This window comes from Ovis aries, chromosome 18 (genome assembly GCF_016772045.2).
Source record: "Ovis aries strain OAR_USU_Benz2616 breed Rambouillet chromosome 18, ARS-UI_Ramb_v3.0, whole genome shotgun sequence".
NCBI classification, from domain to species: Eukaryota; Metazoa; Chordata; class Mammalia; order Artiodactyla; family Bovidae; genus Ovis; species Ovis aries.
The window spans coordinates 10,980,087-11,041,034 of record NC_056071.1 but is presented as its reverse complement, the minus strand read 5'-3'; the positions used below and the strand labels follow the sequence as shown (position 1 = coordinate 11,041,034).

General features: G+C 38.5%; 1 long non-coding RNA gene across 1 annotated transcript; it reads right to left on the bottom strand.

Moving 5' to 3' along the window:
* Positions 1–10,199: 10,199 nt before the first annotated feature.
* Positions 10,200–33,282, bottom strand: LOC121817066 (uncharacterized). The gene is made up of 6 exons (XR_006056794.2): positions 33,244–33,282; positions 32,821–33,006; positions 23,943–26,006; positions 22,179–22,209; positions 15,686–15,780; positions 10,200–14,353 (listed from the first exon to the last, which is right to left on the bottom strand). It is a non-coding gene; the product is annotated as an uncharacterized LOC121817066 (long non-coding RNA).
* Positions 33,283–60,948: the final 27,666 nt, after the last annotated feature.

Here is a 60,948-nt window from a genome sequence, read left to right as displayed (position 1 = left end):
TATTATACAGCTCACATATATGCTACTTATATGAATGCATACTGTTCTGATTTAATGAGGTTTTGGACTCAGATGTAGAGTTCATATTTGACTGACAAGCTCAAGTACCTGTTTCTGAATTATTGTTTCCCTATTCTTATAGCATAATTAATTTTTCAAATATAATCAAAATCAAATGTTTAAACTGGCAGTTAATAATAAAAACCACGGAACTCTTCCTTAATAGCTTTTAAAAAAAAGATTTTGATTAATTCCATCTACTTCTTTAGAATCATCACCTGTGCACACACTACATATAAAACTGCAATATCTTTTGATTATATCTATATACTGCCATGTTTCAGGAAACAGCTTGCTTTCATTTCTTATTTCTTTCATTAGCCTAATAAATAATCATGAACTGTCCTTCCTCCTCCAGGCAATCTTTCTATGCTTTATATGTGCCATAAAATTCATTCTACTTGTCCTTGATATATAAGGAATTCTTGATTCCTTTTCCTAGTTTCCTTTCTTCTTTCCTTCCTTCCCTCATCTTTTCTTTGTTTCTTTTTCTCTCAAATCTTGATTTAAATGAGATCAGAAACTTTTTGGTATGTGGGGCATTAGTATGTGAGAGAGGGAAATGCAAAAGAAGGAGCTGGCACGTGACGTGGTAGATAATCCAGCCCAAGCCATCACTTCACAGCATAAACAGAGAAAAACTCACTCTCCTAGATCTACTTAATAATTTGTGTTGTCCAGTATTTACACGGAGAAGGCAATGGCACCCCACTACAGTACTCTTGCCTGGAGAATCTCATGGGCGGAGGAGCCTGGTGGGCTGCAGTCTGTGGGGTTGCTAGGGGTCTGACACGACTGAGTGACTTCACTTTCACTCTTCACTTTCATGCATTAGAGAAGGAAATGGCAACCCACTCCAGTGTTCTTGCCTGGAGAGTCCCAGGGACAGGGGAGCCTGCTGGGCTGCTGTCTATGGCATCGCACAGAGTCAGACATGACTGAAGTGACTTAGCAGCAGCAGCAGCAGCAGCAGTATTTACAAGCCAATAGTCAATCATGTGCTGCGATTCATGGGGTCTCAAAGAGTCGGACACGACTGAGCGACTGAACTGAACTGAACTGAGTCAATCACACATTGCTATATCTTATTATCACTGTTTTTTCATTTTTTTTATTTTTAGAATTCACACACCATGGCTCTCTGAACAAAAATATTTTAGATGCTTGCAGTAGAAGAATAATGCAATCTGAATGAACCATTGTCATGGAATCAATATAATATCAAGTGATGGGGAAGAGTGTGACTCATGGGTACACACACAATTGCAATAATGACATCAATGGCTGTTTTCTCTTCTTCAAACACTTCCACTTGTCCTGCTAGAATTCCCATTCTGTCCAGAAAATTTTCCTCCATCTCTGCTTGTCAGACAATGTACCTTTCCTTGAGTTTACTCTGTGGTTGTCAACTGAGGGTTCACATCTGACTTATAGCAACAGCTCAGGATAAAAGCTGAGGCCCTGTAATCCACCTCAGTCCAACTGAATCAGTGTGTAGAAAGGGACTGGTACCTGAGGGTACTGCTCCCTCCACAGTCCCTAAAGGAAGAGGATGCTTTATACTCATTCCCCAAATTCCTCAGGGTCAAGAACTCTGGTCACTGTTCTTGATCCTCAGTATGTCTTTGACCATGATTTTCCTGTGCTCATAAAAAAGGCACTGACTCTCCACCTTCTTCTCTTTTATCTACAGTCATCCTTATCTTGCCCTCTAATTCAGGAAGATTTCGGAATCCAGCTCATGGTTTCAATTTCCTTCCTTACTCTTATTCTCATTCTTAAAAATACAGGATGGTGAATATAAGAGTAAGTTCTGCATCCTGACTTTGAGAACTTGTTCTCAGTTCTGCTATTACTGGTTGTGCTGCCATGAGAAGATTATTTAAACCCTCTTTGCCAGAAGATGGAGAGGGTACAAAGGAGTGATAGTTTTCAGCGTTAGGATTAAATAAACTACCATGTTTATTTCTGTGAGTTCTTAACTCATATATGTTTTGTTTAAATGACGTTCCTGAATCTCTCTTTGACACCCTATCAGAATTCTCACCCCTCCTCTAATCAATTACCATTCAGTTATCTTTCACAAATACAAATCTAATCATATGACTTCCCTAATAAAACTCCCCTATCTACCATTGCCTATAAGATACAATATAGTTCTCTAGGAGCTGCATGTAAACCACTCAGCGACCCAGTTTCCGCCACATCTCCCCATGCTGTCTTCCTTCACTTGACACCTTCCCCCTTTTCCTTCTTTCCTACTCTGGTCACGTATATTATGGATCCCATAGGTATAGCTGCATGCTTTTATGCAGTATACCTTGATCAAACTTTCTGAATACACGGGCATCTTTCCTTGGGTAAGTTTTTCAAGCATTTATTAATATCCTCAGTTATAAAATTAGAATAATAATAATAATTACCTTGAGAGAGTCTGTGAACATTAGATGTATTTATAGACCCATACATATTTGAATACATAAATATATAGGGCTTCCCAGGTGGCTCAGTGGGTAAAGAATCTGGTTACAATGCAGAAGCCACAGGAGACAGAGGTTTGATCCCTGGATTGGGAAGCTCCCCAGGAGAATGAAATGGTAACCCACTCTAGTATTCTTGCCTGGAGAATCCCCATGGACAGGGGAGCCCAACGGGCTACAATCCATAGGGTCACAAAGAGTCGGACAGGACTGAGCTCAACAGTAATTCAGACACATTTACAGGACCCACACGCAAATGATAAGGGCTGAAAAAATATCAGTAGCTGCATTGAATCTTGCCATTAAAATGTCTGCTTTTCTTCTTATCAGTAACGGCATCATCACAGCTCCTCCGCAAAGTTTGTCCTGTGTCCCTTCTACTTACTCTCTGGGTCCCCCAGCCCATCGTCTCTATGGCTATGTGACACTTGTTCCCTGAGTTGTGATTGTTGCCTTTTATAACCACCATCCCACTCATACAGGATCATTTTGAGGGCATAGCCCATCCCGGACCTGCTCCTTGGAAAGAAAATAGTCCCTTGATCAGATTCACAGAGTGCTCACTTCAAAGAATTGTATATACCTCAAGGTCATCAGGGAGAGTGTGAATTACCTGACCCTGGAAAGCCTGACGCTGACAGGCTTTTCTGTGGAGGCTCAGCTTTCTGTGAAAACAGGAAAGCTGCCTCCGGAGAAGGTCAACGCCCCTTCTCTGTGCAGCCCTCCCTCTGTATGCACACCTCCCTAATTTGGCTATATCCTGAGCTTGCTTTCCTCTAAGCGCCCCCAGATGGGGTTTACTTCTCGTTAATAACCTTTCTCCCCGCCCCTTTTTGGCCCTCTCTTTCTCCTTCCGCCTCTGTTTCCCTCCTCCTTTCTCTGTTTTCCTCCTCTCGTCCCTCACCCCGTCAGTTTTGACCTTGTCTATATCTGCATCTCAGCATTCAGGGGGCCCCCACCTCCTCCCCATCCTGCACTGGTAGTCTGGTACCTCTCTCTTCGCACTCCTTCTCTGCCTCATCATAATCCAGCGGTGAAGATCTGGGCTTCCCAGGCGGCGCTAGAGATAAAAAACCTGCCTGCCAGTGAGGGTTAGATCCCCTGGTCGGGAAGATCCCCTGGAAAAAGAAATGGCAAGCCACACCAGTATTCTTGCCTGGAGAATCCCAAGCACAGAGGAGTCTGGCAGGCTATGGTCCAAAGATAGTGTGGCAAAGAGTTGGACGAGACTGAAGTGACTTCACGTACAGGAAGATCTGACTTAGAATCTATACCTTAGAAAAGGAATGAAAACAAATGTATGGGTCTCTTTCTTTCTTTGCTTTTTTTTTTTTTTTTTTTTGCTCCCATCACATCAGGATTACAGCAAGTTATTTCTACAAAGCGTAGAGGAGAAAAACAACCATGCTATAGCTCGTGAAAGCCAGTGTCCATCCAGCCTTGAGAAGCCAGAGTTCCCAATGTGTCCAGAAAAGGTTTTGTCAGGTCGCTCCATCAAGACCTACTAAAGGGCAATTTCTCTTTCTTAGTATTAACCCTCAATTGGGAGTCAGGGCAGGCAAGGCCTTGCTCTTCACAAACACTCCAGGATAAGGTGATAAGAAGATTACAAGTAAAGCCTCTCTTTAGCTATTCCACATCTCCTGTCAGACAGAGCAAGTTAAATTACAGTACAGGCCACACATCCATTGATCATCCACTCGGCGTGCACTACCCAGGGCTTTAAAAAACCATGCCGAGGATAAGTGAAGTCATCTCAGCCAAGTTTATTTTAGCAAGGAGGGTTAACCAAGTTCAAGGAGGTGAGGGACTTGGGCAGGCGGGGCTCTAACTCCTCAATGCTGAGTTCGATTTATATGTCATCTTCATCAGTGAATATTTTCTTACAGCCCAGGAGAGGTGTTGAGAGAATGCACAGATGAGGCCATAGCTCTTAAATGCTGTTAACTGGCTTACACGTGTCTCTATTGGTTCCTGGCCCCACCCTCAGCTTGGAAAGCCAGGCTCAAAACACAGAGAATATTGCTAAAATTGGCATTTATCCTATTTAGAGTTTGTACATCCGTGTTCAAGATGTAAGATCAGTTAGGTCTTAATACATTTGAGGGGCCCTAATCTGCTTTATGAATAAAGATAAAAATTTAGTTTTTATCTGTTTATTTGGACAAGGTGCTCTCTTGAAAGAAGCTTCGATAACCTCAGTTCAGCTCATAAAACTTACCGTGTAGTTTAACAAAGATATAAATTCTTTGAATGGTTTTGAGTCCAGTCTTCATAGAAATACCATAGGCCATTTTGAAGCTAAAACAGAAAAAAAAAAGATAAATTATTAGAAACACTTAAAAATTCTGTACATGACACTCTTCTTTATTAAAAAGACCCATTGTAAATTGGAAAGTTCCGAAGTCTTTGTGGTGAGGGAGAATGAATTATAATGACATCACTGGGTCGTGAACTAGGCCCACTGGCTACTTTCCAGAATGAAATTGACTAAGAGAGATCAGATGCGCCCATTCGTAGCACAAGACATCTGGGAGGCAGCCAGGGAATCGAGGTTCAAGCCCCCTATTTAGGACACACTTCCTCTTCCTCTTCATCATCAAATATAATCACAATTTCTCAGGCAAGGCATCTAGCCTAGCAGTGCATTTCCATTCATATTCTAGAGAACACCCCAAAAGTTCTTTGCGCTCACTCCTCAGTGAAAGGCCTCATGAGAAATAGTAACATGTCAACATCTGCCTGACACCTTTGGTGCATTTTCATCACGTTGCTGATGGGAAGCATTTTGCCTTCAAATAAGCATAATTTTCCAGTCTTTTCCATCTCCTTTTTTTTTTTTTTGTCTCTCTCCCAGCGTAATAAATGGTGTCTGAAGCCCAAGAGAAACTCATTTCTGTTAACAGATCATTTGTAAACCTTTAAGGGCAGCTGGTGAGAAAGGGGATTTTTTTGCTTCTGTCTTAACTGTCCTGGTTGTCTCTCTAAATGCAAAATGACACCTCATTCAAAGCTTTCTAGTGTCATCTTAATCTCCCTTATTTTACACTTTCTATCTTTTTGATATTGCTATAGACTGCATGGAGGCTTTTTACCTAATACTGTAATACCTATTATCTTAGGCATTTAGGTATATAGGCTCTTGCCAGCTAAGAATAATACAGATCAATTGGATGTCAGTAGCCCAATAAAGTCAGAGAGTATATATATTTTTTCAAGGTAGAAAAAAAGACGCCTACCTGCTTGACCTTAAAGCCAGCACATTTCAATATTAATATATTTTATGCATGCATGTGATAATGTCTTACCATTCTTATGGATCTGTAGGGAAGTCTCACTTTTCTCAGTGGAGGATTATTACCTATTCCAAAGGGGCTATGATTATAGATACTTACTAAGACAAGAATAATTGACCATAAAAAACCTTTTATATTCCCACAATTATTTTTGCATTGACTAAAAGTGTCAAGAAAATCTGATTTTATTAGCCAGCCCCTAATTTGGACTCCATTTAATTCTTTATCTGGCTTTTTCCCCCAATAAGTTTTTAGTCTGAGAGAGTTGGCAATTGTACAAAAGAACAATTTGTTACAGAACCTTTACTGAATGGAAGTTCTATAATCCAAGCATAACATCAAGTATCAAATAAAATAAAAATGTATGAGATCAGCAAAGGGGACATGCTGCAAGGTAAGAAACTGATCTAGGGACTAGGAAAAAGAAGTTTAAATCAGAATTTGACTGCTCAGCTATGAAGTAAGGCTGTGGAACAAAGGGTCAAATGCAGTTTTGACCCCTCATTCCCCTCCACCCACCAAAAGATCAGATCCGGTCAGCACTGAGCCGATTTCCAGTAAGAAGCAAGAAGCAGAATTGTGCTTTTTAAGAAGCAGTGTGGACATCTCTAAAGGACATTGGAGGGGATGAGTGAGGAAGTACTTTGGCTCTTCAGAAGCTAGGGGATGCCATAGACAGGAGGAGAAGCAATGATCTGGTACTCGTTTGACTGAGCAAAGGGCTGCTTACCACAAGTGCTTCTTTTCATGGCTGTCTCTTTGAAATATTAGAAACAAAGACAAAACAGTGATTACAAGTGGACCTTGTGGTCAAAAGTATGACTGCTTCTGGAAAGAACTCAGATGAAGAGGAGGACAAGTGTTTCAGTGTCCCTGCGAATGGTAGAGAATCCTTGGCAACTCTCTTCTAGAACTAGCGTTCTGATGTTGGCAATCCTAGGTGCATTGGCTTGTCATGTAGTAGAGGATTCAGTGGACAGGAAAAAACAGAAGTGACATGGCATCCATATGACATCCATTTCACCCTTGCAAATAAAGCCCATCCTGTCTTCCATATGCAAACATATATATATATATAAAAGCACACACACATATATATATAACATATAACACACACACACACACACACACACACATATATATATATTCATGAAATATATGAATGAATGAAATGAAAGTGTCAGTTATCAGTCATGTCCAACTCTTTGGGACCTCATGGACTGTAGCCTGCCAGGTTCTTCTGTCCATGGAATTCTTCAGGCAAGAATACTGGAATGGGTGGGTTGCCATTCCCTTCTCCAAGGAATCATGCCAACCCAGGCATTGAACCCAGATCTCCTTCATTGCTGGCAGATTCTTTACCATCAAAGCCACCATACATATATGGTTGAAGAGTGTCACTATTTTATGACTGATTTAAGTCTATAAAACTTAATTTTTTTGGTATTTTCCTGAAAGCAGTAAGCATGGTATACAACTGGAAATGAGATTCATGGGTGCCCCACACTCAGGTCACCAGTGAGCCAGCTGCAGTTGGGGCCAGACATTTCCCCCGGGTGATGTAAGTGGAGTCTGCTACCACCAAGCCAGTCTCAGTCAACTCAGTCTCAACCTCTTTCCCAGTCTACTGGTGGTGGACATCATGGAGGAGAAAAATCTCTCAGCTCTATGAGTTGAGCAGGCTCTGGAGAAAGGCTATTTCCTCCCCATTCCTGAGGTAACTGGTTACAGAATAAGGGATTCGAGGGGATAACTTATACAGCTTGGAGGCACCTGTGAGAAAGGGAAGTGAGTTACTCTCTAGCTGGGCGTTTGCTGGAACCGAGAAATTGCAGTATATCTTATTACCACCATGACCAAGTGGAAGAACACAGTGAGGAAGATTCTGTGTGACCTAAAGTGAAACTGAAAAGTGAAAGTGAAGTTGCTCAGTTGGGTCTGACTCTTTGTGACCCTATGGACTGTAGCCTACCAGGCTCCTCCGTCCATGGGATTCTCCAGGCAAGAATACTGGAGTGGGTTGCCATTACCTTCTCCAGGGGATCTTCCCGACCCAAGGATTGAACCCAGGGATCAAACCCGGGTCTCCTGCATGGGAAGCAGATGCTTTAACCTCTAAGCCACCAGGGCAGCTTGGGTGACCTAAACAAGTGCCTAATTGTGTTTTAGGGCAAAATTCCCATAGAAACTGGGCTCAAGGTTGGTCGAAAGAGGTCATCAAAGGGGGGAAGTCTACTAGTATGTGTGTAGGTGTGTTTCATCATGTCCAGCTCTGCGACCTCATGGACCATAGCCCTCCAGGCCTCTCTGTCCGTGAGATTTCCCTGGCAAGAATACTGCAGTGGGTTGCCATTGCTTACTCCAGCGGATCTTCCCAACCCAGGGGTTGAATCCGAGTGTCTTGTGAATCCTGAATTTGCTGGCAGATGCTTTACCACCAGCGCCACTGAAAGTGGAGCTTGCTGGAATCATGGTTCAGTGTGCCTGGGAAGAAGATAGAGCCACAGCCCTCCCTGTAAGTGGCCTTCCTGCCCCCAGAGGGTGAGGAGAGGACTCACTGGTTTCATCTCCAGTTGAGCAAGCATTGAAACTAAAGAGCGTTCGGGAAACTTAGGGCTGCCCAGGAGGCTACTTGGCCAATGGAGAAGCAAACTAAGAATTTCTGGGGACATCAAGGGAATAGGCAAGGTCTTCAGAAAGTTGCCTGAGGTTAAGCTACACACGTCAAGGGGAAAGAATGCATAATGAGTGGTAGTTACCGGTTGCAAAGAGAATCAATGAAGCCACGGGCATGTCCCAATCTGAGTTTTCTGACAATTTAGATAAATCCTTCCTCCTTTACCTTCCTTCCAAACATACTTTATCCAACAACAGAAGGTCAGTTAAGGACAGGGAAAGCCAAATGTGCCTTTAGCTCTCTTCCTGATAGGAGTCAGATCAGGCAGGCCAGGAGAATTTGACTAGGAGGAGAGAGAATGATAAGAGTATCAATAAAAATTCTTAATTCCCTTTTCCAATCCAAGAAGTCATAATAGAGTCTGTTTTGGCATCTGCTGGGGGAAAGAGAAGAATTTTTTTTAATATATAATATAATAACAAAGTTATTTTCATTATTGTCTTCTGAAGAGAACTCAGTTTTTTGGTTTTTTTTTTTAACCTTAAACTTATTATTTTGTATTGGGGCATAGCCAATGAACAATATTGTGGTAGTTCCAGGTGTACAGCGAAGGGATTCAGCCATATATATCCATGTATGTGTGTGTGCATGTGTGTGTGTGTGTGTGTGTGTGTGTGTGTGTGTGTATGTATCCATTCTCCCCAAACTTCCCTCCCATCCAGGCTGGCACATAACATTGAGGAGAGTTTCCAGTGCTATACAGTAGGTCCTTGTTGGTTATCCATTTTCAACATAGCAGTATGTACATGACCTTCCCCAACCCCCTACCTATCCCTTCCTTCTGGCAACCGTAAGTCTGTGAGTCTCTTTCTGTTTTATAAGTAAGTTCACTTGTATTATTTCTTTTTAGGGTCCACATATAAGGGCTATCATACAACACTTCTTCTCTGTCTGACTTCACTCAGTATGACACTCTCTAAGTCCGTCTGTGTTGCTGCAAATGGCATTGTTCCGTTCTCTTTAATGGATCAGTAGTACTCCATTGTGTATACAGACGCTGCACTGTATATATGCATCCATTCCTCTCTCAATGGATATTTAGGCTGCTTCCAGGCTTTGGCTATTGTAAACAGTGCCCCGGTGACCACTGCAGTGCATGTATACTTTCGGACCATGTTTTTATCTGGATATATCCCCAGGAGTGGGATTGCAGGGTCATATGTTTACTTTACGTTTAGTTTTTTAAGGAACCTCTGTATCTTTCTCCATAGTAGCTGTATCAATTTACATTCCCACCAACAGTGTAAGAGGGTTCCAAGAGAAGAAATTTGAATCCAATATGAGATTTTAGTTTCAAAATAGACTACACTGAGTCTTTATATCTGAGAAGGACTAGAAAGCTATAGAGCCCTGCCAAGTTATTTTTCAGGAATGGAAAAGGGAGTTTTGGGCATAGCATGGTTGAAAATCAGAGTCGGCAAACAAAGTAAAACAACAACAAAAAGAACTTGTTTTGTTTCTTAACCCATTTAAGGTTATTTGATAAACCAACTTTACTGCTAAGGCATCCATTGTACTCTCTGTCAGTCTGACCAAACTAATCACCTACTGACTGGCTTAATAATCTCATATAGGCAACAGGAAGACCTAAAGAGACTGTTAGAGGGTTAATTGTCATATAAGTAGCTGTTGATGATTCCAAAGCAAACCATGACTACTTTGTCAAATTTAATTACACATATTTGCTTCTCTAGAGCATTATTTATTTGGCAGAACTCACTGCCATTAAGTACAATCACTTCCAATCATCAGGTTTCATTTAAAAGGGACAACTGTTAAGAACCATCTGTAAATAAACACATACCACTGATTTTATTCTCAAAATAGAGAAGAAATACTTTATACATCCTGCTGTCTCTTTTGGTACCTCAGAGAATGAAAAGACAACACAGTCATTTCATCCTATTTCATTGAAGGAAAGAAACACATAAAATAGATACTTCAGGTTAATTAGCAGAAGCTTCCTGTGGTGATTCATCAGTCCATTTTCAAGACTCCACGATTTTGATGGGTATAAACACAGCCGCCATAATGAAAAAACAGGGGGCTGTCCATTTAGGGTTCCAGAACAATAGGTTACACCAGTAGCACTCAATCGACCAGTTTTATTTTCCACCTATTTCCTACTGAACTCAACTCTGATCTCACAATCCAGACCAGCATTCACTTCTACTTGTCTTTAGAGGGTTCTGCGTATTTTGGCCTGTGGGTTCAGATGCCTACACCAGCCTTGGTTCTGGAAATGAACCATCCATGGCTTCCTTTGTCTTTGATGTGTATCCATTCAGTATTTCAAAAGATGAATGTGATCTTGGTATTCTGTGCTCTATACCTTTACCCCTTTAAGTTATTTCTTTCTTGCTCTTTGACCTGGATTCTTGACTCGTTTTGTCCAGAACCACAGCCTCAAGCCTGGACCGTAACAAAATATAGTAAAGTGACTATAGTTTTCGCTGTACAGTTTAGTGGGGTAAGTCATCTTCAACAGATCCTATAGGAAACATCCCTAATAGTTCAAATACCCTGAAATTAAATCACTCATAGAGTCATCCCAGCCTCTTTCAGTTGACCTCAATCAATGACTTCTAGACTGACTTCAAGAAGCCACCTTGTTCTCTTCTTCCGCAACCTAGGAAGCCCTCCTGATAAATCCCATAGGTAGGAGAAGGTACCATGTAGTTATAACCAAAAGTGTTATAAACCTTGACCAAGAGTGAGAACCAGAAAGATTCAGACTCAGCTTTAGAGCTGGATGGACTGGGCTCCAAATCCTGGCTCTGCCTCTTTCCAGTGTGTAGACTTAGACAAGTCATGAGAATCTCTGTACCTTCTTTATAAAATAAAGACAATAGTATTTCCTCAATCCAGGTGTCATAGAGGGTAAAAGCCCAGGCTAGATAGCAAATTGTTCTAGGTTTATGTCTAAGATCATCACTTATCAAGTGTGATCCATGGGAAAGTTACAAATACTTGAGTTCTCCATGTTTTGGCTTCATCATCTATTAAATGAAGATGCTAATGGCAACTGAGTCATTGAAACACTTTGGATAAGAATTTAATTAGTATTGACAAAATGTTTAGAAAGTCCCTGGCTATGGTTAATGCTTAATAGGTGTAAGTCATTTTGAAACAAATTGTTATAATATACTATAACTCATTTCTACCTATAATAAGCCAGAGGATAAGGTGAATATTAATGATCTTCTTGACAGATTTGACCTGGAGGTAAGTATACCTCATTAGTTGCCTGAAAGGGATCTAAACCCAAAAGACTGAGAAACAAAATGTCCCTAAATTGGTACATCATGAGAAACATTGGGCTGGAGGAAGCACAAGCTGGAATCAAGACTGTCAGGAGAAATATCAATAACCTCAGATATGCAGATGACACCACAGCATAAAGTGAAGAAGAACTAAAGAGCCTCTTGATGAAAGTGAAAGAGGAGAGTGAAAAAGTTGGCTTAAAACTCAACATTCAGAAAACGAAGATCATGGCATCTGGTTCCATCGCTTCATGGCAAATAGATGGGGAAACAGTGGAAACAGTGGCTGACTTTATTTTTGGGGGCAGCAAAATCACTGCAGATGGTGATTGCAGCCATGAAATTAAAAGACGCTTACTCCTTGGAAGGAAACTTATGACCAACCTAGACAGCATATTAAAAAGCAGAGACATTACTTTATCAACAAAGGTCTGTCTAGTCAAGGCTATGGTTTTTCCAGTAGTCGTGTATGGATGTGAGAATTTGACTATAAAGAAAGCTGAGCACCGAAGAATTGGTGCTTTTGAACTGTGGTGTTGGAGAAGACTCTTGAGAGTCCCTTGGACTGCAAGGAGATCAAACCAGTCTATCCTAAAGGAAATCAGCCCTGGGTGTTCATTGGAAGGACTGATGTTGAAGCTGAAACTCCAATATTTTGGCCACCTGATGCGAAGAGCTGACTCATTTGAAAAGGGAAATGTTGGGAAAGATTGAAGACAGGAGGAGAAGGGGATGAAAGAGGATGAGATGGTTGGATGGCATCATCAGCTCAATGGACATGAGTTTGGGTAAGCTACGGGAGTTGGTGATAGATAGGGATGCCTGGTGTGCTGCAGTTCTTGGGGCTGCAAAGAGTCAGACACTACTGAGCGACTGAACTGAACTGAAACTGGCCCCTTAACCATTCAAGATCCAAGTCACTTTCTATCTCTGCTGAGAATTTAGCAAATCACATCTTATAGAGGTTTCTTGTCAGTCCCCAGCCTCTGCCTGAAAAGCCCTAAGTTGAGTGAGTAGTAAAGAGGAGATACCTTGACCTTTTTTTTTTTTATTATTCTGCAAGAATCAATGGTGTTAGAAGAAATCACTGCTTTAAGAGCAGGAACAAAAGAAGCTCAGTCAAATTTCCTGGGTAATGAGGAAGGTGTAGCATACTCATCAATGCTTAATATGCAACAAGCTATGTAACAAAAAGCCGAGCTTCTTTTCACCCATGTAAAGTTCATAAATAAAATGACCAAGAACTCCACCATGATGGAGAGAGTGAAAGTGAAATACATTGGCTTTCATATATACGTATACATATAATTTTAAGCTGAATGCACTGTGGGGAATACCAGGATAAAACCGTCTCTAGTTTCTCTGCTGTGTAATGAAAGTAAAATAAGTACACAAATATCTCTGATGCAAAGCAGGAAGTAGTAAATGTCAAAGAAATCCGCAAATGGAGAACAGTTAAAGTGCTGAGCCTGTTGAGAGGGTTTCCTGTATAGGGGACCAGGCAATGGTCTACAGCAGAAGTGGCATTTGAATAACGTTTAGCTTCTGTTAAGGACTCTTACACCAAACAGTAACCCTCATCCCACCACCAAGTGCTAACTCACGCCAGGAACTCTCCTTTCCTGCCTTTGCCTGGCAAGCGTATACTCATAAAACTCATATCAGGGGTTATTTCTCTGCCTCACCCTCTTCAAATAGATTTTTCCCTCCCTTATTTGGGAACACACACAGTGTTGTACCCCGTTCTCTCCCTTTGACATTTTAGCACATTACTCCATTACCGTTCCTGTCTTTTTCACTGAACTGTGATCCCCATAAGGGACTGGGCAATGCCTTTCAATTCTCAGTACCTAGGGATACTTTGTCAAATCATTGAACTTTGTCAAATTATTGCACTCTAGTTTTAAAAATGAAAAAATGTGCTGAAGAAAATGAAGCTACCTGCCACCTGTGAAAAGTAAAAGCATGGAAGAAAGTGAGAAAGGAGCTCTTGGGGGGCGGTTGCCTGGTGATACATAATTTGATTTAATTGTCATGATCCATTGTTCCCAGTTAGCATTATTATCCCCTTTGACTCTTGCTGAGATTGAGGCTCAGAGAAATTCAAGGACTTGTCCAAAGTCACAGAACTGTTATAGTGAGTGGCTGGGATTCGAACCTGGGTGCTCTCCGACACTGTGTGATGTTCTGGAATGAAGAGATGCACCAGCAGATATACCACCTCTGAAGGTTACTCAACATTAAAAAGCCAGTAACCACTTTGACAAAATCCGAAATGAGTCCTTCCTACCACCTGCAAGACCGCCATGGAGTTTGCTCTAAAAAAAAAAAGTTTGCCCACCTAGAGAAAGTTCATCTGTTTCTGAGAGAAAGAAATCAGTGTTCTCTTTCTTGCCTTCTTCCTTCATCTTTTCTTCAGTTTCTTTCCCCTCTCTCTCTCTGTGCTTTTTTCTCTCTCTTCTTGATGCAGGGGGGGGATTAACTCTCCCAAGTGAAGATGGTGGTGATGATGATGGTTGGGTCAAGCTTATGGTAGGCTGGCTTATTCCTTCAAGGGTCTGCTCTGGGCTTCAGGTTCTAGAATGTTACAAGATTGATATTTAGATTTAAACTTTCTATACCATAGGAAATAAGAAAAACTGAATGTTTTGTTTAAAAGTTGTTTTCTTAAGGAAAAATCAGAAATGAACAAAATGATCTACACACAAAATTATGCATCATTTATAATTTTAAAAACTAGAATAATTAGAAATAACTTTAATGTTCAATGATAAGAGTTTAATAAATTATGGTATTCTCTACATATGGAATATTTTGTATTCATTAAAATAGGTTTACAAAGACAGACTAAGAAAATACTGTTATGTTATTTCAGACATCAGAATACAAACATAGAAAAAGCAAAATTCAAATCTTATAAGCACTGTGTATATATCTGAAGAAAGAAAAAGAGACTGGAAAAATATTAAGTTACTCTTTCTGATTCTATAGCTGGTGATTCTTTCTATAGTTTCCTAGCCTACCAGTAACATGGAATACTTTTGTAATCAGGAAATAAATTCAGATTTGATAAATGCTTGTCAAGTGCATGCGATTTCATCTTGCAATTCTTCCTAGAAAAAAAAATAATAATAAATTTGGTATTTATTTCTTCATCCCAACCACTTTTCCAGGAAGGAAGCTCTGTCATGCTATAGCTTGTGTTTATTCACACCTCTTCACTCTAGCTCCCACCAGTCTGCCTTCCAAAAACCATCCTCAACATAGTTTGGTGTACTGAAAAGAATGTAAGCTTCAGAAGGAGGCAGATCTGGGTCTCAATCCATTTTCCCATATTTCTTAGCTGTGAAATATTCATAAAATCTATTTTCTTTGAGTTTCAGCTTCAGGATTCGGTGAGAATTAAATGGGATTACATATGTTGTGCTACCAACACAAGTCCTGGGACACAATGTATTAGTCACTAACACAGCTCATTACTTCCTCCTGCCTCTCCTGTTCTCTGCACCTCCCCAAACTTACTGATGTTTCAAGTTCCAACTCCCATTCTAGTTCAAAGTTCTTCATGACTTTCCCTGGGAGGCCATGGTGTCAATTTCTAACTTTGTTTTCTGGACGACTCACTTAGCACTTACAGCTTCACACAGTTACTGAGTGCCTGGAAGGCCTCCCCCACCAAACAGAAGAAGCAATCCCATCCCCCTCCCCATCTCATCCGAGACTCTTATTTATTACAAGCCTTCAATCAGCAGCTTATGCTGCAGAGCTCAGTCTACCACGTTGAGTTTTGAATACTAAAGCAAACTTATGAGTCATAATATAGAATAGTTAAAACTACAGTCTGGATCATGCTTCCTCTTGTTTCACCTGGAACAGGCTGAAAAGCTATCAGTGGCCGGTGGGTGGTACCTGGTGGCTGGATCTGAGTTGTCAAGATAGAATGTCACCATCCGGAGAGACCAGAGGGCTCCAAAAGCCCTGGAACAGTCCTGATTCTTGTCAGACTGTGGAAAAAGAGCATAAATTGGTGAGTGCATTTGATAAGGTGAAGTAAAGTAGTTGGGTCCTACAGCTATAATTTCTTTCCTTACAAGTCCGTCAGTCAAGTAGATTGCTTGGGAGCTCAGTTTCCATGGGATGGAAGCAGAAGAAAGAGAGAGAAGGACAGAGACACACAATAGTCTCTCTCTCAGGTATGTTTCTATAAGTGCTTTTCAGTCTAAAATTATTGACATGCCAAGTCTAATGATTAAATTCTAAGCTTTAACCCAAATGTCTAAAAAGTCTTTATCTTACTTCTAAGATGTCACTAGTCCTTTTGTTCTCATAGATTTCTTTATCTTCTAAGCAGTGAAAATCATAAATAAAGCTATTTCAGTATTTGATAATTTAAAACCATCACTTGTCTGACGCAGGATACAGCATGCTTGGGGCTGGTGCATGGGGATGACCCAGAGAGATGTTATGGGGAGGAGGTGGGAGGAGGGTTCATGTTTGGGAACGCATGTAAGAATTAAAGATTTTAAAATTTAAAAAATAAAAAACTAAAAAATATATAGAAGAGATAGAACATCACAGACACTGTGGATGGTGTTGTCTAAAAGGACAGTGGGAAAAGCAACTCTTAAGTGATGTCTTGTGGACTTTTGAATAAAATCCCAATAATGTGTTGACTGAGAGTCTAGGCCATGTGACACGTGGAGAGATGTGAGAGCTTTGCACAACATGGATGAAATATAGGGAGATAAGAATCTAGACTCATCCCAGAACAGGCATCTTCAGGTTTGCTCCTGGATTTCCTCTGTGGGACTGGCCACTGTTAATGAACACATTGTATTTAAAAACTCAATGAAGGCAGCCTTATTGACTCTTCCTTACACCCCAGACTTGAAAGCCCCCACCACCATCCGGACTAAGCTATTTCCACCTTGTTTTTCTGAGAGTTGGGAGAGAAACAAATGACCATTTGGTCTGTCAGTTGGAAGCAGCCTTAGCTTTCATCTGATTTCTGCCCTCCTGTTTCTAAAGAAGGTTGATTGTAACCATTGCTTCTCCTGTGGTGATGAGAGTATATTTGTTTGAGGAATCACAACGCTGAGGAAAGAAAAGGAGGCATTTCTTTACCTCGATCTTATTTTCCATCCACCAACACCACATCCAGCTCTGGGGTGAGCGTCCTGGGAGGACAGGAGAAACACAAGATTGGCCTTGTTGGTTCGGCATTAATGTGCTTAATTGAATTTGTATAATTGTTTATATTGCTGGGATTTCGTCATGAAATGAGCACAGTAGGATAATTTACTTTCACAAATATTAGAATATTGTTGAGGTGGGGAAGAAGGGTCTTTTGAATAAAACATGGACCTGAAAAAAAAAATATATATATATATATATATATCTTTAATATGACGTTCTCTTTAAAGGTCCTTTCAAAGTCTTATTTTTATATATTCAGAAAAAAGCAAGCCATATTTTCCTCTTCCTGGTGATGGCTAGAATATAAATAGGAATAAATATATGGATAGGAATCATGTGTTGTACTGTCAATTGAGATTGATTCTTTTCTTAAAAAAGTTGAAAAATTCACTGAATAGTGCATGAAAGAATCCCTTCTCACTACATTGTCTCCACAAATAAAAGTTGAATGTTTGGCCTCAAACATTAGAAAAATTACCAATAAAGAGGAAGGCAAGATTTTACGAAAACTTTGGTCATAAATGTAAGATTTTGATGCCAGAGAGTAATTAGCGTTTTGTTCCTCTTTTGAATAGCAAAGGAGGGGAGGGTTTGTTGGCTCTCTCTCATTTAATTCTATTGACCTGAAACAATTTTACAGAATTTAGTAACAACTATTATTTCTCTTTTACGTATAGTTGTCCCTGTCCCTTTAATGAGATCTTACTTGTATTATTGCCTGTTTCTTCCTTCCTTTCCTTTATTTTGTATGTCATAAAACTGCTGAATTTGTACAACTTTCAGGTAATTATTTTTATGAGCTCACTGGAGGTTATCTTCAGTGCTATCACAAAGTCTTCCAGTGGTCAATGAATCATGCAGTATATTTCATGATTCCTCTTCCAAGATTGCTGCAGAAGCATAGGTCAGTCCACAGAAATACTTTTGAAAGCTTGGAGCAAATATATTTCTGTAATACTTTTTTTCCTAATTATACAAGCAGTATACACATTGTGAACAATTTAGAAAGTAGAAAAAGAGTGAAGTGAAGTGAAGCCACTCAGTTGTGTCTGACTCTTTGCGACCCCATGAACTGTAGCCCACCAGGCTTCTCTGTCCATGGGATTTTCCAGGCAAGAGTACCAGAGTGGGTTGCCTTTTCTTTCTCCAAGAAAAAAGAGTAGAAAGAAGCAATTAACTTCCCCCAAAATATTTTTTAATATTTGAATTTCTATAGTTCAGTTACATATAGGTCTATACACGAATGTAGGTTTGCACTCATTTTCATTTACATCAGAAAGAGAATATTCTCCTTTGTCACCAAAAAGTTTTCAAATTTATTCAATAATTACTTTTATATTATTATTTGAATAAACTGTAGTTTAAATTGATATTGACTTTTAGACTACTTAGGATTTTTACCTGAAAAATATAACATAGGAAAACCAGAAGACGTGATTTTATGCAGTTTAATTTGGTCTGGTTATGCAAATTCTCCCTCAGCTCCATACCTGAGTCACACATAATTAAGATTCTCTACTAAATTCAATGAGTTTAAAAAGTTTCATGAGTGTTTTCTGAAATAACAAAAGATAAGATTGAAGAAAAGAACGTTTATTCTTAGGTAGTTGAATAATAAGTGACAGCGGTTACTGAACTGAGAGTAGCCAAGAAAGGCCTGTCATTCTGTAGAATCTGATACACAAACTTGAACTAGAATTTCTGAACTCTAGAACCGAGAGTTCTATGCCAAACAGTGGCCCAACCACCAAATCCAGGCCAATGGTTCCTTTTGTATTACCTGTGAGCCAAGAATAGTTTTTACATTTGTAAGTGGTTGAAAAAAAAATTAAAGAAGAATGATAACTTGAGATAACATGAAAATTATATGAAATTCATAATTTCATGTCCATAATACAGTTTTATTGACATATGGTCAACACTCATTTGTTTAAATATTTCATTGGCTGTTTCATACTGTAACAGTAGAGTTTAGTAACTGCTGAACAAAGCACAGAATTATTTATTATCAGATCACTCTCAGAAAAAGTTTTAGAGAAAAAGAGTCTTACGCTAGATTGATCATCAGGTTTTAAGTAAAGTAGCATTAGAGAAGTCTAGGTTCATTTTCTTTCAGCCCTCTCATCTGAATCTCCTTCCTTTTAATTAGCAATATTATTTGCTCCCTTCAGGGAAACGAGGATTGTCTATATTCATTTGCTGACAGAAGCTGCCTTTGAACTTCAGGAAAGCCACCATCTTGTTTTTGTTCACTTCCCTAAAGCTTAGTGTCTGCCACATGAAACATAAGTAAGTTCTTTAAACTTCTTGTTATCTTGAGGCAGGGCAAGACCTTTACCCAATTTATTTAGTTATGGAGGAGGAGGATGAAAGATTGGGTCCTAAGTGTTACTCAATGGCATGACATGGTTTTCCCTGGAAAGCAGCCAGAACTGATGCTTATGAGGTGTTTGTCTGATGAACTGTACCCCTGTGACTCTAAGCAGAGCCTGGAGGAGGCGGCAGTCCGTCTTTCTAGCTCAGGTTTGACTCACAAATCAGAAGAATGTGCAAAATCCATGGAAGCCAGACCCACCCCTAAGATGGTCCAACAAGGAAATAAAAGCTTCTTTTGGATAACCATTTAGGAAGTGGGATGATTTGGATTATTGCTGATGTGTATTATAGCATTTTCATAAGAGCAAAATAGACCCTAGGTAACTGCTGGACTGTAATATTTGCTTTAGTAACAGGAAGTGTGGGAAATAATTATTAGCCAATGTATAGGCTGCAGAGAACCTTTCTACATAAAGGAAGACATGTGTTGAATGTATGGAAACTTCCAGCACAGCTGACATAAACAGAAAAAAAAAAAAGAAAACAAACTGGGAGGTTGAGGGGAAAGGAACACTGGGTCACAATGCCTCCAGAATAAAATTCTACATACAGAATAATGAGATAAACCCAAGAATTTGACAGTGAAATTCTCTTATAACAGGATTTCATTATTTCATAAATCTAGAAGTACTATGAGTTACTTCCTGCTATCCCACTGTCCTCAACTTCAATCTTATAGTCAGATTGGAATTGTACATGGTCTGTACAATTTCATGAGGCTCTAAGAACTGGTTTTAGATCTAGCCATGAAAACAAAATTTAACAAGAGTATTTGACAATGTTTATAAAAAGTGAATTTCTGGTTATCGGAGGTCAGTATGAAATATAAGACACTACTGTCATGTATGCGTTACCTAATTAAATTTAAGTAATGTTTTAGTGTATCCAATTAAAAAGTAGTATGCTTATTATAGGAAAATTTGAAAATACAGAAATTTTAAATGAAACAAAAATAACTTCTATAATCTCTCTATCCAAAGACAACATTATTTAAGTATTGTTTCCTCTCAGTCTTTTACTGTGATATTTTTTTCACAGTTGTAATTATACTCAAAGTTCAGTACAGCCTCTTGCTTTTTAAATTTAACTGTATCATGTAATTTGTAAATAAGACATTTATACTTATCTTGAAAAAGCCTGAGAGATGGCTAGTCAACCTGTTAGAATGTCTAGGTATTAAGAATAAAACTAAATTCAAAACCAAAAATGCATATTTTCTGGAGTCATGGGGAAGGCAAAGTTTTGTAACTTTCTTTATTATCTCATGACTTCGTTTTTGGTCACGCTGATGTATTCTGGATGAACACCAAAACAAAAGAAAACAAAAAGAGTGAGGGAATAGGACTGGGAGAAAGAAAACAAAACCAAAAAAGTCAAGAAAAAAATGTGAAGAGCCAGAGAATTGAAAAGAAAATATACCATTCCCCAAATTTCCCAAATACATCTGGTCCTGCTGAGAGTAATAGCATTTGTGTATATGTGTAGACAACTCCCTAAGCTGAATTTTTTAAAAAGCCTATCTCTTTGATACTGCATTAATTCCATAGTCCACATAACTGACATTCAATAAAGAAAAATAGAGCCAGAACAGAATTTTATTTTATTTTTTGAATACTGAAGTCTCTTAAGTGAATTTCCATCTCATTTTCTCTTTCTTATGTAAATAAAGGCAAATTAGGTATGGAGATGGGTTCACTCCAGGGTGGCATGGTTGAGGTTGAGTTGTGGTGGCGCTGTTCCCATGTAATGGGTTAGTGGCTGGTCTTAGGAGCATCTTGTTCCCCAGCACAAAAGTCTGATGCCAAGAGGGACCACTTGTTCTTTCCCAATTCTTAACCTCCCCAAACCAGTTTTTCCTTGAGGTCTTCTTTTTGTGAAATTCCTGTATCAAGGCTGCATGTGGCCATGATACAAAACCCCAAGCCGTTTGCCCTCTTCACAGGAACCAGGCGAGAATGTAATCCGAGCTTTCCTTGGTCTATCTCTACACTGCAACATCATAACATTGAAGTGTAGATTTATAGCAGGCTTTATGTATATTTTCTTAGTCCCAGGGCCCCCCTTTTCACAGATACATACACAACATGTCATGTAGAAAATATAAATCGTTGATGGTATAGGCACTTTCTTCCTTTTTAAACCTTTCCAAAGGTCTTTTTGTTAAATACACCCAGATGCCGTTTGACAGATGAGGGGCTAATTGCTCTGTGAATTACCTCTATCGATTCCTGTTTCATGTTGAGCCAAACAAACAAAAGATATTAATGCTTTGAAAAAAATGAATGATGACCTTTCTCTGCAAACACAGCTTGTGGTCTCTGATTATTGGTGATTCCGGAGAGCAGCGGTCAATGGCAATAGCTGTAACGCTATGATCACTATAATAAGCTTGCCTGACCTTCTCTGCCATGTTAAGTGGTTTAAATTTATTTGCCCAACAACAGAAGAGCTTTCATTTAAAGTCACAGAACATTCAATTCAATTTAAAGACATAGTGTCTTCTTTCCTCTCCTTCCTTTCCTGTCCATTTCCCCACTTCAAACACCTCCATCCCAAGTTCCTTAATCATTTTGCCACTGCAGAATAATCACCTTACCTGTGAAACTCATTCTTTCAGTTCTTTTTGGAACCCTGGATGACATTTTCTCTTTTGACTCACTCTTTCTTGTTTTAAGACACTAGAATATTTTGTTTATCTCTTTGTATAAGTTTTGTTTGTAAATCAGGTTTGGGGTTCTAGATAATATGAGCTGTATAAGAAATCAAGAATACATATTATCTGGAATACCAAACTTGTATACTACTGTATAGCACAGAAAACTGTACTCACCATTCTGTAGTAACACACATGGGGAAATAATCTGAAAAAGAATTGATATATAAATACATATATGCACATATGTATAAATATATGTATAACTGATTCAGGCAGCTATATACCTGAAACTAACACAACGGTGTAAATAAACTATACTATAGTAAAAATAAAAATAAAAAACTCAAAGGTAGAGAATTGATTAAAATGAACGCCTTTAATATACAACATCTGAACTCTTATAGGTAGGGAACTTTTGGACTGTGTTAAATGACAATAAAGATATAATCAAAGGTAAAAACAGAATGAATGAATAGTGATGCTGAGTAATAATTCTAAAGAAACCAAGAAAATATTTATTTGCTCAAATAAATATTTGAAAACAATTTTATTTTTTTAAAAAAAGTGCAAGAGGGTGTAGTTCTAGACTCACTAGCCTGGAAGCCAAGAGAATCAGTTCCATTTTGTCCTTAATTAATGAGATTTTTGAATCAGTCATTATTATTATTACTACTTTGCACCCAGAACAGGCTCATCCAACTTGGCAAATGGGGAGGACTGGACCCAATGAGTTCAGAGTGTCTTTCCAATTGAAACACACTAATTTTCAATATATCTCTCTAAAAAAAGTTTCTTGTGAATAATAGAGTTATAACTTGGCAGCTAAGAAAATATGGTTCTGGGACCTTTAAGGACTTCCTGAGTTTTTTCTCAACAATCTCCATGATAGTGAACATGAGTAAACCACAAATGGCCAAAGCCTTGAATGGTTAGGAAGTAGATGCAACCCCCCTTGGTTCAAGTGGAAATCTCTTGAAAAGGGTACCCCTGACACTTCCACCAGTTTCCTGGTAAGAGACATGCCAAAAATACCAAGGAAGTGGTTCCCCTTAGAATAGCTTGGTCCCTGTGCTATAAGATTAAAGCAGGAAGCGAAGAGAAAAACACCACAAATAATCAAAAGGCTTCCTGCCTAAGTCTGACATTCTCAAGACGTTAGGTCTGAATTTAGATAGAGAGCTGGGAAATTTTAAGGAGACTTTCCTTAAGCATTATCTCTAGTTTCTTCTCAAGACATTAATCAACAATATCATCAAGGCATTCTTGAGCTTTACCCAAGTTTGCCATGTTAAAAACCATATGGAGTTCAAGAAAATAAGAAATATGGTTCCTGACTGTGTGAAATTCCTCATTCTGCCCAGGATCTTTCTCAGCAATAGGATATTTACAAATGCTGTGCGCTTTCTCAACATAGAATGCTTTTCTATCCTTCTCCTCTTCAAAATCTAAACTTAGGGCCTTCCCAAATCCTGTTGCTGTTATTGTTTAGCTGCTAAGTTGTGTTGACCTCTTTTGAGACCCCGCCAAGCTCTTCTGCCTATGCGGTTTCTCAGGCAAGAATACTGGAGGCGGTTGCCATTTCCTTTTCCATAGGATCTTCCCGACCAGGGATGGAACCTGCGTCTCCTGCACTGAAGGCAGATTCTTTACCACTGAGCCACCAAGGAAGCCCTCCCAATTCCTACTTTTTAAAATTCCTCTATATTTATCTCTCCTTTTCCAAAATGCCCTCTGTAGCACCTTATGGGATTCATCATAGCCCTGAGAATATGCTTTCATCTCAGCACTTTGCAAATGTATATAATTTGCTGTTCCTTTTACCTTTTTCCCCTAGAAGTTAGACCTTTGTATCTCAGACTACTAACACAGAACTGAGGTCTTGTTAGGTGTCCAACTGATGTTGGAAGATGAGTAAGTGAGTGAACAAATGAGTCTTACTGTATCAGATATTTGCTGCTGTACAACAAACCACTCTCAAAGGCAGTGGCTTTAGACAGTCAGCGACTCTTCATTATCCCTTGTGGATTTCCAGGTCAGTGGGGGCTTCCTTGATCAGGCTGAACTTGTCTGGGGGAACCCAGATAGGATGTCTCCAGTCTTTATGTTTTTCATCCTCCTCTTGGAACCAGGCACATGCTCCTCAAGGCTGCAGCAGAAGCACAAGAAACAAAGCAGAAACTTCCGAAGCCTGTTAAAGCATACCATCATTTCCACTTTGTTCTTTCAGCCACAGCAGGCCACGTGGGGAACCTAAGCCAAAGGACAGTCAATATACTCTTCCCCTTTAGTCACATGACAAGGTCACATATTAAAGGGTATGGGTACAAAGAGAGAAGAAAAATCAGTTTCAGTCATGAAACCAAACCATTAAGAAGGAAATACTGGGACTTCCTGGGAGGCCAAGTGGTTAAGATTCTGAGAATTCGATGCAGAGGGCACAGGTTCGAACCCTGGTCAGGGAACTAGGGTCCCACATGCCATGTGGCATAGACAAGAAGTTAAATAAATAAATAACATTTAAGAAGGAATACTGATCACGATATTAAGATAGAAATATAAAATTGGTTACCCACCATTTAAGCCATTTGGCCAAAGTCATCTGCTTCATTCTCAAATCATCAACCTGTGGCCCAACAATTTAATGACCTATGTGGCCCATAAATATTTACCAAATTAGATTGTGTTAACAGATGGTAAATAGAGTAATCAGAATTGGAAGAATCCTGATATCTTGATTTTAACTTTTTTTTCAATTAAAGAAAATAAGTATGGCGGCCAGATGTGTTTTGAATACAAAACCAAAAGCTTTAAACAACAAAATGTTTGTCCTTTTTAAAGGAAGACACTTTTACTTAAGCTTATACACTTTACTATGGAAGTTTGTTTAAAACTAATTGTAGCTCATGCAATAACCTTCTTTTCACTTTTAATCAAGCTGGGAGAAATCTCACGTAGGCATTGTTGTGGCTTCTTTACAGAGTTTCTGCTCACTTCTCTGAGTTGAAGTTAAATTTCTAATGTCCAGGCGTTGATTTACTAGGAAGAGCACAGTCCACTTACAATCAGAAAAAGCCCTGGCAGTAATCAAGCCCTATGAATTCCTGGCCTTTTTCCTTGAAGGCCCAGTGGGGCCCACTTGACTGGGCCAACCCCACACCACGCACACTGGATTGGTGGTCCTCTTATCATAGAAAATTCCACCAGTGCAGCCAAAAAACACAAAAGGAAGCACACACAGACAAAAAATGTGAATATAATATACAGGCCTGTGGATTGAGTTTTATGAAAAGGAAGAAAAAAGGGGGTGTAGAATTTTCCCTAGTTCTTTTGCAAAGTTCACTGGACAAGAAATAATGAGATAAATGGCTTATCAAATGTAAATACCTTCATTATTTTTAATGACACTACAAAGACAGTTTTAAAATGTCTCTCCTAATTTTGCCCTATAATCGGATCACTTGATTGTGACTATTTGGTAAATAGAATCGTACGTTTCCCCATGATTTGCATTTCGTTTCCTATGCTAAAGAGTTTATATTCATGAAAAGTATGCAGGTCCAAGTATTCCCAACACTTCTTTCTTGCTTGACTTTACTTTGTAATAATGTATGGTGTCAGGACGCTGCCCTATAGCTGAGAAATGTGAAATTCTTGGAGGAAAAGGGATTCTTATGGTTGTTGTTTATTGAACCCAAATATTTCAGAATCTAGTCCTTCCGGTTTCAGGAGAGAAAAGTGAAAGATGATAACGTGATTTCCTGCTTTGCTCAGCCGAGTCTCCTGGATTCATCTATGTGTTTCAGTATGTAGAATCTTCTTTACATAGGACTAGCTCTCGCATTCTAATTTCTCCACATTTCCATTTATAAGTTTTATCAAGAAAACTTTTAACTAATCAGCTTAGAGAGTCTTTAAATGTTGAATCCTGATGTCATTTGAGCAAGGAATTGTGACAGAGTTCTCACGGCCATCAGTAAAATTCCTTCCGATGTGAGCCAGGACCTAGGAAATGCAAAAATCCCTAATAAATGTCAGGCAGGGCTCAACTGCTTATCTGTTGCCTACAAAACGTTCGAAAAGAAATGAGTTTGCCGCTAGGAACTGATATGATCCAACATTCTCATTCATTCTTTCCTGTTCCATCATTAACTCCAACACTGGATAAGACACTCGTTGAGGATGGGGGCTGGGAACAGGGAATTGCCAGAGATGGGAAACCAAGCTGCTTTACAAATATTCACAGCTGCAGCTTTCTGTAACCATGCTCCATTTCCAGTGGACTTTAAAAAGACAAATTCATAAGTTATTTTGCCATAAAAGGGAATCAGCTCTTAAGTCCGTCTTCCCAAAGACCTCAGACATGAAATTACCACAGCACTCCCTAAGGTCCAGAACACAGAATTTTCCTCCCCTCCCACATGCCTATCCCTAAGAAAATAGTTTTCCCACTAGATAAAATAATTAAGACCGTTCTCAGAATAGAAAACAAAACATGTATTGCTTGGACATGAGCCTATTTTCAGGCTTAATCAATTGATTGCATATTTACATTTTGATATTCCAATAGCTGCGAAGCTATCATATGTAGGATTTAATTGCATGGAAGAATCAATAAATAAAGTGTACAAGAGTAATTGCGTGTGTGTGTGTGTGTGTGTGTTTTCTTGTTCAGCCTACTTCTGATTTGTTAACTAATTTAGGAGAGAATCCATAAAAGCATAATACACCAGCCGCTGTGAAGTCCCTGGGTATCTATCTCTGAACTGGAACCTGGCTTTTTAAATCCTGTCTAGGTAAATTACCTTTCCAGTGCAGGGTATTTCCTTTTAGGAGATTCCTTGGGAAGGGTCTCCAGGGAACTAAGTAACTTTTTAATGGTTCACTCAGATTAAGAGGAAGGAAATGTGAACTCCTCTCGGGGGAGGCACCACACTCTCGGCCGTCTGCATCCTGTAATTCTTCCCAAGTCCGTGAATCATACTTTTAAGACGCCTTTTCAAGGGCATTTGTCTTCCTTTAAGAGAAGGCCAACGCAGAAAAGATGAGGTTTAAAATAGGTCTCAATCAAGCTTTAGCTATAAAAACAATCGCCCAAGTCTCCCCCATCTGTCTAGAGAATGTTTCTCTGCATCCTTCACCTACACACTGCTCCTCACCTCACACAGTACTTGACTGGATCACTTTTACATTTATTTTGCTTTCAGATTTAGGATGATTTCTAATATCATCTGAGGGACTTTGGACTGTAATTCTGGATCACGTTGACCAGCCTCTGGACTGATTTCACTTATACTGCAAGAATCTGAAGATGTGAGCTATCATAAGTAGCTTTCTCCAAGTCTTTTTAGACCACAATCTTGTTTTTAAGCCATGTTTTTATTTAGTAAAAATCTTGTATGTAAGCAAATATAGACTATGTTTGCACCTTTTCCCAAAAAGCATGAAAAGTGTTCGTCATACAGTTGTGTCCGACTTTTTGCAACCCCCATGGACTGACTGTAGCCTGCAAGGCTTCTCTGTCCATGAAATTCTCCATGCAAGAATGCTGGAGTGGGTTGTCATTTCCTTGTCCAGGGGATCTTTCCAACCCGGGGATGGAACCCAGATCCCCTGCATTGCAGGTGGTTTCTTCACCATCTGAGCCACCCGAGAAGCCCACCAAAAAGCATGATCACTACTGTAAACAATGTTGGCAGTGGATAGAGTTGAACAAGGATTGAAGCATGAAGTCATTCAAAATTTCTCTACAAGGAAATAATTCTAAACGGCAGTACTCAGTGTATTGAAGTATCAGTAGCATTACAATATCAGTTACTCAATGAATAAACTATATTTTATTGATCATATACTTAATGGCAACTTCTAATGTTTTAAGCTACTACCAAGAATGGAAATGTCCTGAAAAAGAATAAATGTGCTATGATAAGGCATATCCATGTGAACTCTGTCAACTACAGACTTTGGGTGATAATGATCTGTCAATGTAGATTCATCAATTCGGACAAATGTACCACTCTGGTGGGATTTTGATAATGAGTGAGGCTAGGCATGAGTGGAAAATCTCTGTACATCCCACTCAACTTTGCTGTGAAGTTAAAACTTCTCTAAAAGAGCAAAAATCTTTTTTTTTTTTATAAAGATATCCAAAGGTAAGTTTACAAATTTGGGGGAAAGTTTGAGCAAGCTCCAGGAGTTAGTGATGGACAGGGAAGCCTGGCTTGCTGTAGTCCATGGGATCACAAACGGTCAGGCACGACTGAGTGACTGAACTGAAGTCTAAATTGTATTAACTGAATGTTCAGTGTTGGTTTGTGTAGGTATGCATACAATCCCCTCTGTGTAATTCCTAATCTAAGAATCTTTGGTAAATCAACAGGTATTTTTCTATTTGTGTGTGCCTGTGTGTGTGTGTGCCTGTGTATATGTGCCTCTGTGTGTGTGCCTGTGTGTGTGCCTGTGTGTGTGTGCTTGTGTGTGTGCCTGTGTGTGTGCCTGTGTGTGCTTGTGTGTGTGTGCCTGTGTGTGTGTGCCTGTGTGTGTATGCCTGTGTGTGTGTGTGCCTGTGTATATGTGCCTCTGTGTGTGTGCCTGTGTGTGTGTGCCTCTGTGTGTGTGTGTGCCTGTGTATATGTGCCTCTGTGTGTGTGTGCCTGTATGTGTGTGTGCCTGTGTGTGTGCTTGTGTGTGTGTATGCCTCTGTGTGCCTGTGTGTGTGTGCTTGTGTATGTGTGTGCCTGTGTGTGTGCCTGTGTATGTGTGTGCCTGTGTGTGTGCTTGTGTGTGTATGCCTCTGTGTGCCTGTGTGTGTGTGCCTGTGTATGTGTGTGCCTGTGTGTGCCTATGTGTGCCTGTGTATGTGTGTGCCTGTGTGTGTGTGCCTATGTTTATGTGTGTGTGTGTTGGAGGCATGGCTGTGTGTGTGTTAGTTGCTCAGTCTTGTCCGACTCTTTGCAACCCCATGGACTATAGCCCCAGGCTCCTCTGTCCGTGGGATTCTCCAGGCAAGAATACTGAAGTGGGTAGCCATTGCCTTCTCCAGGGGATCTTCCCAACCCAGGAATCGAAGCTGGGTATCCTGCAATGCAGGCAGATTCTTTACCATCTGAGCCACCAGGCACTTAAGACTATAGATAGCAAAATGTAACCCAGGCTGATGTAAGCTCTGTGTAGTCTTTATGCCCATTTACTGCGAGTGTTCATATGTGTTGTTACAGACATATTCATATATGAAACTCCAGACTCCACTTGTGATAGGAGGGTAATGTATGGATATGTGTACCATGTTACCTTTCAACATCCTAATGGTTCTGATTTATAAAGCACATTTCACCCTAAGAGTTTTGAACAGGGATTGTGGACAAAATATGTTGAAAGAGTGAAAGTAGGAAAGGAAGAAAATAGCAGAAAAGAGAACAGTTGAATTCTATTTTATTCCTTCCCCGATTTCTTGGCAAATTCAAGTCCTAGCTGTCTATGTGCTGTGTTGGCTCTTCTGCCCATGGGCTTATCCAGGCTAGAGTGCCAGAGTGGGTTGCCATGCCCTCCTCCAGGGAATCTTCCTGACCCAGGGGCTGAACCCGAGGCTCTTACGTCTCCTGTATTGGCAAGTGGGTCCTTTACTGCTAGCACCACCTGGGATGTTCCCATCTCTAGTGACCTCTGAACAAGGTTAGCAGACACAAAAATTCTCAATCATCAGTTAAGATCACCAAATGTTGCTCTGCTGTTTCTTTACAAATATCCTTATCGATAGGTCAGTTCTTTCAGAGGGCCTAAATCTGGTGCTATGGAGACTGTTCTCAGTAAAGCTCTGTTGTAGGCTTCGAGATATTTGGGTGCAGGAAAATTGTCTTCCTTATAAAATGTTGAATATTTAATTTTGTGTGAAAGGGTAAAAAAATTAGTGAGGCTAAGGATTGAAAGCATAAATCAGGAGTTTGTTGGTGAAAAGAAAGGCGGGAAGGAGGGAAGGAAGAACGATCAAGGAAAGACATTCTAGTTCACAGGATCCTCATTAATTGTTTCCCGATGCTAGAGAATTGAAAGAAAGACGTCATAGGCAGATTCTAATATTCTAAAACTGCAACCTGATTGCATAAAGGCATAAATTTAAATCTAAATCATTTGGGACAGAATATTTAAACATCTTCTATTTTTGTTTATGGCTGATATCTATAAAAATCTGTTCTGTTACACAGACCTATATTATAGAGATTATACATACAAATATTTTACTACTTATGCATAAAACATGATTTGTTGGGGGATATAAACTATGGCTTTCTCAGGTATCACTGCTACTTGATTGTTCTGAGTATTGGCTTTCTGACAGGGTTTGGAATGAAGCCATTTTTATTAATTTAGTTATTTTTGCTGATATAAAAGGCCGTCTATCATGTTAATAATGTATCGGTCTGCGGTCCCACCGAACAATAATTACAGAATGTTCCTAATAGTAAATCATTTGTCACAATCACAGCTCAGTACAGCAACCTTTTGTGGAGCAGAGGAAGACATTATCCGAATAGCAATACACCTTTCTGTGGACCCATTAGAGGAAGTGAACACCAAGAGCCCTGCAAAACCCTGAGCTTCAAGTCAGAAAGGCCCTCTCCCAGATTTCAGCTGGGGGTGAGCACAGGCCCTGCTGAATTTTCTGTAGTGTTGTTTAGCCTATCTGATTAGATGGAACCAAAACATTCTGCTGAGGACAGAACAGACTAGGTTCCACAAACATCTTTAAAAAAAGAAGAAAAAGAAGAAAGCTCTCCTCTGAAAAAGTGGCAAAACAAAATGATTTGAAAAAGAAAAAATGTTAAAGATTTTACTGCACTCTAGTTTTTAGTAAGAACCAGAGAAAGAAAGGACCCAACATCCCACCCCACCCCATCCCTGTCAAAAAAAAAAAAAAAATTAGGATTAACAAGAAGGTGTCAATGTCTATATTAAGTGCGAATTACACTGGAATAATGATCAGACTTCTGCTTTGCAAAGAGTCACAACCTGATTACGATTATTGTTAAGCAACATTCGTAAATAATAAAAGCAAATATTATTGAGTCTTTCTATGGGCAGGGAATCTTCGTTTTGTTGCTATTCTTTCTTCTCTCTCTCTCTTTTTAATAGACTTTATTTTTGCTGCAGTTTTAGGCTCATAGTGAAATTGAAAGTAAAGTATAGAGTGTTCCCAGCTCCTCTCCCCAAAACACACACGGGTTCCCCCACTGTCAACATCCTCCCCGTTTTTCACAATTAATGAACCCACATTGATATGCCATCATCATCCAGACTGTACCATTTACATCAGGACTTCTTCTAAGCAAAAATTTTGAGACGAGCTCCTTTTGGGAAGAGAGTTAACTCAGCTGTAAACTGTGGAGGGCAACAAGGGGGATTTTTGAGATTTTTGCCAGTTTCAAGGCATAGCCCAGTTGATTAACCACAGTTTGTCATTGGGGTAACAGTGAAATAAATGGGCATCATTTGTCCAGCACCCATACATTTATTGATTTTTGCCAAGGTGATGTCAACCATGCTTGTTGGGCAACAGTATCTTCATTTCATAGACGTAGTAACCAAACCTCAGAGGAGGGAAAGCCAGGATTTCAATCGAGGTCCTTTGACACAAACCTGCACTATGTCACACTGCCTCTGTCCCCAGGTTCTGCAGGAAAAGCTGTCGTGGAGTTGCTAACAAGTAACTGAGTCAGGGTTTGCTTTGCATGGTGACTGTGGTTTTTATAACATTGATACTCAAACTGAAAATTCGTGGATTTTGTTTTTTTTTTTTAAAAAAAAACTTTAAATTATATTTCTACTTTTATTTTTTCTAAATATAAAAGTGGATTCTTGGTTAGGAATTTTATTGAGTATGGAACGCAATGGATGCACACACAAGAGGAGATTTTAAAGTCCTTGTTCACCAACCCCCCTGATTTGAAAATAGCCTCAAGATCAATTAGAACATAAAGGGTGAGGAGGGAGTCATAGCTGTGAAATGCTTCTGAAAGACCACATAGCAAAATAAAGAGGTTTTCCTCAAGCATCAACAGTGGAAATTGTTCTAGAAGTATATGCAGAGGACAATGGTGACGGGTGCAAAGTCCAGGCTTTCCAATTCTCTTGGGGCTTCAAAAAGCCACAAACAGAGCTCTTGGCCCCACAAGTGAATTTGTGAGCCTCAAATTAGCATTAAATGGGATAATTTGTATGTACTCTCTAACTTCATATGTTTACCTAATTTTTTAAATATCTAGAATTCTGTTAAAGGTATCTAAGGATTCAGCAAGCGTGTCATACTTTGCATTCCTAGTATCACATTTCCAAGAAGGGTTACATAGCGCAGTAAAATGCACATGTCTATAGACTGTTGAGAGCTACTGGTAACAGTGAAGAAGTCCGTAACTGAAGCTTGAACAAGGTATCAGAGGACACCAGGGGACCAGAAGGATGATTCTGGCCAAGTCTTTGCATCCCTTTTCCTCCCGTTCCCTACAAAACCAGCCTGAAGAACTTAGAGCATCTTCTCTGCAGACCCTGGTTCAAACACACAGGCGTCCTTGACATGAGTACCACTTTTCCAAAGGGAAGGAAAGTTCCTTAAAAAATCAGATGGCTTCCTCTTGCCCCAACCCCGATGTCCCCTACCCACTATGTTCTGTCCAGAAGAAAAATCCCTCAGCCGCAATGGTTGTTTTTATTAAATTCTCCTCAATAAAAAGCTCAGGCAGGATTTATTAGGTACTCAGGGTGGACGTTTAGTATTTCGCCAGTTATTAAGTGAAAATCAATAGAAAGCAAAGAAAATGGAACTCACTGCACTGTTAGCGCACCGTTGTCGCCCAGATATTATGTCGGCTGTCTCGTAGATTCATGACAGACGAAAGAGGCCGGGAGAGAACTTTCTGCTTACATTGCACGCGCCAAAGTGGGGTTATTCATTAGAGCAGGCAGCTGGCCAGATGGATTTCCAGTTCAGGTTTACCATTTATCTTTAAAACGCCTGTATCGAGTGAGAAAGAACACTGATATTATGTGATATCAATGGCAGGTTTATGTATCTAAATCAGGATTTATTGTTATTTTGTTCCAAAGACCTTTTTTTCTCAAGAAATACCATTTCACTGGAAGAAAATAATAGCTAAAACCTTGTCAAAGATAACCTTTCATGCTGTCCGTGCACCGCTAGCTGTAAAACAAATAGAACCCGGTGTATAAATAGTTTTAACCACATACTTACAAATCATTTCTTCTGAATCCGTTTCTCCCATTTCAATATGTGTGTGTGTGTTAAATACTGCAAACATGTGTTTTGGTCATTTGATGTTTTCTTTGCCAGGAGTTTAGATAATGTTAGCAATTGTTAGAGTCGTGTGTAAAAGGTTTGGCTCTTTTATGTACTTCCATGGAATGCTACTTTTCCAAAAAGCATTCTTTGGAAAAGCAAAGTGATCTCTTCTGATTCTTTTCTTTCCTTACCTTAGAATAAGCTTTAGAGTCAAAAACACTGATCACCTTTTTTTTTTTTTTTCCAAATTATTTCAGGGTCTTCAGAAGCAGGGATGTGTTTTCCTTTGACTTCAATGGACCTTTCGACAGCTTCTGGGTTTTCTATTCCTTCTCACTTAAAGGCTGGATTACAGTTGACCTGATCACATTGGATCTTCCGTCAGTCTTGTCAAGTAACTAAGCTGGTCAAATGACAGAATGAACCCCTATAAATTGTTCAGAAGGAAAAAATGCAATTCTTTATAAATTGGAAGGAAAAAATGCAATCTGTATTTGTAAAATGTCATTAGTGACACTATGATGAGGAAGAAAAACGGATACCTGTGTTTTGGCTGAAGCAGCTACTAATAGAGTATGTTTTTAACCTGCCTTAGTCTTGCTCTTTTTTTCTTTATGTTTGGGAAAAGGGACTGTAAATTTAGCTCTATACAGACCAATATCAGACAGTAGCCAAATACAGATGGTTATTTAAAGATCAAAATTCACTTAAGTGACACCAACTTAAAATAGTTCTCTACAGCTTTTTGCTCCTCTTGAACAAAAGTGATGTTGTAATAGAATTTTAAAAAGTATTCAAAGGATTCTGATTTTTTTAAACTGATCTCTTTCTTTATCAAACCAGGTAAATGCATCAAATTTTACCAGAAATCTTTTCTTGCATTTTCCTGTTTAGACATGGGCACAAGTTTTCTGTTTTTAAATGTGTCAATAATCCAAACTGTATTGGCACATAGATGGTATCCTGAAATAAAAACATGGGAGGATCTTTCTTTCTTGTTCCTTTAGAAAGGTCATTCTTAACTTTTCCTGTGTGTGTAAAACATCTGTATGTAATTATATATATGTAATTATATGGACCTGTTGATGAGGAGGTGAGAAAGACCAGTGTGGTTAAGAAGTGGGTTCTAAAATTACATTAAGTTCAACTCCTAACTCTGTCATTCATTGGCCATATGATTTGGGCAATTTGTCGTAGTCCTACACCTCAGTTTTATCTTCTGTATAATGGACATAATAGTCTTACAGATTTTAAACTTGGAATAGAAGGGTCAACATATGTAAAGTTCATAGAGTACTCTTGTTCTTGCTGTTTAGTCACTAAGTCATGCCCAACTCTTTTACCACCCCATGAACCATAACTTGCCAGGCTCCTTGGCCATTGAATTTCCTAAGCAAGAATACTGAAAGTGGGTTACGATTTCCTTCTCCAAGGGATCTTCCTAATCCAGGGATTGAACTCGATTCTCCTGCTTTGCAGATGGGTTCTTTACCACTGAGCCCCCAGGGTAGAGTTTCCCTCATAACTCAGTTGGTGAAGAAGCCCCCTGCAATGTGGGAGACGTGGGTTCAATCCCTGGCTAGGGAAGATCCCCTGGAGAAGGCAAAGGCCACCCACTCCAGGATTCTGGCCTGGAGAATTCCATGGACTGTACAGTCCATGGTATCGCAAAGAGTCAGACACAACTGAATGACTTCCACTTTCACTGTCTTTCACAAAATATAGAACGTAAACTTTCCCATTTTAATATTTTAGTTTCCTAACAAAATAGAATGCAATCCCACTGGGGACTCAATGAATACAGCTTTTTCCCTATTTCCTCATGTATTTAAACTCTGAAGAAAGATATAAAGTCTTCAGTTTTAGTCATAACAAGAATCCCACTTAACCAAAATTTTGTATTAAATACGTTTATTTTAAAAGAAGCTTTTCTTGTGGTTTCAACATGCAAGCTGAAATAGTAACAACAATAATAATAGTCAATGAGGATAGCTAAAATACTGGTTTATCAGTAGCTGCAGTGATACAGTAGACGTGAGGCTGAATGTTGAGCAGGGACCTATTTATAGACATCATCTTAATTCGTTGAAAACAATGTCTGGTTATTTCATTATCTAACAATTAACATCAGTAACACATGCAGCTATGAGAAAGAAATGATGCCACTAATTAATATGACTTGGGCAATCAGAAAAAGAAAACATTAGAGCCAAGAAAAATCAAAGTCAATGACTTGGGTCCCTTGCCCACGTACATCATGTCACTTGAATACTTGCCAAGACTGTTTTACTTTGACTTTGCAGAGTTAGCCTACTGGCCTTTCATCTTGCTTCCCCTCTCAGAATGTTGCCGCTGCTGCTTCTGCTGCTAAATCGCTTCAGTCATGTCCGACTCTGCTCCATAGACAGCAGCCCACTAGACGGCAGCCCACCAGGGTCTGCCATCCCTGGGATTCTCCAAGCAAGAACACTGGAGTGGGTTGCCATTTCCTTCTCCAATGCATGAGAGTGAAAAGTGAAAGTGAAGTCGCTCGGTCGTGTCTGACTCTTAGCGACCCCATCCAGGCAAGAGTACTGCTTCTTAATTGTTCAGCAGGTATACTCTGCCTTTTTTGTCCCCACTCCAGTGGAAAGCTAAAGGAAGAAAGTGGAAATCACTTATCAAAAAAAAACATAAACAAAAAACCAAAACACTTTCTATCCTCAAGCTGGTGGGAAAATTGATATAATTTTAAAACCCAGTGTTGTTATGAAAGAGTAACTGTTGTCTACTTTCATGCCTGTGCCTGGGTACTCCACATTCTTTCAACAAAACTGTGTGGGTGTTAACAACAGGGGCAGGGTGTAAGAGCTGCCATCAGACTGCCTGTTCTAGCTCCCACTCATCCTCTCCAGATCGGCAAGACGTGTTCCTCTTCAGACCTGCAAGACTTAGGCTGGTGGTTTAGGTCTAGTCTTCCTCAGGCTCTTCATTTGCTGCATTGAGATGACAGCTAGTCCCCACTTATGCCCTAACTGAGATAAATAGCACTTATTCATGTATCAAGTGAGGGCATCATGCAAATTATAGAGTGGCACCTAGAAATACTCAATGAATACTTTTGTTACCATTTTTTCTCTAAGGGGTCAAAATGATGGTGGTGCATATTCTGATGCTGAAGCTAAAGCTCCAATGCTTTGGCCACCTGCTGAGAAGAGCTGACTCATTACGAAAGGCCCTGATACTGGGAAAGATTGAAGGCAAAAGTAAAAGGCGGCAGAAGATGAGATGGTTAGAAAGCATCACCGACTCAGTGGACATGAATTTGAGCAAACTTCGGGAGATAGTGAAGGACAGGGAAGCCTGGCATGCTGCAGTCCGTGGGGTATCAAAACTCGGACATGACTGAGTGACTGAACAACAATACTCTGATAAGTCCTTGACCTCACTGAGCTCACGGCTGCTCAGGCAGTTCACATAAGCACCCAGGTAACTCCCATATGGTAGGATATTGGAGAGGACAATCCAACAGTTCTTTAAGGCATGGGGTGGGTGTGGGAAAGACTTCCTTGTGGAAAGGATATCTAAGCTGTAAAGTTAATGAAGGTAGGGATCTTCTGATCACTGTAGATGTCCAAGGGAAATCTCTGCAGGGATGGAATAATTAATAACAACACGGTCCAAAATGGTGGCCACTAGCCACATACGATGATTGAGTGCCTAAAATGCGCCAAGGGCAAGTTACATTTTTAATGTTATTTTATTTATTTATTTTTTTGGTTTCAATTTCAATAGCCACTTCAGCTTAGTAGCTAATGTACTAGGTAGCGCAGCTCTAGACAGAGAGAAAAATTCATGTGAAGGTCCAGAGGTGAGGGAGTTCTTGTACTTTTAAGAGCTGATATTTTGAAGAGAAGATTTATGAAGGACAAGAGTTTTAGAAATTAACAGAGGCAATTCACGACTTACTAAAAAGTTCAGCCTTTCACTGAGGGCCATGGAAAAGCCATTGAATGACAGAAAGGAAAGAGATGTGATCAGACCGGCATTTTAGTAAAACCACTTCAACTGCTGTTATAAAAATATCTAGAACTATTAGCATTTTATAGTTAACAAATTTTTCTGATAACCCAACCTCATTTACCCTTCCAATCAGCTATATGAGATAGATTTATAACCACATCTCCCATCATACAGCTTTACAGACCTGTCTTCAGCTTAGCAATTTATATTCATACCATGACATACACCCAGAAGACCGAGTTGATAAAAGCAAAACATTCACCTGATATTTGTGCACAAACTCAGGCATAAGGACTTTTGATGAATCAATTTGGAAATGGCACCAGCTTAAAGTAAAGTGTGTTAGTCACTCAGTCAAGTCTGACTCCTTGCAACCCCATGGACTGTAGCCCACCAGGCTCCTCTGTCCATGGAATTCTCCAGGCAAGAATACTGGAAGGGCTTGCTATTTCCTCCTCCGGGGGATCTTCCTGATCCAGGGATCAAACCCTGGTCTCCTGCATTGCAAGCAGATTCTTTACCCTCTAAACCACCTGGGAATCACCAGGCTACTTCAAAGAAATGCTGAAGATTTTTTTTTTTCCGATAACGTGACCTGATTTGGAGGTGTAAATCTGTCTGGCTATGACCTGCGGGCTGCCCACCATCCTTGCACGTGTATGATCTCCTCCGGCTATTGGTGGTGGGAGGGATGAACTTGCCTGTGCACACAGGAGCCATGATGAAGCTGGGGCAGACTCGCCCTGCTTCACAAGCATTTCCTTTCACTCACATGTGCGTCTCCATCTTCTCCCAGACTAGTTGAAAAGAGAACCCAGCCAAGACAAGGCTGGCCACGGCCATAAGCCGCCAGCCCACGGTTGCTGACCTGACTCTCCATGTCAGGTCTGCAAAAATAAAAGATGGCACCTTTCCAAGTAGAAATGAGGGAAGAGCACAGTCACCCCATGCTGAGATCACCCCTCACAGACACACACACACACACACACACACACACACACACCCCTTTCATTCAGCAATTCTCTCAGTTAAAACATTTTGAAATAACACTAACATCTAATTGTATTAGATCAAGTCATTTTCTCTCTCTTTTAAGGCAGATTATTCATAAAATCATAGTTCCTTTAAAAAAGAAAACTACAGGGAATGTAAATGCTGCACTAATTTAATTACACACTGGCTCTGTAAGACACTAATGTAAATATTCTGGTGAGGAGGCCTAAGACACTTGAAGTAATTACTTAAGGACTCCCTTTCAAAGAATCTCTCCCTTTTTTATTAAATGCCTTTTAACATTAGCACTTTCTTCCTGACAAATTAAATGAAATTTCATTACTCTCCCTGACTTAATGGCATGGGGCTCCTGCCGAGGTGTGAGTTAACCCTCCCCGGACAGCTGACAAGGCCTCCTCCATTCAGTCAAAATGCCACTGTCCTCACACGCAGGAGAAAGGAGGCCCCGAAGAATCCTTTGTGTTTTCACCAGAGTGTCCGGAATCCTTCATCTCTTCAGTGTTTTTTCAGCTGTGAGCCTTACAAAAACTTTAAAAGAAAAAAAAAAGAAAAAAAAACAGTAAAATTGCTGTTTCCCAGTCTTTTCCAGTTCAGAGCAACAATATTAAAAAATAAAAATAATGTAATCAACTGAGACCCTAATGATGGCCATGTCAAGGGCAATAACAACAGCAAACAGTTATAGATTATGAATTAAATGCACTCTAAGTCATTTACCTCTTTTAACTCATGTAGACCCTGGCAAAAATACTAGAAGGTAAATACCGATTTCCCTGATATTTGAAAGTAGAGTACTCCTCTGAAAACTTTTGCAAACTGAAATGATGTAAATGGAAGAGGCACTTACCTTAGGACACAACTTGCACACGGATGAGCGAAATACACTGAGATCAAGCCCAGATGCTCATAGACACAGTGCAGTGCCTTCATCCCCAGATGCTGAGTGTTGCTCCAGGGAAGGAGCTTGGTGGAGATGCACTTTCTCTAACTGGGGTGTGGGTTACCTCTAGAAGGGCTTTCTGCAAAACAGATGCTGATCACTAATTTCACACCCCCCCTTTTTTTTTTTCCTGTAAAGCAAAAATTTTCTTTGAATTTCTTTCTGTTAGCAAAAATAGGTGACTCATGGGAGGTCATTCACAAAAGTGCAATGGTGTAAAGCAAACCTTCAAAAATCAGGGAATACCAGAACTATTACTATCCCCAGTCTAAAAGGAGGAAATTAACGTGCAGAGTGGGTCAGCCCCTGCCCTGGGTGACAGAGCTAACACGCACGAGAACTGGGATTCAACCCAGTTGTGCAGCAGTCATCACACATTTTTGCACACACTGAATCCTCAAGCCTGGACAGACTCAGAATTACTCCCATATCCCTTTTTACATTTGTGCAAACTGAGAAGCATCCGTTACACAACAGACCCAAGGGTCTCACCCTAGCCATGGCTCCAAAACAACTGTGTCTCAGAGTGAAGTTTCCAAAAGATGAGTCCTGGAAAAATTTATTTCTAGATCTGCTTTATTAAACCTGTGAAGAAAAGAAAATGTAGTAACTTAATCTTGAAAGAAAATAAAGGAAACATTACTGGTAAGATTGGATTTATTCTTAATAGCTTAGGCATCAAGTTTTAAAAGTCTGAGAAATTATAGACTACTCAGTAACTATGGAACTGAGGTTCTTATCCCATAGGATTCCATATGAACCAAGAATAAATCCACGTCCACTTTTGTTAAAGTGGTCAAGAAAGCTTTTTACAGAACTAACCCGGCTAAAATTGTTCTGTTTTGAGAGATATGGTATGGTTGAGGATATGCCAGAGACAGATTATTGAGACAAGGTTGATGCTCATGAGAAAGGTCTGAGAACCTTTCTCAGACATGGGCTCTGTAACCCATGTCCCTGGCATTTTTTATTTCACTTTTTGGAAAAAAAAAAAAAAAAAGTCCTATTTTTCTGCCCATCAATTTTGCCTCCACTATGTTTGAAGACTTTGTGTTACTTTTTGCTTAGAGCTATTTTCCCTTCTCACTCTCTAAAACAAGGTTTAATTTTTCTTTAGTTTCATCATGTTCTGTCGACTATATAGATGCATGATGAAAGAACATTTTATTTGGTTAACTTTGAATTTCAAGAGACAGAGCCAGCCTTTAATGAGACTGCACGATGATTTTGTTTCCCTTTTCTCTATGTGACCCAGTGAGATTTCTCTTTGGCTGAAATTGTTTTCCTGAAGCACTGCCCTTTTCCTGTCCATGTCTCCAGTAGCTCGAACTTCCCCAAATCATGCCGTATCTTCCCTAAAGGGTGTCCTTTCTAAGACCTCAGGCCATGGGGAAGAAAAATAATCAGCTCCAAGTTCAGAAGACACACGTTACAAGGAAAAATTTTTGTTTTTTTTTTCCTCCTCTTGGTTGTTCTTAAACATATGTAGTTTGGGGGGGATCAGCATGTTATTGTTTTGAAAGAAGCAAGGGCTTGAATTTATTTTGGTGCAGCTATCTCCAAAAGATCCAGATTTTGAGGGGCTGGATCAGCTTCTTTCCTCTTGTGAGGTCCAGGTAAAATTTCATTCCCTCCATGGCCAGGCGCTTCTGACAAGCAAAAATCAAGGACCCAAAATAAGTTTTTTTATCTGAAAAATGTGAACTATCCCAAAACAAACATGAAAAAGCGCAGCTGCCAAATTCCACAAGTAAAAAAGAGTTGAAGGTTGAGACAGTGCAGGATCTCGCTGGGGAGTAATGGGTAAAGTTTGGCCAGCTGCCCTTAAGGCCTTCAGGGACACTCAATCCAATTGCCATGTCTTAGCAGATGTGAATTTCAAGGTTACACCTGGGTGTTCAAGGGCAGGGCCAAGTGTAATCGGCACTTAGATCATAGATTAATCTTATTTGCCATCTATTAGGTTTGATTCCTCTTCCCTCTCTCCCTCCCTAAAGCCAGGATTATTGTGATAGTTTAAGATAATGGATTCTAACAGGAAGAAAGGTCACACAGGCATGGAGATTTGGAACCTTAAGATAATATGATTAATCTAAAAGCTTCTTTCTCAAAGAGGAGGGAGGACTTTTCATATGTCTAATTGAGAGAGGAGGGCTGAAAGACCGGGAAAGAGCAACAGAAAAGGGAGTGCAAAGAAACTGAGTCTTTGTCAACAACTGCAATTAATTATCATTGTCAGGATGATCTTTCATTAGTTTTCACACTAATAAGATAGATTTGCCTCGTGCCTGAAGCTGATAAAACCTTATTGGCAATGTTGATAAGACTATGTCAGTATGGAGAGGCATTCATGAATATCTTCATCTTATTTTATTTTTCTAGTTTTCCAAAACTCAGTGACTCCATGGATTTTGCTAAAAGTAACTAAATCTGGGCCCTGAGGTGCAGGAAAAGTCCTTAACACAGTGGTTGGTGTAATCTAGCAATAAGTAAATGCTGACCACGGTTATAAACGCCACAAACACATGAGTAAATATTATATACTTCATATACAGGGTACAGTTTACTCCATTCTTTTAGATATTTCCAGGTAACCCTAAGCAACCAACATGGAGAGGTTGTTTCTTTCCACAGAAAGAAAGGCTGGTAATGTTTATGTATTAATCATGATGGATCAAGAATCTAGGCTTCTAAAAAAGACACTGTTATTCTTGGTCCACCTGCAAAAAAATGGAACTCATATGTGGATTCTCTACTCTCTTATATTTTTCCATTCTTCTAGGAGAAATTGTTTTGCTCTTTAGTTATGGTAACTGCTAAATAGTTTTCATTATTGTGGCTCACTGTTACTTTGGTGTTATTTAAATGAATAGAAATGCTTGTATATCCTTTTGCTTTATATACAGTTTACTCGATATGCACATATTATAATGTTGTATATATATTACATATATAATTGCATATATTTTCTTATATATATTTATTGATATACACAGGGTTTCCCCAATGGCTCAGCTGGTAAAGAACCCAACTGCTAATGCAGGGACATAAGAGACGTGCATTCAATCCCTGGATCCAGAAGATCCCCTGGAGAAGGAATTGGCAACCCACTCCAGTATTCTTGTGTGAAGGATGCCATGGACTGAGGAGTCTGGCGTTGGCAAAGAGTCAAACACAACTAAGTATGTGTACGTGTGTACACACACATCTTGTAATGTCATATAATTAATATATGATTATACAATAATTTATATATATTACACAATATGCTATATATTAAGACTTTATATTATAACATTATGATGTGTATATCAAATATCTGTTTATGTATATGTATGTAAGAGATGTATCTTTTCCATTAAATTCAATTCTCCCTGCTTTCTTCACTTTCTTGAACTAAATAAAAATGTGCTGTTGGCTTGTTTAAGGTGAACAACAGAGGAGAGGGATAGCTCTCTACTATAGCTGACGCCTTCCCAAAGGCTCCGAGTTGTAGCCTTAGGGAAAGAAATATGAGATTTTAATTTGTAATTTCATAAACAGTTACTTTCTTTTACCACACGGAGCTCCCTTGATTCCTTCCCAAGGAATAAAGGCAGGCCATGTGGTGTGTCCTTAACCAAGATGTTAGAATAGAGAGGAGGCCATTCCCAGACATAGGGAGCCCAGCACAAGGAAGGCATGCAGAGTGTCAGCATAGTTAGCACATAAGACAGGCTGCTTCATATAACTTGTGAGATGATAACAGATATCTGTCAGCATCCCATGAGATTCTCAAGACTCTGTACAGTGTTAGAGCTGTAGGAAATAATTACTTCTCAGTACAAATCCTACAGCCTTGCATGAGGGCCAGCTGCCATAGGAGCGAAAATGCTTTTCTGCAAATCAGACTCACCAACAGCGGCTTCAAGATGAAGTGCAGAGAAGCTAGAATAAATTGATGTTGAACATATAGAAAAGTAAGATACTTTCCTCTGGGTGAAACTTCTTTTTTTATGAATTTTTGAAACTTCTCACTAGATAGTGCTGTAATTCATGGACTACCCAACTGGAAAATGTAGTAGTCACTAATTCATTCTGTAGCTAAGGGGGTGGAAGAAAATATACTTGAAATTTCTGGAATCAAAAAAGAAGAAGAAGAATTGCTTTCTCATTCTCTAAAGCTAAATTTTGATTATTAAAAAAAAAATCAGCTTTCAAAAATGTGTGAAATGGAGCATTGTGGAGTTGCAGACTCAGAGAAATTAGTCAATTCCTGACCGTTTGTTTAAACTAGTTGAGATTGAAATGTTCCAGGTTTGCCTGTGGTTATCAGTTCTTCAGTGTTTTGTTTCATTTCAGTTTGTAGTAAGTGGAAAGAGAAACAAATAATGAGGGCCATATCCTATTGCTTCTTTCCCAGTGACCACCACAAAATACAGCAAAACAAGAATGAAGCAAATACCTGCTTTGCCTGCTCAGTTTGTTCTGAACTGAGAAGTTCCAAGGGAACTGGCGGGATTCTGGTCTGTTAAGACTCTTTTCTACCCTAATCTCACTCCCACTTTCTGATCTTCCTTATCCTCAGAAAGAGGTGTTGGCGTTCGTCAACCCCCATACATCACAGCTTTACCTAATATATGATGTGTTTATTCTTCCCAGGCCGCAGGCTGTATCACTCTCAAATGACTGACAACAACTCTGAAATGAAGTGGGCCCAAAGTGGCCTCTAATAGGTATGGGATGCCTCTCTAGTCAAACATAAAGCAAATTAATGTGCGCCCCTCCTGCACCTTCAGTCTGGAAATGTCATAAAGTAATAAGCAAGGAGCCCTTCGCAATGTGGAAGGCTGGATTTCAATCGATTTACATATTAAAGGGACAGGCCACATTTCATTTGCTCTAATATCAAAGGTATAAGTTTCTAAACTCTAAGATCTGTTTTTCCTAAAGTAGTCCTGATTGTGGACTGGATGCAAGGATGAATAATGACACAGATGCTATTATATATCTGCCTCATTCCCTGTTGTTTAGTTGCAAAGAATGAAATCAAGCAAAGACTTAGGAATAATTTATATTGCTATGTGTTATTGGTGTTTATATGATATCAGGATGTATGTGTACATGTTAAAAAAAATAGTGTAGGAAAATACACTAAAGAGGGAAATACAGAAATATAGTTTAAATTGATAATATGTTTTTAAATGTTTTTATAATTTTGTTTTTATCCCATTCCACCAGTGCTGGGGAAAGTGCTAAAAAAAAAAAAAAAAAAAAAGTGATAGACTTAAAGATAGATTGCTGCAGAAGACTGACAAAAACAAACTCAAAATTTCTATGAATCTTTGAACCTCTAATATCCTAAAATATCTGGCATTAAAATATATCACAAAGCCATCTACTCTGTGACTGTAAAAGACTCCTTATGCCTGATTTCCAGCTTGCTTTGGTAAATTCCTTTGCTTTCCATTTATGTTTGATATGACTCTCCTGCGATGTTAGTTAAAAGACGAAGTAAGTGAGTTATGTATGAAGAGAAAGTATGCATTCATAGATTCTCTCTCCTGTCTCTCTCAAAAACACACACATCCACAGGCGCACACACACACACACATCACATGAGGAAATTTTAGGTTATCTCTTTTAAAAGCAAAAAAAAAAACCACCTGGGCATGCAACTTAAAATTGGTAATACAAATGAGTATACAACAAAATTTGTTGTTTTGTTCTTCAATTGCTGCTAGGATGTCTTAAAAGAATTATTTATTTCAAATGTTTTGAGTCAGTTTACAAATAAAGTGCAATGTAAGCTTTCTTCTGAATGAAAGTTAGGCAATTCATCTCTTATTAACGAAACTGAGAAAGTTTTGCAAACCCTGATTATTTTAAGAAAGAAGAAAGAAGTTTAGGAACTTATCTGCAGACATTTTCAGTATTTGGTTTATTTTTACTTATTTTTTTTTCTTTTTAGTTTCCCCCAGTTGATTACAAACAAATGGAATTAAAATGCAGCTTCTGAGAAAATCTTTCGAAACACAATGCCAAAGTGTCGTATCAAAATGTGAAAGTAAAACAAAGCTGCACCTGGCATAGAACATATTTTATTAAAAGAAACTAATATTTTCTTAATTTTTCCTTTCTTTTAGATTATGAGATTTATAGGTAAGCTTAAAAGTTATGTGATTATCATTTGTAAAATTCAAAGCAAACATCCCTTTCTTTCTGCTGTTATAGAAAGTAAAATATTTTACTATTGTGTGTGTGCTCATTGTGTGTGTGTGTGTGTGTGTGTGTGTTTAGACCAGCGATATTTTGATCCTTAGAACCTAGAACATTCTTTCTTGTGTAGGAAGATACTTCAGCATTCTTCTAGTTATAGAACCAAGACCAAAAATACACTTTTAAAATAGTTTGTTTCTATAAAATAGATTCTGATTTTCTTTATAGAAATTAAAATAAAAATAGCTTACTTCCCCATAAGGAAACTCTTCTATTGTGACTTGGGTTACAATCTTTATGTTATCATTAATTTTATTGATTTTGTATTTATTTCAGAGAGTATTTCTACTTTCATATTTAATATGAACTTTCCATGTTAAAAAAAAAACATTTATTTAAGACCTTAATAAAAACTTGGCCTGACAAAGGGAACATGTGTTAGATGTTTATGCCTTTAAAAAAAAATTTCTTTGTTTGTGAATAATGTTAAAAATTTAGAACACCAAGACCGTTAAACAAAACAAAATCTTTTCAGTGCACTAAACTGTTCAACGCAGCATTACTGAAGCTTATCTACAACAATATTTTATGATATGCATGATCACTTAAGGTCTTACATTACATGCACGTAGTTCCAAGAAGTCCTAATTAGGTGAAATCCTAGTATTGATATTTGAAGAAACTGGTAAGATTGCCTATTAATAGAAATAAAAGCCTGAGGCTGGACACTTGGGGACCTTAAAAGTCAAAAGATCTTTTTACCTGCAAGCCTCATATGGAAGATGACCTTTTGGAAAAGAGAAAAAACACATATGTTACAGAACGCGTTATTTTTTTAATGCATTTTAAACTGAAGTCTATCCAAAACCTCATTCACATAGTGTAGATGACATAAATTTTATAGGAGACAATCATAAGCTTTTTGTGGGGGTAAAACCATAGTGACCATTATTTCTATGGACTCACAAATAGAAGATCAACTTTTAATAAAGAGATATAACATTTTAAGTGTGTATCTTTTTAAAATCAGTCTCTCTTTGCAAGTAAAGCTTTATTACTTTTGAGTTCTTGACAGGCACTTGAAGAAAGGTCACATAATAAAACTGTGCTTATTTCTCATTGCAGAAAAACAATAAGTCATGTCTGCATCCATTATTTACCAAATTGTCTTTATTTTTCTTCACCTGCTGGGTTTATAGGAATAAAGATAAATAATATTATAAAACTAGCCTAGATATTTTCACAATCATCCAGTTATGTGATAGTGAGCTAGTCTTCCGGAGTTGATGAGAGTAAAGGGAAGAATTTTTTATCCAAGTAATTTTCTAGAAATATATTAAAGGTAATTTTCATAGAAAGATATATCTGGGATCACAAATGTATATGTTGGAAAAAAAAGTTTTAAATAGAAAGTGGTGCAAAAAATTTCATTATACCATTTTCTTTCAAAGAACTTATTTTTTTATAGGCAAGTCTTCTGTTTCAACTTTTTTCTCCTTTCCCTCTCTGTCGTCGATAGTTACTGTCCTGTTTAAACTCCTCGTTAAAGCAAAGAAATATTTTAAAATCTGTTGTCAAAGAAAGCAAGGTATTTAAATGTGCTTGCTTAACGATTAGAATATCTTAGTGGTTAAGAGCCTATCCTCAAGCACCAGAGTGCAAATCTGTGCTCTAGTCCATGCATGCACTGAACTGGTCATTTAATTTTTCTATGCCTCAGTGGCCTTGCACAAGTAAAATGGCGATAATATTGTTTATAGTCTCTGCTCTTACGTAAATTGCTCAAGATGATATAACAAGCAGGTTAAAACTGGAATCTGAACATAGACAATTTATATTCTGCAGCCCTGCTCTTAACCAAAATCTAGTATGCCTCATATTCTTTCAACTAGCAGACGGAGCTTCAAAGACAATTTTGTGCCCTTCCCTGACACCCTACTAGAATTTTATTCAGCAGGTCCAATCTAGCTCAGTCAGTGTTTTGTCACAAACTGGATCACACAGAACTCAAATTAAGAGTCCATGCAAATACAGGAGTGTGGAGCATCCATCGTCTGCCATGGTTCAAGGAAATAATCTGGAGAAAGAACAGCCAGATGGAGAGATTTGCAAAGACAGAGACCAGAAAACTCCTATAATTGGAACAAAGTCTCCTGGTTGCCTAAGACACTTCAAGGCTTTCTTCCTTGATGTTTGGAGGTTTTCTTGACAGCACGCCATACCCTTGGTCAGCAGAAACACTTGACAGGTGTGCACATGTGTGTGCTGGGGAAGATCATGAGATTTAAACTAGTTTGAATGAGTTTCTATTTTTCATACACACACAATCCTTCAAGCATATGATAATACTTTGCTGTTGCTACTGCTGAGTCACTGACTCTGTGCGACCCCATAGATGGCAGCCCACCAGGCTCCCCCGTCCCTGGGATTCTCCAGGCAAGGACACTGGAGTGGGTTGTCATTTCCTTCTCCAGTGCATGAAAGTGAAAAGTGAAAGTGAAATCGTTCAGTCGTGTCTGACTCTTCTCGACCCCATGGACTGCAGCCTACCAGGCAAGAGTACTGGGATTTTCCAGGCAAGAGTACTGGAGTGGGTTGCCATTGCCTTCTGAATTGATCTTTAGTGGCTCAGATGGTAAATAATCTGCCTGCAATACAGGAGACCTGAGTTCAATCCCTGGGTATGGAAGATCCCCTTGGGAAGGGAATGGCAAACCGCTCCAATATTCTTGCCTGGAGAATTTCGCAAACAGAGGAACCTGGCAGACTATAGTCCATGGGGTCACTGAGAGTCAGACACCACTGAGCAACTTTCACTTGGTATTTGCTCTTTTATGGTTTCCCAGTGCACATGGCATCAGCTCAACATTTTCTAGCCTCTGTTTTCAGATTCATTCTTAGCTAGATCCAAAATAGTCCCTTTCTCCTCTTCCTAGTAAAAATCTCCCATTCCTCTTTTTGAGGCTCCAGCATCTTTGCTTCTTTTCAGCACTTTCCTTCACATTCATTCCTAGATTTTTTAGGTAATCTCCTGCTCAACTCAAAACTCAACAAAATATTTCCTCCTCTGCAATCAATTTCTTTCTGAATAATTCAGGAAGGATTAATCATTCTGCTGTTCATATTGATACTATATATATATATTGCTATAGTAGCATCATTGGAGAAGGAAATGGCAACCCACTCCAGTATTTGTGTCTGGAGAACCCCATAGACAGAAGAGACTGGCAAGCTACAGTCCGTGGAATTGCAAGAGTTGGACAGAACTTAGAGACTAAATCACCACCATCTTATCATTAGTTTTTAAAGTGTTTCCCTCCCAAGGGCAGGGATTGGGCACCTTTTCTTTTTAACTCCATCGCTTAGATTGGTCCTTGGAGCAAAATAGGTGCTCAGAAGAAAAAAAGGTATATGTTTCTGTGTGACTGAACTTGGCAAACATCATGGGAAAATTATTTATGTATATGTGAAACTGTGAATTCTACAAACAAACTACATCATCAAAAGCGGCATATATATATATATATCTATATATATGAACTCTATATAGCATATAGTACTTGGGGTAATCACCAAATACAGTAGTTAATGCAAATGGAGAAATATATTAAAATGAAGTTTTTTTGAAAGCTAAAGGGCAGACTAGTGTTTTTTTCCTTTTTCCTTAAAACTAAAATATTAATTAAAAGCAAACAACCTTCAAGCTTAGCTTTTTGAATGAGACTTACTTATTCCAATCAGAAGATGGATTCATTCTTTATATTATTAAGAAATATGCATATTATGTGTGTAGTTGTGTATAAGATTTTAAAATATAAAGTATACATTATTTTCCTCAATTCAGTCAAATGATCTTAAGGACTTACTATTACTTATTTTCTTATAATGAACACAGTGCATTTGGTGATTATATATAATTGTATTACTATAAACAGGTTACTAATTGTATTATTATAATTGTGTTATTTACTAATTGTATTATTATGAGCATTGAACTGCAAGGAGCTGAAGCTCCAATACTTTGGCCACCTGATATGAAGAGCTGACTCATTTGAAAAGACCCTGATGCTGGGAAAGATTGAAGGCAGGAGGAGAAGTGGATGACAGAGGATGAGGTGGTTGGACGGCCATCACTGACTCAATGGATGTGAGTTTGAGCAAGCTCCAGGAGGGGTGAAGGACCGGGAAGCCTGGCGTGCTGCAGCCCATGGGGTCTCAAAGAGTCGAACACAACTGAGCGACTGAACAACAGCAAACAAGGGTTTTACATATTATATGACATATAATTTATAATAAAACAAAATTATATAGTATTGTATATTGCTAGGACATACACTCTATAAAAATCTCATTTTCCATTAGTGCTTTCTCTATCTGCCTTTTCCTGGTAACTGGGAAAATCACAGAACATTTCAGACTAGCAGTCAGAAGACGCTGGCCTGGCCCATCAGCCCACTGCAGTCTGCAGCACAGCCCTCCTCTTAGTTCTTCCCTTCTTAAGTCTGAAGGTTGTTGTGAAGATAAAATAGGATAATGTGCATGCTAGTGCTTTGAAAAGTATAAAGCACTATATAAATGTAAGATGTTATTGTAAAAGGGGGCTTAAAACTATAGCATAAAAAGACTTGTTATAAAAATAAAATAAAAGTGACTCTAGTCACTTATTTTTATGAGGTACTTTTCTCTCTTTGGAAAAATATAATTTACTAATTCAGGAGAGAGCTATTAATTTCTCAGTCCTTCACAGCCGTTAAAGCTGGGATGATGACTTCAATTCAGTTTACAAATGGAGTGGGCATACTGTAGGGAAATGTTACTCTCAGGTTACATATCGGTGAAATTAAATTAAATTAATGAAAAGAGAAGAAAATCTGTGTAGATAAACAAGTAACTCATCCCCAGTGAGGTCTAGTCAATGTCCGAATGAGGTATCAGTTAAAATATGTTCACTTTTGCACATCTCTTTCCCATGCTTCTTCAGGTTTTATTTGGAAATTATTTCTAAAATATGATTCATAAAAATAATATCTGTATGGCAACTGTAACATTATGGAAAAAAATATCATCAGGATTTAAATTAAATGGGTAGTAGTGAGCCTCTATGTATCTGCAATAAAATATCAAAGAGAGCACCTCGTGATTTTATACAATGTTTCCAGAACCCAGGGCACAAAACTTCCACTATCAAAAGGTAATCTTAAATGGTGAAAGGTGGACAACTGAACTCATGGCAATAGATACTTTTAATTAGAAAAAGTTATTCTCCATACTTCGATATTTGACTATTATATTAAACTGCTTTGGATTTTTTAAAATAATTTCCAACATACGATAGATCAAAGTAAAAAGTGTAAGAGAAAGAAAATCTCTAAAGGGGCGGAATCTTCATTCATTCTGTAGTTACTATCTGATTCAAGCTTCCTGATAATCTGTGATAATCTGTTGTTGACGACAAATCCTGTTGGGTTATTGTAGAGCGAGAACTCTGAGTAATCTTAGGGAAACTTGCAAACCTCTCTATGACACTATTTCTTTATTAGCAAATGGAGACATTTATGGATACTTAATTTTTAAGCTCTTTGTAATGCTTTGAAGAGTTAATTGTTATAAGCCAAATTGCATAACTTTAACCAATGTAGCTTTTATTAATATGCCATGATGCCATGTATATATTTATTAGGGAGGGTATAGTTGTGACATGCCATACAACTTACTGGAAATAACTATTTTGTCATTTTATTGATAACTTGTAGGAAGGTAAAGGGCACATTAATAGAATCTGCTAATGGCAAAAAAAAAAATAAGGACATCAGAAATTATATAGATGATTTGATACCAAAAATAAATTCAAATTAAGAAGACGAAACTTACAAAGATATAGGACCTTATACTTGGGTTTCAAAATCCAAATTTTGAAAAATAGGTTAGAGAATATGTGAGTTAGCAGTAGTGATGCTATCTATATCTGTCTGTCAGTTTATTTTTCTATCTATAAGCTAAAAGAGAAAATGACTTAAGGCTAAGTTAAGGGTAAGTGTTATTGGAAAGATATGGCTACAAAGATATTAAGATTTGAAGGAATGCAATATAATATTCATTCTGAAATAGTCCTATTAAACCCAAAACCCTAAAACTGTTCAGATAAACTTGGGAATATTTTGTACAGTTGTGGTACCAGTTTTTTTTTTTTTTTTGAGGAAAAGAGACAAACTAGAATATTAGAAAAGAGTAAGGAGGATATCATAACAAATGCCATTACATATGTATCAATCTGTGCTAAGCTTTTATTCATATTACAGCCCATTGTGGATGGTATCACTTTTACCTGTAAGTTAGGAGAGAAAAATAACATCCCTATAACCATATAGTGAGCAAGTGCTGGTGCCAGATTTGAATCTAGATGTCTACCTCCAGAACTGAGGCTGTCTGTTCCAGGTCACTCTTGTTCCTCTTGTATGTGATATATACTACAGAGACATGATCAGGCTTCCCTCATAGCTCAGTAGGTAAAGAATCGCCTGCGATGGAGGAGACCCCAGTTTGATTCCTGTGTTGGGAAGATTCCCTGGAGAAGAGATAGGTTACCCACTCCAGTATTCTTGGGCCTCCCTTTTGGCTCAGCTGGTAAAGACTCTGCCTCCACTGTGGGAGTCCTGGGTTCGATCCCTGGGTTGGGATGATCCCCTGGAGAAGGGCAAGGCTACCCTCTCCAGTATTCTGGCCTGAAGAATATTGGCTAGTCCATGGGGTCGCAAAGAACTGGACACGACCGAGTGATTTTCACTTTCACAGAGGAAAGAGGGGTTGTTTAGCTTGGAACAGAAAAGACCCAAGGGAAATGCTGACAAGCACCGTCAAATTTGTGAAGGTCTGTTAAGGTCAATGGGATGAAACTGCAGACGGATTTGTTAGGTGTGTGTTTAGATGAGCTAGGAAGCTTCTCTTGACGGTATAACATGTTTATGACCAGCATGATTTTCAGGTACGGTTATTATCTCTAGCTTCTCCTGAGGAATGAACAGGTATTAAGTATTCTTTGTCTTTTCTGAAGAGAAACCTGATTTCTTGAATTGAACATTTTTCACTTGATTTTCATATAATCTGCCTGGAGCATTTACTGAAAATATTGTCTAAGCAAAAGTAGCTGACTACTGTCTTAGAAATAACTGAAAAACTTTATGAGTGAGTAAAACTTTACTTTTCAGCAAGCTTCATATATTCTTAGCTATCCATATCTCTTTTTATTCTGAATATTTTTTGTTGCACAAATGGAAGCATTTCCTTTTATAAAAACATGCAGACCTTGTCAGCCAGAAAGACTGCCAGTCTCTACATTGTTTAGTTTTGGTATGTGAAAAATCCATTGGTTTAGTCGTCTCATTTTTTAAACTGATAACACTTTTAAGCTATTATAACTTGGTCTTGTTTCATTTAATTTAGCATTCTGGCTTATTCACCCATTTGTCTAAGGCTTTCAACAAATGTTGAAAGCTTAAAATTTCATTTAGGAAATAAAATTGTGCATCAGGAATCTCTAAGATTTTGCTTCTCCCTTGCCCAAATAATATATTAAATAAGAGGCAAATAGACAAGCAAATAAAAAACTAAGGAGAAACTGTCTGAACCAACTTTGTCAGAGCGCTATAAAATAACCACAGGCTTAGGGCAATCAAACGATCAGCCAATCAAGAAAGATTTATTTTTAAATGGAAAACTTTGTATTGTTCCAGTGCATGCCTGACCCCACTCTTTGCCTGGCCCAGCAGTGGATCTTTCACTCAGGTGCCTCTCTTGAACCAGAGGGAGCAACATTGATCTTATCTGCAAATCACTGTAGACACTTTTTCTAATCTTTTTGGGGGGATAGCTAAAAGACTAATATAAGGTGCTAATGCTATCTATCTTGCCTGAATCAGAATTCAGACAGAAAACAATAGAAATTGTAGAAAATTTAAGGTGATGAGAGACCAGGAGATACCTGGAGCAAGTGATTATGAGCAGACTATACAGTAACCATCTATCTAAAGCTGGGAGGAAAAGCTAGAGTAAAATTAGACAAATTAAAACATTCAAAAGCAATCATGTTTAAAAAAGGAATTTACCTGGATGGAAGAGGAGTTCGGGGGAGAATGGATATGTGTAAGGCTGAATCCCTTCACTGTTCACCTAAAACATTGTTAATCAACTAGACCCCAATACAAAATAAAACATTTACAAAAAATAAGGAGTTTAGAAGACCACGCACATATCTAGGCAAGATGCCTCTTCAAAAGAATCCTGTGAAAACCTAAGCTTTCACCTTGGGCTGATCCCTAAATTTAGAGCAGGCCAAAATAAATGTTGATGGAGTGCCCCAGAATAGTCAAGTCAATCCACAATGAGTGGAAGAGTTCCTGAAATTCAAGGAAATTTCTATCAAAACATTAACTGAACATAAGATAAAAACTCAGAGACTTTAGTGATGGTACAGGACATAAAATAGTCTTTGAAAAAATAATTTGGGCAAGTCTCAAAAGAATAGACTACCCCAGCTTTCAACAAACACACGTATACACACGAACATGCACACACAAAATAAAAACTGCAATTTCTCGGAAAAGAGGAGATATGCTTTCCAGAATTACCGTATTATAATTGTCAAGCACCCAATTCTCAACAAGGTAATCAAGGCATACAAAGAAACAGGAAAACATGGCCCATTCAATGGAGCAAAATTACGTGACAGAACCTGTCCCCAAAGAAGTTCAGATGCCAGAATAATTAGGCAGAGATTTTAAAATAACTGTTTCAAGTAGCTAATGAAATATATAGTCAAGGAACTAAAGGAAAAAAGAAAAATATTATACAAATGAAATGAAAACAACGTAGGTAGAAATTATGAAAAAGTAACCAAGCAAAAATTTTGGAGCTGCAAAAGGCAAATGAAATGAAAACTTGACTAGAGTTTCAACAACAGATTTGAGCAATCAGAAGGAAGAATCAGGGAACTTGAAAACAGAGCAACTGGAATGACCAAGTTTGAGTGCTAGAAAGGAAGGAAGGCCATCATCACCATGACTCTGATGCATCACCCAGCAGGCCAACCATGGACGCCCCAGAAACAGAGCAGGAAACGACAGAAAGATTATTTGAAAAAATAATGGCTGAAAACTTATCGAACTTGATGAAATTCATGAACATATAAATCTAAGAAGCTTAGTGAACCCTAAGTAGGATCAACTCAATAGATTTACACAGAGAAACATCGTAGTCGGACTGTCAAAGACAAAAGATGACAGGAACCAGAGAACAGCGATGCATCGCATACTACACGGTTCTGCAAAAATGGAGGGAAATGTAAGACACTTTGTCATAAACAAAAGTGAAGGAGCTTACTACCAGCTAGATCTACTCTACGAGAAATTCTAAAAGGAACTCTTCAAGCTGAAATGAAAGGAGTCCAGACAATAACTCAATGCTCTATGTAGATATAAAGATCCCTGATAAAATAATTACATGAGCCAATATAAAAACAAGTATTATTATAAATCTGGTTTGTAACTCTACTTACTATGGGAATTAAGAGACCAACCCCCAAAATGATCTATAGAATACACACACACACACACACACACACACACAAAGAGAAAGAAATCTACACAAAGTGAAAGCTGCTCAGCTGTGTCCGACTCTTTGTGACCCCATGGACTATACAGTCCATGGAATTCTCCAGGCCAGAATAATGGAGTGGGTTGCCTTTCCCTTCTCCAGGGGATCTTCCCATCCCAGGGATTGAACCCAGGTCTCCTGCATTGCAGGTGGATTCTTTACCAGCTGAGCCACTAGTGAAGTCCAAAAACATACTCTCAGGGAAGCTATCAGGTTCCTGAACTATCAGGGAAGCCTGAAATCTGCACATGCCATTACAAAAAAACCAACTAAACAAAAAAGAAAGCAGTAAAAGAGAAAAGGGACAAAAATGATATAAGATACAAAAAACAAGTAAAAAGCAGATGTAAGAACCCTTTCACAAAGTTTAAGTGTAAATGGATTAAACTCTCAATTCAAAAGGCAGAAATTGGCATAATGGATTAAACAAGAAACACAAGATCCAATGACATGTGTGCATGCGTGCGAAGTCGCTTCGGTCGTGTCCCACTCTTTTCCTCCCTAAGGACTGCAGCCCTCCAGGCTCCTCTGTGCATGGGATCTCCAGGCAAGAATCCTGGAGTGGGGTGCCATGTCCTCCTCCAGGGGATCTTCCCGACCCAGGGACTGAACCCTCCTCTCTTTTGTCTCCTGCATTGGCAGGTGGATTCTTTACAACTGGGGCCACCTAGAAAGCCCCAGATCCCATGACACATGGTTTAAAAGTGACTCATTTTAGATCTAAAGGCCCAAAGAAGATAAAATTGAAAATAGAAAAGATTTTCCAGGTAAATAGCAACCAAAGAGAGAACTATGGTGACTAGATTAATATCAGATAAAATAGACTTTAATAGCTCCTCTTAGAGACAAAGAGAAAAATTACATATTGATAAAAGAGTCATCATGAAGATGAATCAAGTATAAGTATTTATGCACAGAGCCCCAAAAGATACCAAGCAACATTGGCAGAATTGAAGGGAGAAACAGACAGTTCTATAATAGTCTGAGGCATCTATACTATACATTCAAAAGATATCCTCTTTCCCAGGAGATGATTATGTAAACTCACCCACATTCTCCATCCCTTTCTTTCCTTCTTCCCTTTTATTGTCATTAAGAAATGCTCCCTTCTCTTATCACATATTTGTGGATTGTCCAGTTTTCCTTTCCTATTGATTTTTAGTTTCATTCCATTGTGTTTGGACAAAGTACAATGTTAGCAGCAATCTCTTTAAATTTATTCAGATTTGTTTTGTGGCATAAACTATAGCCTGGTGTACTCGAGAAAAACATTTATTCTGCTGTCTCTGGTTCAAGAGTACTGTATAAGTCTAATTGGTTTATAATGCTGTTCAAGGACTTCATTTCCTTGCAGATTTGTTAGGAAAAATATAATAAAGTAAAAACTTCATCGAATAATAAAGTAAATAAAGTAATAACATAATAAAGTCAAACTCCCATCAAATTTCACATCCTCCTCCATATTCCCTTCCCTTTAAACCCAATCCATGAAAGGATAGGAGTGCAAGATGTAAGTTTACATATCTAGTAATGAGGAAAATACTTCCCTGGTGGCTCAGATGGTAAAGTGCCTGTCTACAATGAGGGAGATCTGGATTCAATCCCTGGTTTGGGAAGATCCCCTGGAGAAAGAAATGGCAATCCACTCCAGTACTATTGCCTGGGAAATTCCATGGATAGAGGGGCCTGGTAGGCTACAGTCTATGGGGTCGCAAAGAGTCGGACACGACTGAGCGACTTCACTTTCTAATGAGGAAAATAAGACACTTCTTTGTAAAGCTCATTTTTCTGAAGAAGATGTGACAGTAATATTTGACCAGCTTTGAGAGTAAGTAGAAGTTAGAATGGGTTCTTTGATTCTAATAAAATAGAACTCAATCTGATGTTCTATAGGATCCTAATACCTCTCTTTGATGAGATTCTCCTAGATAAATTATGGCACCCTATCCAATTTATGGCTTATTACTTGTATAAATGTTCATAAACAGCTATGAAGTTTTAGGTAGCTTAAAACATTTTTAAATATTTAGTCATCCTATTTCTGTAAAAGACTGAAGTTAAATTTTAATACAAAGCAGAATTAATATTGTTATGAACATAAAAATATATGTTCATATATATATATATGGAATCATTTAGTTAACTATTAAATTTAACTAGGGCCTTCCTGGCAGACAAAGCAAAAGGGATGCATATTGACATAGATTTCTTATTACAATATAAAGAAAATCACCTGAGAAAACATTTACTTTTTTGATGCTAAATTTCAAGCATGTAACATATCATATAAATCTTCATCTAAGGGACATGAAGTAATATAGTGGCAATATCTTCAACTTTGAACTTCCAAAAGCATGAAAGAAAAGGAAGAAAGAAAGTGATGTCTCTCAGTCGTGTCCTACTCTTTGTGACCCCATGGACTGTAGCCCACCAGGCTCCTCTGTCCATGGGATTTTCCAGGCAAGAGTATTGGAGTGGGTTGCCATTTCCTTCTCCAAGGGATCTTCCCAACCTAGGGATGGAACCTGGTCTCCTGCATTGCAGGTAGACGCTTTACCCTCTGAGCCCCCAGGGAAGCCCATTATTCAAAAGGACATTTCCTATTAATATCCTTCAGTGAAAGCTGAGAGCATAACGTTAAATCTCAACTAGGAGAAGGTATTTCTCTGTAAACTTAAGATGACTTTACACCCTTTTAAAATTAATCTTCATTGGAGTATAGTTAATTTACAATGTTGTGTTAGTTTCTGCTGTACAGCAAAATATATATACACTCTTATGTAAATTCTTTTCCCATATAGGCCATTACAGAGTAATGAGTAGAGTTCACTCTGCTATAAAATAGGTCCTTGTTAGTTATCTATTTGATATATAGTAGTCTGTATATGCGGAGAAGGCAACGGCACCCCACTCCAGTACTCTTGCCTGGAAAATCCCATGGACAGAGGAGCCTGGTGGGCTGCAGTCCACGGGGTCGCTAAGAGTTGGTACATGTCCATTCCAACTCCCAATTTATGCCTCCTGCAACCCTCCCCACTTTGTGACCATGTTTGTTTTCTTGATATAACATCCATGTCACTGTAAATGGCATAATTTCATTCTTTTTTAAGGCTGAATAATATTCTACTGTATGTATGTACCACAATTATCTTTACCCATTCATCTGTTGATGGGCATTTAGGTTGCTTCCGTGTCCTGGATATTGTAAAATAGTGCTAAAATGAACAATGAGTTACATGGATCTTTTTAACATTTTTTCAGGAATTTATTTAGTTAGTTTTTCTTTTTTCATTTTTGGCTATACCATTTGGCTTGTAGGCCTCCCTGTGGCTCAGCTGGTAAACAATCTGCCTGCAATGTGGGAGACCTGGGTTTGATCCCTGGATTGGGAAAATCTTCTGGAGAAGGGAAAGGCTACCCACTCCAGTATTCTGGCCTAGAGAATTCCATGAACTGTGGAACTTCTTTAGCCAGGGATCAAACCTATGACCTCTGAAGTGGAAGTACAGTCTTAACCATTGGACAACCAGGGGAGTCTACATACATCTTTTTAAATTATGGTTTTCTCCAGATATCATGCCCAGGGACTCTGTTTTTAGTGATCACTTGGCAACTCTGTTTTTAGTTTTGCTCTTAACTGTGATCTGATGGTTTACTTAAATCTGAGAATAAAATGCAGATTCTAGAGGAGGAGAGAGATGGTTTATTTGTTTTCAGCAGCTACTCTGAAGTATCACATATCTGAAGCTGAATTTTAGCAAGAGTTAGTGTAAGATCAATTCTGATCAGAATAGCATTGATGGGGGCCTATGTAAATATCTGCCTGTCTTCCAGATCACTAAATATATTCTTTAGCTGTATATATTCTGCTATTAGATCATTGGATAAGAATCATATTGCTTTAATATTAATAATAATTTTATGATTGGAATTTCATTTCCAAAATCTTTATGTATTTCTTTACTAGATTATATAACTTCTTACATTTCTTTTTAGGATTTTAATATATTGATCTATTTGCCCTATTAACTCTCTGTTTCCAAAAATATAATATGTGGAGGTAGATATCCTTCTCGTCTTTGATCAGTTGTGTGTTTCTGAGACATGCGCACACATTCAATTACAGAGGTTCCTCTGGTTATGGTATAGACACAGAAAATGAGTTGCCTGGTGAGGAAGGAACAGTATCACTTCATCTTCTGAGTATGGATATGTCCATTTCAGTCTGGGTGTCACCATACCCTGTTTCTCAGTGCCTTCAGAAAGATTGAGAGTTGGAGTGAGCTTGGTTCCCTGAATCCTCCTGATGTGATAACAAAAGCATCACTCCATGGGATGTGTCTTTTGCATTTCACTTTGGAGTAACCCAGGAGATAATGCCACCTTCAACATCATTATTTCCTGATAGATTTCTGGTTCTTATCTCCTTCCTTAGTCTAATTTCACATGCCTTTCATCTTCCAGATTTCTTTTTAATTTCTGATGTAGTATGTTTCTGTTCTTTTTTTCAGATGTCGTTAAATTAAAAAAAAATTGCTTTCTGCAGTTACTAGTTACTGGGGACAGGACAGAATGGGAATATTTCCTCATGTGCTCAGTCTGACATCTTGTTCAAATCCTTCATGATTCCAGTGGGATTTAGAATACTAAACAAATAAACATTTAATTAAATGGCTCCCTGAAAAGATATTTCTGATAAATGGAAATACCAAAATCTGATTTTAAACATGACCAGATTTTACTTACAGAATAATATAGAAGATTTCCTCTGTTGATTCACGAAGCTGAAAATGAACAAATCTAACATTTAAATTCTGATTTTCTGTAGCTGAGATGTCTCTTTCATAGCTCATTGAGTATTTTGTAGAGTATAACTGCCTGCACAGAAGATCCTCATTCAGTGATTTTTATATGGATCTTTTCCATTTAGAAAAATAGTTGTCAAATGTTTTTATGTTCAAACCTTCTGACAATTAAGTTTTATTTTTCAGGTGGTCTAAATTCTTTTTCTCCTTTACAGTACTTCTCATAACAATAATGCTTACAGTAATTTAACTGAGATTTTACATTTGTAAACTGTAAAATGCTGTTAAGAAATGACACGCAATTTTAGTTTCATGGCCCACACACACAAAATTTGATCAAATGTTGTTTGATCAATTCCAATGCTTAAGGAAAAACAGAAAAAAATTCTTCGATTTCACAGATAATACGGGAATAAGACATCAGCAGTTTTCAAACATTTCCAGTAGAATCTGGGTTACTACACCCACAATATAAAATAAGATGCTATAGGGGACCCTCTTCCTGTCCAATATCCCAGGGTTTGGTAACTTGACTTCATTCATTTTTTCCCTCTAATTTTTCTCTAATAAGTTCATTTTAAGTGCGCATATATTCACATGCACGTTAAGGAAAATGATGTTAATCACTTTAATGTGGTTTTCTTTTCTTTCTTTTTTTTCTGGTAAAAAAGGATCAGAAGCTGGAATAGATTATTCAAAAGACAGACATCAAGTTAAACAGAAATGTATGCTTTCAATATGAATAATGGTCTCTAAAGCTGAAAAAAAAAAGTGCCTGATTTTAAACATAGGTGACCTATTCAGCACTTTATGACTAGGGGAACTCAGTTTTTTCTTCTGGAAAATGGAATTGATAATATTAAATATTTGGTGAAGGGCTATTTGGATGTGGAACTGCATAAATTATATCTCTGATATTGGTATCTGATAATTGCATTTCCAATAGGAATTACAATTAAGACCCTTGCAATATGACATACTTTTGATCATTTTAATTTCCTTTGTGATTGCAGAGAATGATAATTCTTTGGGGGACTTGACTCCAATTTT